General features: G+C 36.0%; 3 protein-coding genes across 3 annotated transcripts; 1 reads left to right on the forward strand and 2 right to left on the reverse strand.

Moving 5' to 3' along the window:
- Positions 1-7,084: 7,084 nt before the first annotated feature.
- LOC120196587 (late embryogenesis abundant protein D-11-like) lies at positions 7,085-7,673 on the reverse strand. Its single transcript, XM_039198360.1, has 2 exons — positions 7,384-7,673; positions 7,085-7,309 (listed from the first exon to the last, which is right to left on the reverse strand). The coding sequence occupies exons 1-2, from the start codon at positions 7,579-7,581 to the stop codon at positions 7,133-7,135; spliced, it is 375 nt and encodes a 124-aa protein (XP_039054291.1). The 5' UTR covers positions 7,582-7,673; the 3' UTR covers positions 7,085-7,132.
- A 1,382-nt stretch (positions 7,674-9,055) lies between these two features.
- Positions 9,056-11,175, reverse strand: LOC120196501 (glucose-6-phosphate 1-dehydrogenase, cytoplasmic isoform-like). Its single transcript, XM_039198304.1, has 8 exons — positions 11,091-11,175; positions 10,939-10,989; positions 10,610-10,705; positions 10,438-10,508; positions 9,837-9,952; positions 9,634-9,679; positions 9,298-9,358; positions 9,056-9,180 (listed from the first exon to the last, which is right to left on the reverse strand). The coding sequence occupies exons 1-8, from the start codon at positions 11,173-11,175 to the stop codon at positions 9,056-9,058; spliced, it is 651 nt and encodes a 216-aa protein (XP_039054235.1).
- Positions 11,176-27,657: 16,482 nt separating this feature from the next.
- LOC120196502 lies at positions 27,658-33,774 on the forward strand. The gene is made up of 4 exons (XM_039198305.1): positions 27,658-27,828; positions 30,394-30,582; positions 33,196-33,359; positions 33,447-33,774. Exons 1-4 carry the CDS (start codon positions 27,658-27,660, stop codon positions 33,772-33,774), a joined length of 852 nt encoding a protein of 283 aa, XP_039054236.1.
- The last annotated feature ends 20,975 nt before the right edge of the window (positions 33,775-54,749 follow it).

Raw genomic sequence — 54,749 nt, forward strand, 5'->3', positions numbered from 1 at the left:
CTTTGTTTTTCTGAAATAAACCAAACATTAAGTGCTTCTCTGATTCTTCTGTTTAATAAACTGAAGCACGCCGTCCCCATGGAATCATTCTTTACGCTAAGCATATTAAAAAGCATAAAAAAGGACGAAGTGCTAAACTAAAATGAATTAGCATAAATTTCTTAATGCTGAATCAATTTCAAATTCCAACCTTTTCATTTACTCGTATGGGTTTTAGCAAGTAACATCTGGGGTACATATGTCTTGTGTTTACGAGTGAAACATTGAGTTTCCTCGTATGGACATAGGGAAATGCATCCTCTCGAATTGAATTTGATCAGTTTAAGCCTATAATGAGTGAGGGTCGAGGGTCTGGCTGGCCCAAGGGGACACCAACAAAGGACAATTCGATGACCCTTTTTAGTAGTACTGAAACTCTAACCATTTTATGCTGAAATTCTATCCGTGTTTTATCAAAAGTCACAAAGGGGAAACTCATTCTAACATTTCCTTAGAACTACTTATTTAGTTATTTATTTATTTCGCAAAAGCATGAGAACTGGAAGGCTATGCAGTTAGGTTTTATACGAAACATATGAACTAGAAAAATGAGGTTAGGATTTATACGTTGAACAAAACATTGAGATAGAAAACATGTCTGGGTAGAGCTATTATAAAAGCATATCAAGGTAGGTACCATGTTGGGTAAGATCTTTTCTTTTCGTAAATATTTTTTTTCTTCTTTTTTGGTTGAGTGGTACTAACAATTTATTTTGTTTTATCTTATTTTTATCTACCTTATGTTTGTTTTTGCATTTTCACAACATAACTAAACAATGTGTTAATTCATAAGTAATTGATCAAATCAGAAGGCTTTCATATCAACATAAGAGTTCCATAACTAGATAGTCAACTCCGTAAGGGCTACGACTTACAAACAAAGTTGATAGATGAGAGAAGAGCTCAAAGATCGATTGAAGATTCCCTTAAAACAAAGATCAAGATGGTATCAAATATTCTGATGATAGTTGAGTCAAGAGTGAGAAGATTGTTCACAAGAAATCAAGGCCTCTTTCCTCTCAGAGAATCCCACGAAAATGGAAATTCACAATGGGTGAATTAAAATGAAGAAATGGGGTTAACACTTTGAGCAGCTCAACAACGACTACAAAGACAACATCAAATCGCAAGAAAGGCATAGATTGAGTAAATGAAGAAAATGAAGCTCGTCAGTCTAGTGTAAGGAGCATTTATGGTATGATGAAGGTTGTTCTATGGTGTTCGCTTTTGGAACAAACTTTGCATTTGCATTAGCTTATCAATTTTGCTATTTGATTCTATAATAATATTGTTATATCATTTGTGCTAACTTGTTTTTATGATTGTTTTTCTTTTTGCTTGTATCGTATGATCATGACATAATCAAAAGGTGTTGACTTGTGAGTGGTCATCAGAGTAAAAGGTTTTCATGATGGACAAAGGGTTTTATGGTCAAATAAACTATAACACAGCTAGGGAATGACATCTTGAGAAGACTCTAAGGATAGTGGAGAGCTATACACCCAAAGATCGTATGTCTGAAGAAGAGAAAAAGGTGATAATAGAGATAAGAGAGAAAATGTCCAAGAAGATGGATAAATTAGCTGTTCTGGCCAAGGGAAAAGAGACTTCTACAAGAGAAATGAAAAAGCTCGATGAAAGCGATCATACGACGTTAAATACATAAGGGACTACTTTAGAGTAAGTTAATCCTAGCTAATCTGAGAAGTCACGCACAATCACCATTCGTATCAACAAGTTGTCTGGAGACCCCAAGGAAATGGTGACAATTGTATAAGTTCATAAAGATGAAAAGAAGCCCTACAATCAGAACACGTGGTCATTTGAGAGTCTGCTCCCAACTTCAGGAGAAATAAACATTAAGACTCCAGTTGAATCCAAGTCGAAAGGAGCTCAAGGACATTCCATTGAGAATTTCACCACCTTCAAGCATCGAGTCTAACATCTTTTAGACCATGGAGTTCGAGATGAAAGGTCGACCTAGTTTGGTAACTGATTGTCCTGTTAGGTTGAAGCCAAAAGCGTTCAAAGGTAAGGATATCAGTGGGGGTATCAAAGAGGAAGAAGGTTTGTTAAGGTACGAAGATCAAGTGCGTCCCTTAAAGAGTTGACAACATGGGTCACTGAACTGAAAAACAATGATGAACAATGGAGAAAGAATAGTAAGATACATGAAGGTCGAGCCAAGAAGTTCTTTCATGTTTTACAGGTTGCAGAAAGAAGACATAATACATCCATGGATGATTTGGAAAGATGCCAAGTCGATAATCAGATGTTGGATATGTACAAAGCCAACATGGAAGCTTCATATCAGTGCCATAAGTGTGAGATTTATGTTGATCTAGAAGCCACTAGAGCCAGGAACAAGAGATTGATGAGGATTGTAGATAATTTTGAAAATATTGCCCAATGAGTTCATAACAACAAAGACTTTCTTACGAGGAAAAATGAACAACATTTTCTACAACTCTGAGAATTAACACAGAAGATGAAAGAAAAAGACGACGACATGAAAGAAGCTATGATCCAAGCAAGCAATGTGGTCACAAGTTGATTGATTTAGTTGGATTCGCAAGAAAATTGAAGCAGATTGACAACTCAGCACCCGAGCATGAGAGGAAATTAACTTGGCTTCTGAGAGAAATAGAAAAGTTAGGAGTTAAAGCAATCCCTTGTATGTAAAGTCTTGGTAGTTGACACATGTCTCTCAGACACAGAGTTCATGCTTAGAATCAGGGTTGAAGCAAGAAAATGATAAATATTGAGGCATTTTTGAAGGCCCATATCATCCAGGAATACAAGATCGTCGAATTGAACAAACATTTATTTTTAATGAAACATAAAGGTGAAAAAAATAAAAATGGTGAAACAATGAATTTACTTTTAAAAATCAATGCAAAACTTAGAGAGCTAAGTTCGAGGTTAGCAATTGAGCAAACACCTTCAATTACAGTTGTTTCTAAGATTGCAACCATTATCCTTGGCATGGATGTGTCTTATGGCTCTCTTAGGCAGTATAATATTCCATCAATTGATGCGATGATCAACTCCAAGAAATGACCTTTGATTTCCCGCTATAGGGCAACAACACATACACAATCTCCAAAGCTTGAAATGGTGGATCCTCTTTTCAAAGATGAAAGCTCTTTTGGATTTCTACACAAGATCAGGTAAAAAAAACCAATCTTATCAGGGGAAAAAATTTTCTGGGGGTAATAAGAAATTGACACAACTCAAGAATTACAAGAGTGCACGCTGTACAAACAGAAGACAACTTAATCAGGAGGAGAATGAAGATCACTCTTATAGCCGTTCCCACAACAGATCAAGAAAACATGCATTTATACATGATACATGAATTTGTGGCATTGCACCATACATCATTTCATATATACATGATAAAGTTTGCTCTCCCTTATGAGGATATATGTTAAAATATGATTTGAGAAATTTTTATCTCTCTTAAGATGATTTCCCTAGAAATTTCAATGTGACCTTCTTAGAACATGTCTCTTAGAAAACTCAATCTTGTCATACTAAAATTTATTTTCCCTTTAAGCTTCAACTTGACTCCTCGTGAAGAGGAGTCAATATTTCAATGTAATTCTTGACTTCCTCGTGAAGAGAAGTCAATCTTTGTTATTCTTAACTCCCTTGCTAAGAGGAGTCAATCTTTCAATATCATTCTTGACTTTCTCGTAAAGAGAAGTCAATCTTTCAGTAGTATCTTTCTCATATACATATACTCATATCATATATCACATGTACATATAATCATCTATCTCATATCATATAGTTTATGTTATTTGATTATGTTCACATAGATCATATAGCTTATATCAAAACATATAAACATATAACACTTATGTATGTGCTTATAATGATCATAATATATGCATGTTCATAACTATTGAACCATGAAATTTAAACATAAGAAATAGACTTATCACAAGTCTTATTTCCATAAAAATACATCTATACTATAGTATGCACTCACCTTATCTTCACTTGATTTAAATTAACTTTTATGACTTAATGTCTCTCTTGATCGTTTTTAGCTCTTCGATCGTTCTACACAATCATACATTTGATATGCATATCAGAATTTTAAGTATTATAATTCGATCCTTAACAACCCAAGCTAAAAGAAAGGCTTAATACAATTTTCCACTTTGAGTAGTATCAGTACCCTCATGTATGGTACCGATACTTCCCTAGCTGTGGTATCGATACCAAGTCTGGGTATCGATACCCTTTCCTGGATCTGGAATCCTTATTTCAAAATGGTATCGATACTTGACCTATGGTATCGGTACCCTTGGTATCGATACTATCCCTTTAGGTATCGATACCACTTGCATAATTTGTCCAATTTTGGCTTATGGCATCGATACTTATTCATATAGTATCGATACCCTCTATCAAAATTTAACCCTTTTCTCTTTGAAGTATCAGTATTGGATGAATAATACCGATACCCCATGCCTAGAATATACTTTTTATCCCAAAATTTACCAATATCGACTTAAACCCTTCATTTCTTAATCCCTTTCATACCCTTAAACTCAAATACACATACTCAAATCAATTTATATTCATATAACACATCTTTATCTTCAAAATCTTATCCTATATCTTGAAACCAAGAATCCTACCAATTTTCCAACATGCTCTAATTTAAATTCTAACACTTCATACTTCTTAATTTAACTGATGACAAGTCAAATTTGGTCTCAAACTTTACTTGCTAACTCTCTTTCAAGATTCCACTTATAACCCTTTTATCTTTAATCATTCCTAACTCCTTCATCTTTTGGTTTTAAGACAACTTAAGCTTTCCTTAGGCTTAAGTATCATCTAAAGAACATAAATCAAGCTTAAATTCAATAGCTAATCAGCTAGCAAGAAACTCACATTTTCCAAATAGTTTTCACGTCTGAAGGAGGAGGAAGAAGAAGAGTTCTTTGGAAACTTTGATTTTTGCCTCCCTCCAATTCCACGTGTATATATCCTCACCATAATACTTTTTTAATTCATTTATTGGTCAAATGCCCATTTTACCCTTCCAATCATCCTTCTTTTTTATTCAGTCATACACAAAATTTTCCATATAAGCCTCTAAACTTTTCAATTTATCTACTTTAGTCACTAAATTATAAAATTTTACAATTTGATCACTAACCCGGTGTTTGAGATGTTACAGTTTGGGCCTCTTTTTTGGGGTTTGGATAAAAAGAGGGTAGGTTCTTTTTTTAGGGATAAGCTTTGGTTCAACCGACCACTATTGGTGGTGGTCTAGCAAAGTCGATTTATGGTTAGGGACTGATAGTGTTGGGGGTTAAAGAGTACGTCGACTGTTTGGGAAGTTGGGTTTTGGTTTATTAGATCTCGATTTAGTTCTTTTTTAGATGGAGGAGGTCTCAATTATGTGATAGGGGAGTTTTAGGACCTACAATCTCCACCAGTGGTGGCTAAGGAGGCGTGATCGCCAATATGTAGCGGTGTTTATTGGTCACGAACTTTTTGGTCGGGGTAGAGAAGAGAGGAAATGTGAGCAAGTGACCCCCTTTTTGGCTCTATTGGGTGGCCTTTTCAGCTACCCATGCTTTTCTCGACGTCCGACGAGGGGGACGACCGTATGTGCTTGGCAGTTAGAGCATTTTTGAGGCCTTAGGGTTGAGGTGCCGCCACCAGTGGGAATAAGTTGTGGAGAGTGAGGAGAAAAGATAAGAGGGGAGGCCTTTTAGGGTAAGGCTCTTTTTTACATGAAGTAGAAAAAAAAGTATTACATCAAAAGTTTAGGGTTAATCACGTAATGATCCTTTAACTAATGTCGTATTTTTATATTTTAGTCACTATGCCTCTATTTTGTTTTATTAATTTTCCTTTTGGCATTTTCTTTTATTTTTAGTTCGATTTGGCCACTTCTTAATTTTCTGTTTATTTCGAATTAGATTATATTTTTGTCACCTTGTTACATTTAATAACCTGACTTTAATTAGATTTGATCCCTTTAATTTTTGTTACCTTTCTGCTCCTTTGTTTATACCTCATTTTAACATATTCATGTTTCGATCCTAGTTCTTTATTTTAATAAACTTTGTTTTTTGTATTAAATATGTTTTTATACATATAAACCATTTACTAAAATATTTTTATTTTATATAAGGAATTTATATAAGGAATTTATGGAAATGCACCTGACAATGAGTGTGTTTAAGAGAATTATTCGTATAGAATAACACATTTACATTTTTTTATATATTCGACTGATTTTATATATTAAATGTGTGTGTTCCCTTCAGAAAAATTATTTTTATACATATAAACCATTTACTAAAATAATATTATTTTATATAAGGAATTTATGGAAATGCACCTGACAATGAGTGTGTTTAAGAGAATTATTCGTATAGAATAATACATTTGCATTTTTTATATATTCGACTGATTTTATATATTAAATATGTGTATTTCCGAAAAATTAAACGAATATTATATTGTATGAGAAATTTATGTAAAAAAAATGCGCCTTAACTAAGAAGGAGCATATTTTTTAGGATTGTCGTACAAAAGAATTATCTTTTCGAAATTTTTGTTATAATAGGATCATAATTTAAATATATATTCAAATTTACGAATTTCAATATTCAGATGAAATATAATCATTTAGTTACCGATTTTGGGCATTGTGGGTGCTAATCATTCTCCAAGCGTAATCAACTCCCGAACCCTTTTTCATTTTTAAAAATGAGTTTCTAGTTAAAGACATATCACTTTTTATCTTTTAAAATTATTTTTTTTAAAATTATTTTAAAGGCCTTAGGTGTTCCAACCTAAGTACTTAATCCAAATATCAATGGCGACTCAAAATTTATTTTTCCCGCCATAGCCTAAAAAGCTTAAGGAACGTTCAAACCATGCATACATCTCTTACAAGTAGCCTTAAAAGATACAGCACTTTGTTATTACTACAAGTTATTTATTTATCTATCTATCATTAACGCATATATAATATGACTAGTACGTAAGTAGCTGACAAAAGGCGGGTGATTTAGGGTTCTAGTGACCACCAGGTAGCTTCTCCTTGATCTTATCCATCACCCCTTTCTTCTCCTGGTGGTGTTGAGGATACGTAGGCCCTTGCCCCCGGCGTTGTGGCTGACGCCGCCTGATATTGCTGCTCTTTGTGCCCTCCTCGTGGTAACTTCTCCTTCAGCTTATCTTTCACTCCCTTCTTCTTCCTCCCCGTTCCCTCGTCCTCAGATGACTTCATCAATATCCCACAATTATTACTATCCCTATTTCATCATTTATTATTCAAACATACTAACGTATACTTACGGAACTCGAGCTAGAACTTCCACTGCGACGGAGTTCATGATGCTTTCCTTGATGATGCCCGCTGATCCCTGCAATTCCACGGCCCGTCTCCTGTGCCGGAATCGGGTTGCCGTACTCATCGGTCTGGCGAACCGGGTTTCCAAATGCGTCAGTTTGAGTTACTTCGGGAGCTGAATATTGGTTCTGGAAGTGTGCCATATTTTTTTTCTCAACTATAAACCTGAAACAAGAACAATGAATGGTCGAAAGAAAACTGGGTTCTGATTCGTTTTATCGGTGGAAAGTTGATAGGGTGAATAAGGGTTTTTATAGGAGAGAAAAATGAATGCGTAGCATGTAGCCATGAACACTGCAAAATGACACTAGCTGTTCACTCGGTTGCCACGTTGTTGTTGGAAGCTAAGTGTCGCAATAGTATCAAGGACAAGTGCTGAAGATGTTAGCTATTTGGTATTAGATAAGATTCATTATTTATTTCCCTCCTAAGGATCATATATCATTTCATATTCTTTGAATATGAAGATACATCCTAATCCAATAAATTATAAGCTCTTTGTTTATTTATTTATTTTTGAGTAAATTACAAATTTAATAACTATTATTTTATTTATTTAAGTACTTTCAAGTCACTACAACAAAAATGTTCTTTAGCGGCGTTTTTTAAGTATTATAGCAGCGTTTTTAAGCGCCGCTAAAAGCACACGCGGCGATAGCAAAAACGCCGCAAGAAGCGTCGTCAATACCAGCGTCGCTAAAGTTAGCGGCGTTTGTGGAAAAAAAATGCCGCAATAGGTCGAAATCTATAGTGGCGTTTTTGGAGAAAACGCCGCAAAAGGTCAGATCTATAGTGGCGTTTTTGGAACAAACGCCGCAATAGGTCGAGATCTATAGCGGCGTTTTTGGAACAAACGCTGCAGAAGGTCGAGATATATAGCGACGTTTTTGGAATAAACGTCGTAAAATTTCAGATCTATAGCGGCGTTTTTGTATGCAAACGCCGCTAATTATCGTTCTTGTTCTAAGATTAATTTATATTTTGCATATTTCATTTCTTCTCTACATCACCTAAATTTATTATCATGTAGCTTTATCTAATTGACATCAAACATAAATTTAAACAAAATAAATTAAAAATTATAAACATTAAAATTAAAAGTAATGTAGTTTGATATTGTTCTCTAGAATTTATTCTAGCTACTTTCACTTTCAATTAAAAAAAATATTATTCACTAGAAATTCACCAAATAAATCCCCTAGCTCTGGTTCACCAAGAAGACTCCTTGCGCGCTTCAATGCTTCACTTGAAACAGATAACGAAGTAGCAAATTGTTTCTTACATGCATCGTATGAGTCTTCCCACTGCTTGTCACGCCATAAGCAAATATGGTGTCTGTGAACAAAATTTAACACTGTAAGGTAAAAGAACAAGTTTTGAGAAAATACAAATTAAACGCCATAACTTTCGATATCAACCCACAATTTCTGATGCAAAACTGTGAGTACTATTCAGAGAAGGCCAAAGCATAGGATACCTAAGCAATTAAATCATTCCAGAAATCTAAACTAAGTTTTCCTAGATTAAAATGGCCTTCCTACAAAGTGATTATGATGTGGAATCCTGAATGGGGAAGCCATTAAATAAACATCATGCCACAAGCATAAAATAAAAACCTCACTTCTGAGAGAAAGAAACCTGTATAATAGCCTTAGGACAACGTGTTAAAACTGCTTCAATGAACTCATCAATAATTGATAGATACTTTTCCCCTTCTAACCTAGGTTGTCTTAGTCCTAAATCTGTACAAACCCAAACAATCTGTTAAAAAAAAAGTAATAGAAAGCATTTCATATGTTCCAGTCTATGCAGGGAATAACTACATAAGAACAAAGTAATTAAATACATTTTTTACTCACAAAGTGGGTTGTCAATTAGCTTTAGATTGTTAGTACCAACATCTAGCATAACTGGGTGTATCTGTCAAAGACATATTGATTGAATTATTAAAGTTATAACACAAGAAAAGAGAGTTGCCATGTCAAAAAAAGTTGAAAATGTAAAATACAATAATAACAGGGAACAAATATTTACAGGTAGATATAAACCAAATAGTTGCAAATAAGCTCACATGCATATAACAGAGAGCTTCAACTGATGGTTAAACATATCAAATACAACCAACATCCCAACACAAGTATGAAAATGGTCGCAAATGGTTAAACTTCCCAAGCATACACATCACAAATTCTTACCTTTAACTCGTCTCTACGTACAAAATGCTGCTGATCACCCCTTATCCTGCATAACGATAAACAGATTCCATCGATCATCACTTCAGCACCTTAAACCCTATTATTTGAAGCTCAGATGAAAATGATGCATTTTGTTTCAAGCAGGAAGATTAAAGGATTATGAATAAGAATATTTCGACGACCAGGAAAGGCAAGGATCGTACGTGTCAAGAATAAGACGTTCATAAGCTTCTGAGATCGTAACACCTTGATAGTGTTGCCTGTATGAAAAATCCAGTTCACTTTGCACCGTTGAGAACTCCAGACCAGGCTGCTTCACCTACAACATAAGCAAAATGCAAATCAGTATACATGCATAAAGATCTTGCAATAAATTATAGCAACAGTTTCCTAGCTTAAACTAAAAACGCAGGATCCTGACACTCATGGTTGGCTGCATGAGCAGTTTTCGTAGAACACCACTTCGAATATCAGTAAAATCTAGAACATCGATATGGATGTTTCTAAAATATGATAAAATGAAGAAGGGGCATCAAGTATTCAGGATTGGTTCTCAACAGTGCCTAAAGGTTTCCACAAGGAGAATCGGAACATCTGCACGATTGACAACTGAAGATTTACGATTATGTGAAAAGGTAACCGTTGGTTCTGAAATATATTATGTTCAAATTTAGGACAGAAATAGCAGAACTTATTGATTTCTCTTGATGCATAAAGGAAACTCTACAAGCAGGAAACTCTGCATACATGGAAATTATAGCTCTAATAGCTTTCAGATGGATACGATGAGTTAAGCGAACTCACTGTTAGTTTCATGTACATCGCTTCATAAGGTTGCAAGCGTATGATAAACTCATTTCTCCCTTGCTTTTGACCTAAATAAAATGTCAGAATACTTCAAAAGAGTTGCAGCTCTACTGAAACAAGCAATCATATAAATGAAGTTCCAAATAATCTTATAGATCTACTGTCATACATTGGAATATATCCCCAAGAACCTCCTTAAGTTGAATGTGTATCTCCGCCTTTCTTGAATTCAAAGCTTTCCATGCCTTTAGTATAAATGGAACACCTGACACAAATCAATCAGCGGAATTAGAAAATCCAGTGAGAAGCTCAAATTAAATTTATTCTTCGCTTGATCCAATGGAAAATCACACAAACCAGTGACCAACAGATTTTCAGACATGGAAAGATAAAGTAACATCAAATTACTAATGAGTTGTTAAGCTTTTCCAGGACTGAGGCACCAAAAAGAGATTTTTATGAGAGAAAATAACAAATGGAAAGATACAACTATACTACCTTCCCATATTTCATTATGTAAACGTAGAATAACAGTTGCAAATGTAGAATAACGATATCATATTGTTTCATCTTGGAGACTGCTCTGAGCAGATGGTTAAAAGCCACAATTGAGGGCAAGTTTCTCATTAAAATCATGAAATTGAAAAAACCCAGAGCTTCATCAAGCTCAAAGGATCTCGATTTACACTTATCTATGACCAATGTCTCCAGATGGGTGGGTTTAGACATACCCATATTCACATTTTCAATAATTTCTCTACAAGCTTCAAAACCCGACTTTCTAACACGAAAACCCCAATCCTGTAGCAGAATCTGACATGATAATTTTACAAACCACTTAAAGCTTATCTCAGTACTGATCTATTTGTTACTAAACATACTATAAGCTATAGTCATTTCTAATTTATAGAAAAACTTAATAAGAATTAAGGATGAATTATAGATAAACTGTAAGCATTTTTATTTCCAATGCAGGCTAAAATCACTAAAAAATAAACAAATCAAGCCAACAATTTTAACCACTTCCATAACCTGAAATGAGCATATAAAAAACCCTAAAATATAGTAAAATTTACTAACCAGGCCTTTCAGGATTCAAATTGGTTTGACGAAGAGCCATTTTGCCAAAAGAAAAAATAACATTCAAGCAAGAGCGAAACCAATCAACAAGAGAAGAAGTAGCGCGAGCGAAACCATCAATCAATTTATCACAATCAGTTTCCAAAAGAAAAAGAGAGGTAAAAACCCTAATTTGAAAGAGAATAAAAATTCGTATAACTAATTAGATAGAAAAAACAGTTTTAGAATTTACAGATGGAGAGCCTCGATGAACTTGTTGTTCGGGTTCAGTCCAGTTCCCTCTGGACTTATATCTCGTTTTACTTTTGGTCTAAATGTATTGGGAGCAACCCAGAGCAGTGGCACGGGAGGCAGAGCGCTAAGAGAGGTGTAGTGGTGGTGAAGCAGGAAATTTGAATTAAGTGGTGGTGAAGTAGAGAGGGAAGAGAGAAGATAGAACATTTTTATTTTTCAGAAAGGGAGGGAGCCAGAATGAAAAAAATAGGTGAAAGGGAAAACATGAAAAAGGATGCGAGAATTGTAAACTTTAAACTTTAGCAGCATTTTTAAACACAAACGCCACTAAAGTACGAGTCTATATCGGCGTTTGTATAAAAATGCCGCTAAAGAATGTATTTATAGCGGCGTTTGAATAAAAACGCCACTAAAGTACGTGTCTATAGCGGCGTTTGTATAGCCGCTAAATTACTACTCTTTTGCGGTGTTTGTATAAAAAACGCAGCTAAAGTACTACTCTGTTGCGGCGTTTGTTAAAAATGTCATAATATATGAACCCTATTACAACATTTTTATAAAAACACCGCTAAAGTACTACTATGTCACGACGTTTGTTTAAAAAACACCACTATGGATGAATCTATTGCGGCGTTTGTATTAAAAAGCCACTAAAGTACTACTCTGTTGCGACATTTTGTATAAAAACGCCGCTAAAGTTACTATTTTGTGGCGTTTGAAGTGTAAACGTCGTTATATGTTTAAAGTTAGTGGCGTTTACTCTCAAAACGCCGCTAAAAACGCCGCTGTATAACAATTTTGCTGTAGTGAGTTTTTAAATTTCTTTACTAAACTTAATACATTAATTTTTTTATTCAACCGTTTTCTCACTAACAAGATTATAAATGAGTTGTTCTATAGATACAAAAAAACGTTGCTTTAGTGAAAATTATGTTTTTTAAAACGGTATCGTTTTAATGCCGTTAACCATTTGACAGTGGTGTGATAAAAAAACTCAATGTATTAAGTTTAGTGAATAAATTGAAAACCTTTAAAGTTCAATGATGAAATTTGTAATTTACCCTATTTTGTTATAAAATAATTTTATTTATATTACAAAACCCATCTAGTTGTCTTAGTTGTAAAGAAAAATATTAATCTCTTTCGAAAATTTGAATTCGAACAATGACATTTGTTGAAGTTAATCAAGTGACTTATTGTTAAGTATTTGAATTATTATTGCCACCTTGATAATATATATATATATAACATAGTAAACCTGAAGCATTCATTTAGTTATTTTGATGGAAAATGAAAATTTAGTTTAAGTAATTACTTCGTATAATTATTATATTTATTTAAATTAAATTATTTAATAAAAAATTAATATTTTAGTTATGGTTTATTATGCCCATTGCGTTCTTAGATTGTGAAATTGTATGCAAAGTAATAGGTAAAAGTAAGTATTAATTAATTGATTATAAAAAAGTTTAATAAATTATAAGTTACAGTTGTTTATGATATGAAAGATAACTTAGGTCGATAGATAATTTATAGTTCGTATAATTATTCTTAGTATATAATTCATGTTAAAATTATTATATCATTTAAATCTAAAATTTATATATCTTATTTATTAAGAGAAGTACACAAATGATCCTATGACAATAGGATATTATTTTATTGAGTTCCCCGACTATAAGGAGTTGATTTGTTGAGTATTTCGACTATTCAAAGTTACAAAATGGTCACATGACTATTCATTATGTTCCAAACTCGTCCTTTTTCGTTAAAAAATTAACGACAACCTGAGTTGGACGTTAACATACTGATTAAGATATGATAAAATATGATATCATAATCTCAAAGAACTATCATATCTCAATCAACATGTTAACGTTCAACTCAGACGACTGTTAATTTCTTAATGGAAAAGGGCGAGTTTGGAACATAATGAATAGTCGGGTGATCATTTTGTAACTTTTAATAGTCAAGGGATTCAACAAAGTAGTATCATATAGTCGAAGGACCATTTGCGTACTTTACCCTATTTATTATTGTTAAAATAGATTGAATCATGAGTAGAGACATAATTGTGGTTGATTGAATAAGATAACACTTTGAATTGAACCCAAGATAAATGAATCTTAAATTTATTTGTAAAATAACTTTATTTGAGACATTCAAAACATTTTTACCTTAATCTTAAATAAGACTATGTAAGTGTGACTTGTATACATCGCTATACAAAGAATCGATACGTTTCAAAATAGGAAGTTAATGATTGATATGTTAAGTATGTAACTCATAAATTATGTAATTGAATTTATAGATATGAATTAACCCAAAAATAAGTGATATAATCTCAATTGTATTGTATTATTTATGAAAATAAAAATTATCATATATATCATTCATTTGAATAGTCTAAGTAACTCACATACATTGTTACTCGAACTAAACAAGAACTAGCAAGATCTACATCAACTGATAACATGTTTTAAATATATTGATTACGTATTTAAGTCAATTAACTCAAATATGATTTCGCAAATTTTAAAAGTTAAGTAAAATCTATTTTAATATAATTTTTTATAATCTATTGTCTGGATGTGTTAAAAAATTTCTAGAGTTTAAATTAGGGTAAACAAGAAGATTGATTACTTTCGTTTTAGTTTTGTATATTTTTCTTAACTAAATTTAAAAAACATAATATTTAATCACTTTTACTTTTATGAATAAAGATGTGATCACTCTTATTTAATTTCTTCATTAATGGCAATTAAAATTTAAGTGACTAAACATTTATGAGTTGATAAGTGAACACATCCTTAATTATATAAAAATGGAATCATTCTTTACGCTTAACATATTAAAAAACATAAAAAAGGACGAATTGCTAAACTCAAATGAATTAACATAAATTTCTTAATGCTGAATCAATTTCAAATTCCAACCTTTTCATTTACTCCGTAAGGGTAGCAAGTAACCTCTGGGGTACATACGTCTTGTGTTTACAAGCGAAACATTGAGTTTCCTCTCATGGACATAGGGAAATGCATCATCTCGAATTGAACTTGATCCGTTTAAGCCTATAATGAGTGAGGGTCGAGGGTCTAGCTGACACAAGGGGGCACTAACAAAGGACAATTCGATGACCCATTTTAGTAATATCGAAACTCTACCCGTTTTGTGCTGAAATTTTGTCTGTATTTCTTCAAAAGTCACAAAGAGGAAACTCATTCTAACCTTTACTCAGAACTACTTATTTAGTTATTTATTTATTTTGCAAAAAGCATGAGAACTAAAAGGGTATGCAATTAGGTTTTATACGAAGTATGTGAACTAGAAAAATGAGGTTAGGATTTATATATTGAACAAACCATGGGGGTAGAAAACATGTCTGCGTAGAACTGTTATAAAAGCATGTCAAGGTAGGTACCATGTTGGGTAGGATCTTTTCTTTTCGTAAATATTTTTTTCTTGCTTTTTTGGTTGAGTGGTACTAACAATTTCTTTTGTTTTATCTTATTTTTATCTACCTTATGTTTGCATTTGCATTTTCACAACATAACTAAACAATGTGTTAATTCATAAGTAATTGATAAAATCAGAAGGCTTTCATATCAACATAAGAGTTCCATAACTAGATAGTCAACTCCGTAAGGGCTACGACTTACAAACAAAGTTGATAGATGAGAGAAGAGCTCAAAGATCGATCGAAGATTCCCTTTAAACAAAGATCAAGATGGTATCAAATAGTCAGATAATAGTTGAGTCAAGAGTGAGAAGATTCTTCATAAGAAATCAAGGCATCTTTCCTCTCGGATAATCCCACGAAAATGGAAATTCACAATGGGTGAATTAAAACAAAGAAATGTGGGTTAACACTTTGAGCAGTCCAACAACGACTACAAAGACAACATCAAATCGCGAGAAAGGCCTAGATCGAGTGAATGAAGAAAATGAAGCTCGTCAGTCTAGTGTAAGGAGCATTTTTGGTCTGATGTAGGTTGTTCTATGATGATCGCTTTTGGAATTAACACCTAGTGTATTTGCATTTGCATATGCATTTGCATTTACATTATCGTTTTGAATTAGCTTATCAATTTTGCTATTTGCTTCTATAATAATCTTGTTATATCATTTGTACTAACTTGTTTTTATGATTTTTTTTCTTTTTGCTTGCATCACATGATCATGACATAATCAAAAGTTGTTGATTTGTGAGTGGTCATCAGAGTAAAAGGTTTTCATGATGGACAAAGGGTTTTACGGTCAAGTAAACTATAACACAACTAGGGAATGACATCTTGAGGAGACTCTGAGGATAGTGGAGAGTTATGCACCCAAAAATCGTATGTCCAAAGAAGAGCAAAATGTGATAAGAGAGATAAGAGAGAAAATATCCAAGAAGATGAATAGATTAGCTGTTCTGGCCAATAGAAAAAGAGACTTCTGCAAGAGAAATGAAAGAGCTCGATGAAAGCGATCATGCAACGTTAAATACATAAGGTACTACTTTAGAACAAGCTAATCCTAGCCAATCTGAGAAGTCACACACAGTTACCATTCGTATCAATAAGTTGTCTGAAGACCCCAAGGAAATGGTGACAACTGTAGAAGTTCATAAAGATGAAAAAGAAGCCTTGCAATCAGAACTCATGGTTATTTGAGAGTTTGCTCTCAACGCCAGAAGAAATAAACATTAAGACTCCAGTTCAATCCAAGTTGAAAGGAGCTCAAGGACATTCCATTGAGAATTTCACCACCTTCAAGCATCGAGTCTAGCACCTTTTAGATCATGGAGTTTGAGATGAAAGGTCGACCTAGTTTGGTAACTGATTGTCATGTTAGGTTGAATCCAAAAGCATTCAAAGGTAAGGATATCAGTGGGGGTATCCAAGAGGAAGAAGGTTTGTTAAGGTACGAAGATCAAGTACGTCCCTTAAAGAGTGGATAACAGGGGTCACTAAACTAAAAAATGATGCTGAACAATGGAGAAAGAATAGTAAGATACATGAAGGCCGAGCCAAGAAGTCCTTTCATGTTTTACAGGATGCAGAAAGAATACATAATATATCCATGGATTATTTGGAAAGATACCAAGTCGAGAATTAGATGTTCGATATGTACATAGCTAACATGGAAGTTTTATATCAGTGCCATAAGTGTGAGATTTATGTTGATCTAGAATCCACTAGAGCCATGAACAAGAGATTGATGAGGATTATAGATAATTTTAAATATATTACTCAAGGAGTTCATAACAACAAAGACTTTCTTACGAGGAAAAATTAACAACATTTTATACAACTCTGAGAATTGACACAGAAGATGAAAGAAAAAGACGATGGCATGTAAGAAGCTATGATCCAAGCAAGAAATGTGGCTCAAAAGTTGATTGATTTAATTGGATTAGTAAGAAAATTGAAGCATATTGATAACTCAGCACCCGAGCATAAGAGGAAGTTAACTTGGATTTTGAGAGAAATAGAAAAGTTAGGAGTTAAAGCAATCCCTTGTATGTAAAGTTTGTTTGACATACCGAATCCCTTGTGTTCAATGAAAGTTGTTTAAGATGGTCACTCTGGAATGACACCTCTTGCATTTGCATCGCACCTTTTGCATTTCCATTTCTGTATTTTCACATTTGTATGTGCAATTTTGCATCTTTATATTCACATATATATGTCATACATTGCATAATATACATTGCATCTTAACATGCATTAATCACGGATCTTGGTAGTACCTCGCGGAGAATCTTATTCAAGAAATATTGAAGTTAAATTGAGGCAACCACATTCGTGCCTAGAGAAGATTGGAGAGCCAGGGATATGAAGCTTGGGGCATGCCGCTAAGAATTGTGTGGTACCGAGGAGCAAGTTATAAAATCTGATCGATTTGGGAGCATGGTTTTTTTAATGAGAAAATGGGGAATTAGATTGTAATAACCCTGAATATCCATCCAAGAACCCACACTTCTGATGAGTAATAGGGCATCCTAATTAGGAAAAGTTCATTTCATTCATCATGAAGCTCTATTTCACTTACAGGGTCTTGTTTAAGTTTGTTTTTGTTCTTTCTTTCTTCATTTACTAAATATTTTGTAAAAAAGTTTGATGATTGAACTTATGCTACTTTTAAGGATATAAGCGATGAATCAAAATTTTAATCCATTAGTTCTTTGAGCATCAAATCAATTAAAGATTCTTTAAATTTTCAAGAATTATAGATCTTTGGCAAGTGGCAAAATTAGACTCCGAAGTCATACCTTTACCTTTTTGTTCGAGATACCAAATTCATACTTTTACCTTTTCGGGTAGTGTCAATCTGTTTATAACACTACCTTTTTCCATATACATGACTTCAAAGTCACACATTTATCTATAAATATACAAAACTATTATTTTTCTTTATACCAGTAAAGCCGTAAGGCCTCAAGTGTAAAGTTTTCATTAGTCCGTAAATATTCAAATAATTCTATCATACATTAATTACATTGTTTTCATGTACATAAAAGTTAATCCTGAATATTCATTCCCCTAGGATACCTCTTTTTACAAGGACTTCTGTATATGAAATGAAGAATGGCCTTATTTTGTTTACCCCTCCACAAAAAGAGAAAATATATACCTTGTTGTCCCCATTTGAGCCTGAATTATTTTTCTTCTGATTCAACCCTAACCAAAGATCACCCTCCACGTTGGGGGACAAGGTGAAGGATATCTGCTCGTATGACTAAAAATCGTCAATCCATTTTTGTTACAGGGGCAAGTCTCTGTGAAATAAAGAGGAATAACAAGAAACCACATGGCAGATCAAATGCAAAGTGCTTAGAGATCAGATCTAGTTGAGAACAATAAAAGAGGTTCCAAATGAAAGAAAGAAAAGACAAGAAAGTGATCAAAGCAATTGGAGTCCTATACTTATCTAATAAATTCATAAAAATATAGATATAAAAGAAAAGAGAAACGATAGGAAAAGGAAAAAAATAGAGAAAAAAAAAAAGAAAAGATAAAAGGAAAAAAAGAAAAAAAGAGAAAAGATAGAAAAAGAAGAAGGAAAAAGAGAAAATAGAAAAGATAAAAAATTAAAAAGAAAAAATAAAAAAGAGAAAAAGAGGAAAAAGAAAAAAGAAAAAAGAAAAAAGAAAAAAGGAAAAAGAAAAAAATATTTCAAGATGAGTGACTCATTGAGCCTAAAGCCACAAGGTTCATCAAGTGCAATCGTTTCAAAGATTCAGATTCAACAAGAAGAGTGTCCGCTCTGTATGAGTGCTATAAACGAGTGTGGATATATGTGCAAGTATACACAATCGAACAAGTAATACAGTGATAAGTGAGTATCGTCTCCACAGGGATTGTGAGAAATCAAATAAGTTTGTCAAGGCACTTTACTCCGTCACCTAAGTAAAGTTAGTGATGGTATATACAAATGATAATGCTGTGGCAAAATGGAATGACTGATGTGGAAATGGAACGATGGTAATGTGGTAGAGAATGAATATGTCGTGGTAAAATAGATTGTGTTTAATGCAAACAGATGGAAATGTCAAGGAAAAAATAAAATATAAATATACGAGTTGATTAATATGTAGGACTTTAGCTTTCTCACACGACAAGCAGCTATGGGAATGAGCGATGGGAGTCACTAGGAAAATCTAAGTCTATTTCTCCAAATGGTATTTCTTCTATGCTAACCTGCCCGACAGAGTCTACAGAGGTGCCCTATGCTATCTCTAGTAAGGGACTCGACAGATTGAAGATGCCCTGGCAAAACCGATTGGCGTAAGCCCCTATAGTGATCCTATTGGTCCAGATAACAGGATATGCCTCGGCAATAACTTTTTACGGTAGCATTAACATCTAACTTATCGTTTATGCTCTACTCCTTTTAGTCGAATGAAATCCTATCCTTATCTCTAAGGTGGATTAGGCCTATTTACTGCCTAGAACCCTTGGTTTATGTGGTTCCTCCCTAGTTTCTCTCGAATACTAAGGATATTTTGCTAAGGTATTCTCTCGAACCCTCAAAACCTCCTAAGGAAAGGCTACTCTCGTAGCTCCTACAACCTTAAGGCATTAAGTTTCATAAACAAAATAAAAAGCATATAAAAAAGAACCATTCATTAAAATAAAACTTAAACATCCATGCGAACTCTCACCAAATAGGATTAGTTCATGGTGGGGTTCGAAATAAACGAGCACAAGGCAGTTTCCATTCGTTCCTTACAACCCAATAACAAAATATGAAAGCAAAGTACTAGGGGATGAGAGAAAGCCTTCGACATGCACTGCCTAATGCTTCCCTTAGCCACCAAGAACTGCTCCCAGCGAACTGGCTCCTCTTGGACGCTCAGAATGCCACTCCCTCTGGCTTGTCTAGGAGAAATACCACGATAAATAGGATTGACGGCGAAAGATCAGACCTTCTCTCTCTAACTTTTTAAGCTCAAATCTGAGTGGAACCAAAGTCTTCAACAATGTGGCTTCATTCTCTATTTATAGGGGAAAACTAATCCTAGGACTTGGTGTTGACTATCCTAGGAAACCAAAAAACCATGGTTAAGTTACTTGGGAGTCTGGCAGAATAGGCTATGATACAGCCTGGGTAGTTGTCTGAGTGACTGGCATAATCCCTTTGTAGGCGCCCAAGGACAGACAGAATCTGCAGGGTCAGGCAGTGTCATCAGCAGAACCGGCGGTTACAGTGTCGGTCCCTCCAGGTGGATCTTCGAGGTGGATTTCTCGGGCAGAGCTCTCGGAAAGTCAGATACAACTGGCTTCAAAAATATCTTCTCGTACTTTCAGTGCTTTCGAAATACCGGTTGAACTTGGCAAATTCATTTTACTCAGCAATCTTCTTATGTCACGACATTTATTTCCTCTTCTTCTTGCTTTCAAATCCTGCACATCATCAAACAAGCACCTTTCCCATAAGGCAGCACCGCTTTAAAAATAAAATGTCGCGGCAAACTAAATTCCACCACATGCAACTAAATGCATCTACATGGTCCTAAATGAGCTTTTAAACATTCAATAACTTAAGTGAAAAGGTCCCAAAATGTGACCTTTTTACGGAGTTATCACACCCCCAAACTTAAGCTATTGCTTGTCCTCAAGCAATGGATAATAGCAAGCAAAACAAAAATACCATGACAAGTTCAGAAGCAAAATAGTTTTATGGGATAAAATTTCAGCCCTCAACATTTGGCTTCAACATGCTAGACTGGTTCGAGAAATCTAGTACTGTCCCCTGGGGCAAGATTTTTTGTGTGGGTGTGTGCGTGCTTAATAAACTTAAAAATTTTTTAAGCAAGCTTTCTTAATTTGCCATGACATTTACAAATTTTTTACTCCCAACTTACTTTCTTTTCTTTATTTCTGCTACAAGGGGAGTCAACCTATCACTCTACCATCCCACACTCTAGATGAAAGGGAGCATACCTTCCACCCCCGAGCTAGTCAGATAAAGTCATCCCGTGACTACTTTCATTCACTCATATGCCATGGCTTAGCGGAGTGTCCCTCTACATATATGCCTAGGCATTTATTCTCAACTTTATTTCATTCATTTTTTTCAGGAGTTTTCATCATTCAAAGTTTTATGCCATGACATTTAAGAATTCTTTTATAAAAAATTCCTAAGTTTCTCAAGCATGGAAAACATACAATCGTGTGTTCAAAGATTTCAAAGAAGCAAGTCCTAGAGTTGGTTCTATCATCCTCAACCAGTCATGTACACTTTATCCTAGCCATCAAAATCATTATTATTATCATCGAGCATCCTTAACTAATTCCAGAAAACTATTCAAACATTTACTAATGTTATGGTATATTTATTTTACTACTACTATCATACAGTGATGCGAGAATATGGAAAACATACAATCGTGTGTTCAAAGATTTCAAAGAAGCAAGTCCTAGAGTTGGTTCTATCATCCTCAACCAGTCATGTACACTTTATCCTAGCCATCAAAATCATTATTATCATCATCGAGCATCCTTAACTAATTCCATAAAACTATTCAAACATTTACTAATGTCATGGCATATTTATTTTACTACTACTATCATGCAGTGATGCGAGAACCCTACTTACCCCAAACATGAGAGAAACATTGTCCTCAATGCTTACTAAAACTCAGGAAAATGTAACTACATGCTATAAATGAAATGCAATGCAAGGTACCTTGACTTTATACGGGTGGTGGTGTGGCAGTCGCGCAACGAGTGCGCTTTCTCAGTTTGGCGAGACTGGAGTGTTCTGAGTCCGAAGCTGGTACATTCGGAGGAGTACTAGGACCTTCTGGGACGGTTGAGAGCTGGGGCTCCTTGCTCTTAGATGACTTTTTCAGGCGGCGTCTACTCCTACGTAAAGGAGCTTGCCATGGCATCTCAGATTGTGTCTCCTCGGTTGACTCAGTGGGCTGTGGTACTTCGGGGTGCTCTTCTTCTATTGGCGCGACAAGTTGCAGTATGTCGGGATGTTTCACCGCCAGGGGTTGTGTGCTTTTCGAAACATCTCAAATTGTTATGGCAATTTTATCTCGTTCGATTGGAGCACCAGTGTAGACCAAAATGCCCTACACATATACTAGTTTCACCTTCAAAATATTTTGCCCTGGCATTTCGGGACTTTCACATCTGAATTGTAGGACCTTTGCAGTAGTCCTCTCTTCTGCAAAGTATTCTTCGCATGAAGCTGAATGGTGGAGGAATGAGATATCTTTTCACTCCTTTTTGTCGTGGCAACTTGAAATTATTTGGGCAACAAATTCGTTGGAGAGGTGGAGGTCATCCCTATACCAGTAGCCACCATTATGTATGTCCTTGTTCTTTCCTAGGCTAGTCAAGTAAGGAAGCAAAACAACACTAACGAGAAAAATGACAATGTTAGCATGCCATAAAATTACCGCGGCAAATAATAATTTCTCATTAGGGAATTTTTCCTTAATCTCCATTTCATTCCTTAATTCTTTTATAATTTCTAGCTTAGACAGATGATCAATCACATGGGGTTTTGGATGAGTGATTTCTATAGAATCCAAAGGTTCAAATTTCATACCTGGTCTAGCTATGAGTAAGCTAGACTGACTCATCTCCTTTGGAATATCCTTGAGCTCCTCTTTGTCTTCTTCATCTTCATCAAGCTTAAAGTGACTATCAGTGCATAAAAATTTGTTGTGCCAAAATTCTGCAGCTTTCCTTTGGTCATCAACTCCTATTGATGGGGGATTTTCTATTACCGTGCAAAATTTTTCTTGTCTTCATTAGTTGCACTCATCGAACCCTCATCATTGTTTTGCAGCGATTGTGAATCTTCATGCACCTTTGGATCTTCATGCACAATCTCATGACCTGGCTCTCCGAGTGTTACCCCCCAAACTTAGTATATTTGTAGATTTTGGTGCCACTCTTTAAGATGAATGTACCACAATGCTCCATGTCTTAAGCCTTAGTGACTTCAGTATCACTAGGTAGATTGCCATGTGGGCAAAAATGTAATGCCGTGGCAATTTGACCAACTTGACTCTCCAAGGCCCTCAAAGATGAGCTATGGCTTTGAAGTAAAGTTTCTTGGATTTTTATAGAGGTCGCATGGTCATGCAGTATGGTCTTCGTGGTTGCTATAAAATCTAGCATTGTGGACTCCAAAGAACTTGTGTTAGATGAAGATGATACTCCCTCGTTAGAATTATGCCATGGCATATTCGTTTGAAAACCCTGGGAGTCATTGAAGTTTTGCTTCCTAGCAGGCTGACTAGCACTCTAGGTTCCTTGATTTCCCCAAGAGAAGTTTGGACGCTGACACCATCCAAGATTATTAGAATAGGGGTTGTTGTTACCTCGATTATAGATATCTACATAGTGGATGGATTCCAGATTGGTCGGGCACTCTCTCTCATTGTGATTGCCATGGCATATAAAAATGCTGAATTGACTGCCTTTACTTCTCTCATCTCACTTAGCCTTTGTAAATTCTTCAACATATTGGTGATAGCAGCAAGTTGGGCGGACATTGAATCCTTAGAATCTAGCTCGAAAGCTCCATGTGATTTTTTCCCAAGTCCAAGCCTTGTAGATGAAAATTGATAATCGTTGTTGGCAATCCTATCCAGAACGTCAAATGCCTCTGCTGGTGATTTGTCAAGTAATGTCCCATTTGTCGAGGCATCTATCATCATCCTCGTGGGTGCATTAACTCCATTGTAGAACATCACAACTTGAGTCCAGTCGTGGAATCCATGATTGGGGCACTTGCGAAGCAAACTTTTGTATCGATCCCAGCACTCATACATAGACTCTTCATCGCCTTGGTGAAAAGATGCTATGACATTTCTAAGTTGGTTGTTCATATTGGGTTGATTATGCCATAGCAAATTTTTTTTGCACAAGTCAGCCCAAGACCTTATCGAGCCGGAAGGTAATCCATTAGGCCATGCCCTGACATGATCTTTCAAAGAATATAGAAATAACTTCAATTTCAACACATCCTCATGCACACCTTGTTTTCGAAAAGAGTCACGGACCTCCAAAAATGACCGAAAATGTTGCCTTGCATCCTCATGAGGAGTACCACCACTCTGTCCAATAAAGTCCAACATGTCGAACATAACCGATTTTAGCTCAAATTCGGCTGCCTGAATCATGGGTGCCACAATTCCAGGATTTAGGTTATCCATGATAGTGTTTAAATGATCTCGAATACTATGAAGCCTAGCTTTATTCCCAGTATTCGAAATTGCCTCGGCATTCTGATCTTCCTCTTGACCAATTCCTTGATTTCTGATCTGATACATATTTGCTTGAGCACGTAAAATAAAAACCTGAAAAAGACAAGGAAAATAACAAGTAAAACTATACAAAAAAATAAACAAGTAAAATATAAATGCTATGACAAAACAAATTAACTTCGAGTTGCCAATCCCCGGCAACGACGCCAAAAACTTGTCCGCTCAGTATTAGTACTATAAATGAGTGCGGATATATGTGCAAGTATACACAATCAAACAAGTAATACAGTGATAAGTGAGTATCGTCTCCACAGGGATTGGGAGAAATCAAATACGTTTTTCAAGGCACTTTACTCTGTCACCTAAGTAAAGTTAGTGATGGTATATACAAATGATAATGATGTGGCAAAATGAAATGACTGATGTGGAAATGGAACGATGGTAATGTGGTAGCGAATGGATATGTCGTGGTAAAATAGATTATGTTTAATGCAAATAGATGGAAATGTCAAGGTAAAATAAAATGTAAATATACGAGTTGATTAATATATAGGACTTTACCTTTTTCACACAACAAGCAACTATGGGAATGAGCGATGGGAGTCACTAGGAAAATCTAAGTCTATTTCTCCGAATAGTATTTCTTCTATGTCTAACCTGCCCGACAGAGTCTACTGAGGTGCCCTATGCTATCTTTAGTAAGGGACTCGACAGATTGAAGATGCCCTGGAAAAACCGATTGGCATAAGCCCATGCAGTGATCCTATTGGTCCAGATAACAGGATATGCCTCGGCAATACCTTTTTGTGGTAGCATTAACATCTAACCTATCGTTTATGCTCTACTCCTTCTAGTCGAATGAAATCATATCCTTATCTCTAAGGTGGATTAGGCCTAGTTACTACCTAGAACCCCTTGTTTATGTGGTTCCTCCCTTGTTTCTCTTGAATACTAAGGATATTTTGCCAAGGTATTCTCTCGAACCCTCAAAACCTCTTAAAGAAAGGCTACTCTCGTAGCTCCTACAACCTTAAGACATTAAGTATCATAAACAAAATAGATTAAAGCATATAAAAAACAACCATTCATTGAAATAAAACTTAAACATCCATGCGAACTCCCACCAAATAGGATTAGTTCATGGTGGGGTTTGAAATAAATGAGCACAAAGGAAGTTCTATTCGTTCCTTACAGCCCAATAACAAAATATGAAAGAAAAGAACTAGGGGATGAGAGAAAGCCTTTGACCTGCACTGCCCAATGCTTCCCTCGGCCACTAAGAAATGCTCCCAGCGAACTGGCTCCTCTCGGACGCTCAGAATGCCACTCCCTCTGGCTTGTCTAGAAGAAATGCCACTGCAAATAGGATTAACGGAGAAAGATGAGACATTCTCTCTCTAACTTTTTAAGCTCAAATCTGAGTGGAACCAAAGTCTTCAATAATATGGCTTCATCCTCTATTTATAGGGGAAAATTAATCCTAGGACTTGGTGTTGATTATCCTAGGAAACCCCAAAACCATGGTTAAGTTGCTTGGGAGTCGGGCAGAACAGGCTATGATACAGCTTGGGTAGTTGTCTGAGTGACCAGCATAATCCCTTTGCAGGTGCCCAAGGACAGACAGGATCTGCAGGGTCAGTCAGTGTCATCAGCAGAACCGACGGTTGCAGTACCGGTCCCTACAAGCGGATCTTTGAGGTGGATTTCTCGGGCAGAGCTCTCGGAAAGTCGGATATAGCTGGCTTCAAAAATATCTTCTCGCACTTTCAGCGCTTTCGAAATGCCGGTTGAACTTGGTAAATTCATTTTGCTCAGCAATCTCCTTATGTCACGACATTTTCTTTCCTCTTCTCCTTGCTTTCAATTCCTGCACATCATCAAACAAGAACCTTTCCCATAAGGCAGCACCACTTTAAAAATAAAATGATGCGACAAACTGAATTCCACCACATGCAACTAAATGCTTCTAAAGGCATCTACATGGTCCTAAATGAGCTTTTAAACATTCAATAACTTAAGTGAAAAGGTCCCAAAATCTGACCTTTTTATGGAGTTATCAAAGAGCGAGAAATGGTGAATATATAAGAAAATGGAGATGAACTCTAGGGTGAAAAACCAAAAATGGGCAGTCTAGAGGGATCCAAAAAAAAAGAATATAAAAAACAGGTAGCAAGCAGATCCAAGCCAAGAAAAGCAAGATTGAAGGGATCAAAACGAATTGATCATTGATTCAATTACCCTTAAACACTTGTTTGGGTCTATTTATCCATTTCTTTCATAACCGTGAGCCCTGGCCTATGTTACGTGCCTGAAAAGTCAATTCTAATCATACATGGATTTCTAAGTGAATGAGATTATCTTCATATTTCATTCCTCTTCTCAGGGTTAATTTTTATTTGTAAAAATTGGTTTTCTGAAATATTTAATGCATGATAGGAAAAATAATAAAGGGGGTTCAAGACGTAGAATTTTAAATAACGTCTTGAAGCCAAAGGAGGATTCGAGTTGAAAACCTAAAAGGGCTGCTCAAATATTAAATTGTGCAATGATGACATAAGAGATGATCTTACAAAGCTCTTGATAAAGTACCACACATCCCAAAAGTGTTCCTGAGAGTTTAGAACCAATAAGTATCTCTAAAAGATTAGCATAACAACCACTTCTTCAAGTCAGTGGATGCCCAAAGAGACATATATGTTGTAATAAAAAGGCCAACTTGAGAGACCTTACCTCTTCAGAATTAACCTACACCTTAAATTTGTCAATAATTTTGACACTTGCCAATGGGCTATGATTTTTTGAAAGATTAAAATAGTAGTTAACTTTTTTGATATTCATTAAACTCTTTTTTTATGATTTGTCTAAATTGTGAAACCTAGAAATGGGCAATATTTTTCAAAAAAAATTATTAAACATTTTTCAAATTTTTAATTGATATTTTCAATTTTTTGGAAATAAAAAGAAGAAGAAAAATATTTTCAAACAAGGCAATCTCTCTGGAGTAGGTCTTGGTAGTTGACACACACAGAGTTCATGCTTAGAATCAGGGCTAGAGCAAGAAAATGATAAATGTTAGGGCATTTTTGAAGGCCCATATCATCGAATAATACAAGATCATCGAATTGAACAAAAAATTATTTTCAATGAAACATAAAGGTGTGAAGAATGAAAATGGTGAAACAATGAATTTTCTTTTAAAAATCAATACAAAACTTAAAGGGATAAGTTCGAGGTTAGCAATTGAGAAAACACCTTCAATTCCAATTGATTCTAAGGTTCCAACCATCATCCTTGGCATAGATGTGTCTCATGGCTCTCCTAGGCAGTATGATATTCCATTAATTGCTGCGATGGTCAGCTCTAAGCAATAACCTTTGATTTCCCGCTATAGGGTAACAACACATACACAGTCTCCAAAGCTTGAAATGATGGATCCTCTTTTCAAATATGAAAGTTCTATTGGATTTCTACACAAGATCTGGAAGAGAAAGGTAATCTCATTAGGGGCAAAAACTTTCTGGGGGTAAGTAGAAACCGGGACAACTCAAGAATTGCAAGAGTGCAAGCTAGTACAAACAAAAGACAACTTAGTCAGGAGGAGAATGAAGATCGCTCTAGTAGCCGTTCCCACCACAGATCAAGAAAACATGCATTTATACATGATACATGAATTTGTGGAATCTCACCATACATAATTTCATACATACATGATAAATTTTGATCTCTCTCATGAGGATATATGTTAAACTATGTTTTGATATTTTTTTATCTCTCTTAAGATGGTTTCCCTTGAAATTTCAATCGTGGCCTTCTTAGAAGATGTCTCCTACAAAACTCAATCCTGTCGTACTAAAATTTATTTTCCCTTTAAGCTTCAACTTGAGTCCCTCGTGAAGAGGAATCAATATCTCAATGTCATTCTTGACTTCCTCATGAAGAGAAATCAATCTTTGTTATTCTTTACTTCCTCGCGAAGAAGAGTCAATCTTTCAATTTCATTCTTGACTTTCTCGTAAAGATAGGTCAATCTTTAAGTATTGTCTTTCTTGACTCCCTCTTGAAAAGAAGTCAATCTCCAAATGTTATTCTTGACTTCCTCGTGAATAGAAGTCATTCTTTTGTTATTCTTGACTCTTTCATGAATCCTTCGCGAATAGGAGTCAATCTTTCTATACCATTCTTTACTTTTTCATTGGAGAAAAGTCAATCTTTCAGTATTGTCTTTCTTGACTCCCTCGTGAAGAAGAGTCAATCTCCCATGTTATTCTTGACTTTCTCGTGAAGAGAAGTTAACCTTTGTTATTTTTGACTTCCTCGTGAAGAGAAGTCAATCTATATTATTCATGACTCTCTCATGAAGAGGAGTCAATCTTTCAATGTTATTATTGACTTCCTCGTGAAGAGAAATCGATATTTGTTATTCTTGACTTCCTCGTGAAGAGAAGTTGATCTTTGTTATTCTTGACTCCCTCATAAAGAGGAGTCAATCTTTCAATGTTATTATTGACTTCCTCGTGAAGAGAAGTTAATCTTTGTTATTCTTGTCTCCCTCGTGAAGATGAGTCAATCTTTCATTGTCTTTCTTGACTCCCTCGTAAAGAGGAGTCAATCTTTCAATGTTATTGTTGACTTCCTCGTGAAGAGAGGTCAACCTTTGTTATTCTTGGCTTCCTCGTGAAGAGAAGTTAATCTTTGTTATTCTTGACTCCCTCATGATGAAGAGTCAAGCTTTCAATATTATTCTTGACTTCCTCATGAAGAGAGGTCAATCTTTTTTATTCTTGGCTTCCTCGTGAAGAGAAGTCAATCTTTGTTATTCTGGACTCCCTCGTGAAGAAAAGTCAATCTTTCAATGGAAATCTTAACTTTCTCGTGAAGAGAATTCAATTTTTCGATGTTGTCTTTCTTGACTCCCTCGTGAAGAGAAATCAATCTTTCAATGTTATTCTTGACTTCCTCGTAAAGAGAAGTCAATCTTTGTTATTCTTTACTCTCTCGTGGAGAGGAGTTAATCTTCCAATGTTATTCTTGGCTTTCTCGTGAAGAGAAGTTGATCGTTCAGTATTGTTATTCTTGCCTTTCTCACAAAGAGAAGTCAATATTTTGGTGTTGTCCTTTTTTATTTTCTTATGAAGAATAGTCAACCTTTCAGTAGTATCTTTCCTCAACTTGGCTTTCTTGTATAGAGGAGTGAGTCATTCAGTAACGTTGTCTTCAATCTTGATTCTTTTAGGATTTGTGTCCTAGAAAGTTCACTTTATTCTTTCTTGAGATCATTTCCCTAGAAACCTCAACCTCATCTTCCATAAGACTCTAGAAATTAACCTTATCTATTTTGGGTTGTTTCGGTGAAATTTCTAATTTTTTCTTTCTCAAAGACCTTTTCACTTTTTCAAAAGATTATGTCACAGTCGGGGGAGATGGACGTGAAAATGAAGAGGAAATTAGGGAAAGATAGAGTCAAGGGTTAGGGATTGAAGATAAGGAATTAAGGATTGAGGCACGTGAAGGGTAGATGATTTACTTATCATTTGAAGTGAAGCAAGCTAAATCGGTCCAGGAGGAGTTGGGGCAGCCCGAGTCCAAAGGCTCAATATCTGCAAAAGAGAAGAAAGGATAAGCTAAGTTTATTATAGTCTGTTAGAAAGAACAGCCAGCTGGCATCATTTAAAATTACCGTTTGGCCATGTAAGTAAATAATACTTGCTATAGAGGCATAGTTTCCTCAAGTTATGAATGAAAACATTTCTCTTATCTAAATTATCTCTTTTCCTATTACCTTATTTTCGAATTCTTTTCTATTTCTCTTGAATCATAACAATTGGTATCCAGAGCCTCAATTCCTAGCAAGTTAAGTGGGTATGACAAAGAAGAACCAGAATATGGCTGAAGCTGATTTCTCTATGCTGCAAAAATAGATTGAAGATTTAAATGCGTTGGTGAAACAAGGCCAAGAAGAATCTAGTCCACCTAAATGGTGGGAAACTCAGGAAAATCAAATCACTACATTGGAATCAAGGATGTCTACTAATCAAGGTTATGTTGAGGAGCTGTTAAAGATCTTAACAAGCAGAAATGGTGAGCAAGAAAATTTTACTGATGAACAGGTAAAAACTCCTAATACCTCTAAAAACTAAGGGAATAATCCTATTGTGGTTACTGTGGTGAATGATAAATCCAGATTTACTTATAAAACTGATGAACACAGGATTTTAAAAGCTAAACATGATGCTTGTTTAGCCCTTAAAAATAGTTCTAAAATGATAATCAAGTAGGTGAAAACAATGAATCTAGACCTATTCTGTTGGGTTCTGAAGTAGAAATAAGAGGTCTATGGGGTTCCTTTATCAGTCCAGGTTCTATGTGGCATAGACCTAAAATTGACCTGCCATTTTTTGAAGGGATCAATCCTAGGGGGTGGCTTCAGAAATTCCTTAAATATTTCTCTCTTTGTAGTGTTCCTACAGATCATAGAGTGGGAGTAGCCACTATGTATTTAACTAGAAAAACAGAGATTTGGTTTGATGTATATATCATGCAGAAACACCATGTGACATGGCATGAATTTGAAGCAGATCTTTTTCACAGATTCAGTGACATGTCTTTTTCTGATATAGTAGAGGAATTCACTAAGTTGACTCACAAAGGGTCTGTTTAGGATTATCAAGAAAGATTTGAAGAGTTGCAACCTCATATGTTATTACAAAATCCTACATTAAATGAGGATTTCTTTGTGTCAATTTTTATCAATGGACTCAGGGAAGATATTAAACACAAGGTTAAGGCTTTAGAACCTAAAAACTTGTCTGAAGCTTGCAAACAAGCTAAACTTTATGAATTATCTGTTGAGTTTGAAAATAGAAGATTGAGGCCTTCTTTTAAAAACCTACCCTACCCAAACCCCATTACTAATTCTAAGACAACTACACTGCCAGTACCTTCTAAGACCATAATATTACCAAACCCTAAACATAACCTTATAAACTACAGAAGATAAAATAACCTTTATTTTAAGTATTGAGAGAATTTCTTCCAGGGCATCAGTGTAAGACAAAGAATTTAAACATGAAGATTGATGAGGAGTCTGCTATACCTATATAAACTTTACCTACTGAATCAGATCAGCAAATGTTGCAAGAAGATGAGAGCCTATAAATATCTATGAATACTATTACTGGCTACATTAGCCATAATACATTAAGGATTCAGGGAACAATTCAGGGCAGACCATTAAACATTCTGATTGACAGTGGTAGTACTCATAGCTTTCTAATACCACAATGGGTTGATGTTGGCATTCAAGTGCTTACCCTTTGGCTATTATAGTAGCTAATTGTCAACAACTCTACAGTTCAACAAGATGTAATAAGGTAGAGTGGTAGATGCAAGGACATTCTTTTATACATGATTTCAGACTCTTTAAACTGGGTAGGAGTGATATGGTGTTAGGTGTTGATTGGATGAAATTATTTAGTCTAATTTTGATGGACTTCAATCAAATGACAATGAGTTTTGAACATCATGGTGAAAATATTGTTATACAGGGACAACAACTATATATTTTTTTACAGTAAATTTCTGGGGCTACAGTATTGAAGATGACATCCTCAGATTCAGCTATTTTGGGACATGTGGTATTATTGAATATGTCTGAAAGTTTAAAGCCTATTTCTGTAGCTCTCAGACATCTCTTAGAAAGATATAAATCTATTTTTGATGAGCATATAGGTCTACCACCTACAAGGAACCATGACCATGCTATTCTTCTCAAACCTGAGTCTATTCCTGTGAATTTAGGACCTTACAGTTTCCCCATAATCAGAAAGCTGAAGTGGAAAAACATATTGCTAATATGCTCTCCTCCTTATTTATTCAACCCAGCAAAAGTCCATTTGCTTCTCCATGTCTCCTTATAAAAAAGGATGGTACTTAGAGGTTTTGTGTAGATTACAGGAAGCTAAACAATATGACAGTGAAGGATAAATTTCCTATTCCTGTTGTGGAGGATCTACTAGATGAACTACATGGAGCAGTCTATTTTTCAAAGATTGATTTAAAATCTGGTTATTGGTAAATTAGGATTAAGAGTGAGGATATATATAAGACAACATTCAGAACTCATCAGGGTTATTATGAATTTAAGGTAATTCCTTTTCGACTCACTAATGCCCCTACTACATTTCAAGTACTAATGAATGAATTGTTTAGTTCATTCCTCAGAAAATTTGTCTTGGTGTTTTTTGATGATATCCTAGTCTACAATACCTTTATAACATATCATATTACTCATTTACAACTGGTTTTGGAAGTTTTGCAAAAATAATCAGTTATTTTCCAAGTTGTCCAAATGTTTCTTTGGACATACTCAAGTAGAATATTTGGGCCATACTATTTTAGTTGTTGGAGTATCTATTGATCCTAATAAGGTGGCAGCTATGAGGAACTGGCATGTGCCTAAATCTTTAAAATCTTTGCATGGATTTTTGGGATTAACAAGATACTACAGAAGGTTTATAAAAGATTATGGAACAATCAGTAAACACTTGCCATAGATGCTTAAGAAGGACAATTTTAAGTGGAACACTGAAGCTTTAACTGCTTTTGAAAACTTGAAACAAGCTATGTGTGTTGCCCCTGTTTTACCTTTACCAAATTTTGGTAAGATGTTTTACTTGGAAACAAATGCCAATTCATGAGGCATTGGTGTTGTATTATCTCAGGATGACAGACCTATTGCCTATTTTAGTAAGGCTCTTAGTCCCAGACATGTTGCCCTCTCTATTTATGAAAGAGAGTATCTTGTTATTCTGTTAGCAGTCTCTAAGTGGAGCCATTTCTTAGAAAACAATCCTTTTGTTATCAAAATAGACCATGAACCTCTAAAGTACCTATTGTAGCATAAATTAACTACTGCAAATCAAAAGAAATGATTAACTAAACTATTGGGATTGGATTACACTATTCAATACAGGAAAGGTAAGTCAAATGTAGTTGCTGATGCCTTATCTAGACAGTGGAAAGATCAAGGTCAGTGTCTTGCTATGGGGACTACATTAATCATTTCTAGTTGGGTTCAAGACGTTGAGGGAAGTTATAAGGAGGATTTATTGGCTATTGAATGGATTTATATATTAACTGTTAATCCCAATGATGATCCTAAGTGGAAATACTCTAAGGGTATCCTTAGATTTAAGGAGAGGGTATATATTGGTACTGCTGGAGCTCTAGGACTACAGGTCCTTCAAACTATGCATGATTCACCTCATGGAGGCCATTCAGGAACCCAAGCCACCTATTAAAGGATTAGAGTTTATTTCTATTGGCCCAGGCTTAAAGCTACGGTAGCAGCTTATGTAAGATCCTGTACAATGTGTCAACAAACTGAAGTAGATCATATTACTAAACCAAGACTGCTACAACCACTACCTATTCCTCAATAGGCTTGAGAGGTAATTATTATGGACTTTATAGAGGGTTTACCTACATCTTTGAGAAAAAATTGCATTTTGGTGGTAGTTGACAAGTTTACTAAATATAGCCATTTTTACCACTTTCACATCCCTACTCTACAGCTGATGTAGCTAAATTGTATTTGGATAATGTTTATAAGCTTCATGGCCAACCTAAAATGGCCATTTCTGACAGAGACAAGACATTCACTGGTATCTTTTGGAGAGAACTAATGAAGCAATTAGGTACTAAAACCCTATTTAGTACTGCTTACCATCTAGAGAGTGATGGCCAAACATAAAGGGTTAACCAATTTCTAGAACAATATCTAAGGGGATTATGGTTTTTTCAACCAATGCAGTGGGCTAAATAGTTGCCTCATGCAGAGTGGTGGTATAATACTACCTATCACATTGCCCTAAAACTTACGCCCTTTAAAGCATCATATGGCTACAAACCTTCTACAATGGTATGGCAAACAGAAACACAAGTGCAGTCTATTAGTGAATTAATGCGTAACAGAGAAGATATTCGATAGTTAGTGAAGTTACAGTTAGAAAATATAAGCAATTGGATGAAACAACAAGCATACAATAAAAGATCAGAAAGGATATTTGCAGTTGGGGATGAAGTTTACCTAAAATTACAACCTTATAGACAAACTTCCATGGCCCTATGAAAAAAATTTGAAGGTAGCGGCCAAGTATACCTTACAAAATTAAGGAGAAGATTGGAGAGGTCGTTTATCATTTAGACTTACCAGAGACAACACGCTTGCATCCGGTTTTTCATGTGAGTCTCTTGAAGAAACACGTTGAGGATTCAACAATATCATCAAAGGATCCTCCTACATTGGATGAAGATGGTCAGTTTTGAATCGAGCCACATAAGATACTTGGCAGAAGAATTATGAATCGACAAAACAAACATGTCACTCAATTACTTGTGCGATGGACAAACCTTGATGAGACGAGTGATACCTGGAAAGATTATACTGGTCTCGGAGGACAGTTTCCAAACTTTGATCCTTGGGGAAAAAGATCTTCTCCAGCGGTGGGTATTGTCATATTCAGGGGAGATGAACGTGAAAATGAAGAGGAAATTGGGGAAAGAGATAGTCAATGGTTTTGGATTGAAGAGGAGGAATTAAGGATTGAGGCACGTGACGGGCAAAAGATTTACTTACCATCTGAAGTGGAGCAGGCTAAACCGGTCCAGGAGGAGTTAGAGCAGCCCAAGTCCAAAGGCCCAATATCTGCAAAAGAGAAGAAAGGATAAGCTAATTTTGTTATAGTCTGTTAGAAAGGACAGCCATCTGGCATCCTTTAGAATTACCGTTTAGCCTTGTAACTAAATAATACTGGTTATGGAGGCATATTTTCCTCAAGTTATGAATAAAAGCATTTCTTTTATCTGAATTCTCTCTTTTCTAATTACCTTATTCTCGAATTCTCTTCTATTTCTCTCCTATTTCTCTCGAACCATAACATATTAATGATAAATGATTTGCTTCACTGCATTCATTATTCAAATACCTTACACTTTCAAGATGAATATTTTATAGGTTTTTCAAGAAAACTACAGATTTATGACAAGTAGAAGTCATTAACCAATTCAAGGTCCCAAGAATGGAGAGGTTCAAATGGCATTCAAGTAAAGGTAGATTCCCATATCTGGTAGCTGCGAGACAAATTTCCACAGGAGAAATTTATTTTCAAAGATTATCCCAGATTCTAAACCTTTTGGTGTGCTGGTTTCAAATTCTCAAACAATACGCTGATGATTAACAATGTTTTGATTTTCATATTTGGTCTTCTTAAAGAGCAGCGAAGCAAACCACGTTCGATTCGATCTTTCCTGAAGAGTAGTGAAGTAGATCAAATATTTCTCGAGTCTGATATCCTCTAAAGAGTAGTGGAGCAGATTCTTCTTCTTTTAGATTTGGTTTTATTGAAGACAAGCGAAGTAAATCATGTTCTATTCAATCTTTCATGAATAATATTTATGTAGATCAAAGATTTCTTGAGTCTGATCTCCCCTAAAGAGTAGTGAAGCAAATTCTTCATCTTTCAGATTTGGTCTTCCTGAAGAGCAGTGAAGTAAATCGATTCTGATTCAATCCTCCTTGAAGAGAAGTGAAGTGGATTAAAATTTTCTTGAGTCTGACCTCCCCTAAATAGTAGTGGAGCAGACGCTTCTTCTTTCAGATTTGGTCTTACTAAAGAGTAATGAAGCAAATCGATTCTGATTCAATATTCCCTGAAGAATAGTGAAGTGGATCAAATTTTTCTCGAGTCAAATCTCCCTTAAAGAGTAGTGGAGCATATTCTTCTTCTTTCATATTTGGCCTTCCTGAAGAGCAGTGAAGCAAATCGATTCCGATTCAATCTCCCCAAAAGAGCAGTGAAATGAATCAAATACTTCATATCTAATTACCTGAAAAGTGAAGCAGATCAAATCTGACATACACTGGAGGAATAGTGGAGCAGACCTCTCACGAGACTCCAGAGCATGTATTCAACCGGACAAAAACTCGTTGTCTTTTTGTCTTTGACCCGTTCTTGTTAACACAAGAATGTGTAAAGAGGGGTAGCTGTCGACCCCCGTTTTCATCCTATTACTATTAGTATTATTATTATTAATTATTATTATTTAATATTAGTATTATTATTTATTATTATTTATGTTATTTTTACAAACAAAAAAATAGAAAAAAATAGAAAAGTACAAAAAACAAAAAATGACAAAAAAAGCTGCCCCTACTTTACCCCTCTCTGTACACCCTGTTGATACCGACACCAAACACGCTCAGCGACTGAACCGTTGATCGCTTGTAAATTTTTATGCTAAGGAAAGCAAATCTGTATAAGTATACATAACGATTCAGGTAATATAGGGTAAGTGAGTATCGTCTCCACATCGATTGGTTGAGAAATATATTTTCACCACAACTTTTGCTTCGATAACAATTATTTCTATGTTCAGAATGAATTATTATGACTTACGAAAGCTGCACGACAGGATTACTAGGTATTCTTAGACAGTTTCTATGGCAATACTCCTCAACGTTAACTACAACCCTTGGTTTGTCAAACTATTATTGTAGCAATACCTCTCAGCGTAAACTATAGGTGTTGTCTATCCTACTCTAGCATCTATCCCTTTTAGTCGATTAAAACTCACTCCTTATCTCTAAGGTAACAAGTTAGAACTTCACCATCCCGGATTCATTCCATTGCTCATGTGGATCTATATTAATTCTCTCGAATCTAAGAGTCACTATCTAGACAAAAGGTTATCTCTCGATGTTATTATATTACCAAGACCTATTTTACCAATACCCCAGGCAATCTCTCGATGCTCTTACAGCGTAAGGCAAAATATTTAAACGATGAGCAAAACAATCATACGCAAAACATAATTCATCATTCATAAACATAAAAATATTTTTCAGGAAAAACAAAGTTTAACACCAAGTAAGACATCTATGGCGCTATCAAAGATCATCCAAAATTCAACGTTTAGTACAACCCCAAATAGATAAAGAGTTAAAAATAAAGGAATAACAACTCCCAAAACCAGGGGCTCTATCACGACGATTCTGATCAGCACTACGCCTGCCTTGGTGATCACCCTCTCTCAAGGCCTGATCACCGCTCTGCTAACATCTGGTTATGGAGGACATCAAGGAAGGTCAGTGGGTAAACGGTGAAGAAGCACTGCAGTTGCTTGCTCACGCCTTGTATAAAGCTCTTATCTCTTCTTCCTTGCCTTATTTCTTTGTCGGCTACGGCTGGTTATTTATAAGGGAGGATCTCTTAGGCCTTTGCATGCTTTTAGAGTTTCTTTAAATAACCGTTATTAAATGTCCAGACTAAAAAAGAAAGGCGACTATCAGAATAATTAAGGCTTGCTTGCACGTGAAGTAGGTCATCTAGCTGGCATGTGACATAGGCGGTTTCATCACACCTACTTTAGACTTCTTCAGATAAACCTTGCCTTGGTAATATAAATTTGCTTCTCACGTTCTCATTTGTTCCGTTGGCCGTTGCAAATTTCCGTTGTCACGACTGAAATGTTCTTCCTCTGTAGGTTTCTTGCACAAACACAATCCAAACAACCCTTTCTCCTCAGCAACATCAGTCAACCCAAATAAATCTTGTCTGAGCAAAATTTGTCCACTACAAGCTAATGTAACCTATATGCAACTAAATGCAGCTAAAATGTTATGCATACTTTGTTTAGACGATCAATAACTTAAGTGAAAAGACTAGAAATTAAGTCTTTTTACAAAGTTATCATACCCCCAAACTTAAGCTATTGCTTGTCCTCAAGCAATGTACAATAGCTAGCAGAAAATCAAAATTGTCATGGCAAATCAGAGTTAAGAAAATCATATGGTTTGAGATTTCAGCCCTCAAGAAAAATTGTTTGGCCTCAACATGTTCGACAATCATATCAGTCAAGTCCCTTCCTTAGTGTGGATTCTTTGCTATAGTGTGTTCGTGATTGTAACCAGTCTATGCATGAAGGAAATTAGAAAACTTAAGTAAGCACTTTTGGTTTGTCAGGCTTAGTTTATACTCCTAGTTATTTATCAACTTTTTATTCCTCTTTTTTTTATAGGGGAGTCAGCTCATCACAATTATTGTTCCACACTCTAGATGAAAGGGAGCATACATTCCACCCCCAAGCTAGTTGGGAAGAGTCATCTTGTGACTACTTTCATTCACTCATGTGCCTTGGCTACTCTTAATTTCTTATGGAATTTTTCTGTTTATGCCTTTGCACAGAGAAGTGTCCCTTTCTTATTTTTCAAGTTTTTAAACACTAGAGAGTTTTCACTTTACCCTTAAAATATTTTTGAAGTCTCGACAAGCATAAAGTTCTTTTGCAGAAATTTTACAGATTACCTAAAACAAAGACAACCTACAATCGAGTTTATAAATTTCAAAGAATCATGCCTAAGGTTGGTTATCTTCTTTAGACAGACTTAACAATAATTCTGGCCTAGGCAATTAAATTATGCATTCATCATCGCGCATCCCTAATTCATTCCTAATAATAATATTAACATGCTTATGTCATGACAACCAAAATTTATAACCAATTATCATCAACTGCTTTATACCAAAGTATGACAGAATATGGTACAATACCTCCCCCAAACTTGAGGGATGTATTATCTTCAATGCATGCAAACTATAACTATATGAATCTAAATGCATATATAAAAAAAACTAAAAATAAAATGGAAACTCACTGTGGTGGGGTGGCCTGATTGGACGCCCTCGTTCGGCGTCGTTTGGGAGGAGAGGGACTCTCGGATCCCGAGTCTACTGCTGCTGTTGTCGAGGGAGATGGCCAAAGTATACGGCCTTCCGTTCTCTTGTAGCGCTTCTTACTAGATGAGGCGCGTACTAGAGTTGACTGCTCGACAGTAGGAGTTGGTTGTGGTGCGACTAGTGATGGACTAGGATCTGCTGCTGGGACCGGTATTACTTGACTGAAAGGGGATTGGATAGGGCTGTGCTCGGGTTACTTCGATGCTGGAGTAAAAGCTTCATATGGGAAGAAGTTAGGTGGGTTATCTTGACTTCTCTCGGAGGTGGAAAAGGAGGAGGAGCTGAGGAACTCTTCTGTGTTGCCTTGGCCTTCCTCTGGTATGGGTGGTACTTAGGTTGCCAGTAGTGGCACATCAGCGGGCACTTCTGGGGGAACTTTTAGAGAGGCATGTGATATCGAGGCATGGTATGTGATGTCACCCGCATTGTATTTGAGGATGACACTGGGGAAGGTCGGTAGTCTGGTATTAGTGTTCGGGAGTAACTCCTTGAAGAAGGCGTTGAGTTGCATGTCCCTAGCCTTGACATACTCGAAGTAGATTTCCATATGGTCCTCCAGGCGTCCGATCTTTTCACGCGTTTCTTGAGTGTGCGTGACCATAGCAGCCATTCTAGTCACGGTAACCGATTTTGCTCCCCGCTCCAAACTTTCATGTGGGGCGTCGTCATCGAAACTCATCAACTCGAGTAGCTTCTTTTTGGTGATACCCTTCTTGGATTTAATGAAATCCTCGAAGGACTCCTTAGGAACCTTCTTCTTCTTACACAATGCAGTTATCAGGTTGGGAAATAGTAGGTTACCCCGGTTCCTCTTGGCACATTCATGGATCTGTTCAAAGATGATTTCTCTAACGTTGATCTTCCTCCCGTATATGATCGAGTGCAAGAGCATCAATCTTTTCACGAGGATAGTGGTGTTATGAGACGTTGGCATTAGCTTGCATTTGAGAAAGTGATTCCACAACTTCACATTCGATTTAGTGCTCAGTGATCTACTCTTTTCCTTATTGGGGTCTTTCCTTCAAACTTGGCCCACCCAAAGCATAAATCCTTCAGCACTTCATTGTACATTTCTTGATCTACCTCAACCACCAATCGCTTGTGCTGCTCCTCCACTTTCCCCAACTTAAAGTATATGTTGAGTGATGAGAGGGGAAATCAAAGGAGCTTCCCTCAGACGTGCACTGTGTGGTTGGATGGGTCTTCAAGATGTGCATAGAACTCCCTTACCATCGCCGGTGCTATGGATTTGGGATGGCGAGCAAACTTCTCCCAGTTGTGTTTCCGTATCACGTCCATCACTTCCGGTCCAAACGGTTCTTCTTCCTCGACTGGGAAAACGAATTCGTCTTCCAAATATACTTGACGTTTCTAAAAGATCTTGAAGCGTGCTTCTGCTTCAGCTGTTTGGAAATGTTCGAAACTCTGTGCTGGGGTTGGGGCTTTCCTTGTTCTTACCATTATTCTTGGCTGAAATCAGTGGTGGCGAAGGGGAGGGATTTGCTGGGAATTTTTTTTTCTTTTTCAGTAAAGAGAGAACGAGGCACAATGAAGAAGAAGAGGTTGGACAGTTATTTCTTTGGAAAGTAATGAGTGGTTTCGGGGTAGTTTTGTCCTTACATGCAAGGAAAATATTTTTACAATTAATGAGAAATATATGATTGGACATTAAGTGGGGAAAAGATATTTTTCCCTCTTTATTCTACCACCAAAACCATGCATCCTAGGGCTTCTTTTCCTCATGCATGCTCTAACTTCTCATGTTGTCACGTGTTCTTTGCTTGCCTACAATAAAGAAAGAAAATAAAATAACACGGATAATGAAATTAGAAAATAACTGAATTTATTTATGTACAGAATTCAAATTTTCGTTGCCTAGGCAACGAATTTTGTTCAAGTAATTAAAGAAAATTCTTGGGCATCATGTACCAACGATACATGTTTGTTGCATATGACTGGGGCTCCTTTGTACTCCTTGAGTCTCTACCCATTCACCTTGAAGATGGAACCATCGTTTTGGTTCTAGATTTTAATTGCTCCATTGTCATGGACTTGGTGTACGATGAATGGTCCTGACCATCTTGATTTTAACTTGCCTGGGAATAACTTAAGACGTGAATTATAAAGCAACACTTGATGTCCATAATAAAATTGCCTCGGTAATATTTTTCTGTCACGCCATCGATTTTTTTCTCTTTTTATAGACGGACATTCTCGTATGCTTGAGCTCTGAATTCATCCATCTCGTTCAGTTCCAAGAGTCTTCTTTCTCCAGCAAGCGGAGCATCCATATTTAGCTTTTTGATGGCTCAGTAGGCTCTATGTTCTAATTCAACATGCAGATGACATTATTTTCCATAGACCAGTTTGAACGGTGACATTACCAACGGTGTCTTGAATGTTATGCGATAAGCCCATAGTGCTTCATCTAGCTTCGGCAACCAGTCCTTTCAACTTGGGTTGACCACTTTGTCCAGGATCTGTTTAATTTTCGGGTTAAACACTTCAGTTTTTCCATTCGTTTGAGGGTGATACACCATAGCAATCCTATGTCGTACTACACATCGCTTCACTACCTTGGCAATCAATTTATTATCAAAATGAGTGCCTTCATCGCTGATGATAGCTCGCGGTGTTCCAAATAGGGTGAATATATTTTTGTGCAAAACTTTTAACACCGTCTTGGAATCAATTTTAGGTGTAGCAATGGACTCAACCCATTTTGATACATAGTCCATTGCCAAGAGAATTTACAAATCTCTGAAAGATGTGGGAAAGGGTCCCGTGAAGTATATTCCTTATACGTCGAAGAGTTTGATTTCCATAATATTTTACCATGGCATCTCATGCCTTTTTGATATGTTTCCTGTTCGTTGGTATCTATCACATGTCTTATAAAATTCATACACATCCTTGAATAAGGTTGGCCAATAAAATCCATATTGAAACACCTTCGTTGCTGTCCTCATTCCACCAAAATGCCCTTCATACGGTGATGAGTGGCATTGGTGTAGAATATCTTTCTGTTCTTCTTCTGGAATGCATCTTCGAATTATTTGATCTCCACTTTGTTTGAATAGAAACGGTTCATCCCAGTAGTAATGTCTCACATCATATCGAAACTTCTTTCTGCCCTGGCTAGATCAATCAGGAGGAATAATACCACTAAAAAGAAAATTAACTATGTCAGCATGCCATGGCGCAGCCGTGACAAATAATATTTTCTCATCAGGGAAATCCTCTTTAATTTTCGTTATGTCAGGACAATCAGGTTTGTTATATAGCCTAGACAAATGGTCTGCCACTTGAATCTCTATACATTTCCTATCCTTAATCTCTAAATCGAACTCTTGTAGTAATAATATCCATCGAATTAGTCTATGCTTTGCATCTTTTTTATTAATCAGATATTTAATGGCAGAGTGATTTGTATGCACAATTACCTTAGTACCTATTAAGTATGGCCTAAACTTATCGAATGTAAATACTACTGCTAAAAGTTATTTTTTAGTGGTGGTATAATTTACTTGTGAATCATTAAGAGTACAGCTCGCATAGTATATGACATGAAAGATTTTACTTTTTCGTTGCCTTAGCACTGCTCGACTGCATAGTCACTAGCACCGCACATGAGTTCAAATGGTTCGTTCCAGTCTAGTGGGACAACGATTGGTGCTGCCGAAAGCTTTTTCTTTAAATTTGTGAAGGCATTCAAACAATCATTAGTAAATTCAAATGGATGATTTTGTTGAAGTAAAAGATATAAGGGTTTAGAGATTTGAGAAAAATCTTTTACGAACCGCCTGTAAAAGCCTGCATGTCCAAAGAAACTGCGTACACCTCACACATTGGTGGATGCGAATAGATTTGTAATCACGTCCACCTTGGCTTTATCGACCAATGCCTCTGCATGAAATTTTGTAACCCAACACTATTCCTTTTGTCACCATAAAATATCATTTCTCCCAATTCAACACTAGGTTGGCTTCTTCACATCATTTCAGTACCTTGGATAGATTACCGAGACATCGTTCAAAATCATCACCCGAGACGGAGAAATCATCCATAAATATTTCCATACATTCTTCCACTATATCTGAAAAGATTGCCATCATACATATTTGGAATATAGCTGGAGCGTTACACAATCTAAACTGCATTCATCTAAATGTATATTTACCATACATGCATGTGAAAGTGGTTTTCTCTTGGTCCTCCAGTGCTATGGCTATTTGGTTATATCCTGAGTATCCATCGAGGAAGTAGTAAAATGTTTTCCCTACTAACCTATCAAGCATTTGGTCGATGAAAGGGAGGGGGAAATGGTATTTCTTTGTGGCTTTGTTGAGCTTTCTGTAATCCATGCATATGCGTTAGCCCATAACTGTTCTTATGGTGAGGAGTTCGTCATGTTCGCCTTTAATCACGGTCACACCACCTTTTTTCGGAACACACTGCACCGGGCTGACCCATGAACTATCGGATATAGGATATATTACTCTTACGTCCAACAATTTTATGATTTACTTCATGACTACCTTCTTTATGATTGGATTGAGCCTTCTTTGGGGTTCCAATGAAGTGCTATGGCTATATTCGAGGTTGATTTTGTGCATGCATATGGTCGGAATGATTCCCTTCAAGTCTGCCATTGTCCATCCGAGAGCTTTTCTGTTCTGTGACAAAACATTCAATAAACTATTCTCATGTTTGGAGGTTAGGTTGGTAGAAATGATCACTGGTAGAGTTTCATCAGCTCCTAGATAAGCATATTTCAAATGTGATGGCAAAGTTTTAAGTTCCAATTTCGGTGCATATTGTAAAGATGACTCTTGATACTTAACTTCATTATAATCTAAGGGTTCGAATTTCATACCTGATCTATTTTGAAGAAGTCTCGATTGATCCTTTGTCATTCCTCCGTATCGTGAATTGGTGTCATTTTTAGGGCGTTCATTGTTCAGATTTTCATTGTCAGGGCTATGAATCTCTGAATTATCTTCTGATCATAATTCAAATGTGTCTTGTTCGTGCATCTCGACTGTAGGGTCATGGAGCAAAGCACTGTATTCATCTAGTCGTAGAGATTCACCTTGTCCAAGGATTGTCTTCTCCTCTACCTCTCTAATGCATTGGCACTCTTCTGAATCGTCCACATATTTCATAGAGTTGAATACATTGATGGTAACGCTTTGCTTTCTTACTCGTATTTTGAACTCTCCCTTTTCACAGTCTATTAGGATTCTCCCAGTGGCTAAAAATGGTCATCCTAGAATGATCGGGGCATTTTCATCGGCTTCATAATCCAGGATAAGGAAATCAACTGGAAATACGAATTTATCCACCTTTACGATGACGTCCTCTATTCTGCCTTCTAGCCGCACATATGACCAATCAACTAGCTGTAAGATGACTGAGGTTGGGCAGGCGTGATACCTGTCTAGTTTCATAAATATGGACTTTGGTATCAAGTTCACACTTGATCCCAAATCAACAAGAGTTCGTCCTATGAAGTCATTACCAATTGAGCTTGGTATTATAAAGCTGCCAGGGTCTTTCTGCTTTGGTGGGAGTTTGCTTACTGCTGAATAGATTTCTGTTACCGTGGCAACACGTTCTACCTTCTGTTTCTTTGTAACAATGTCCTTAAGAAACTTGGCGTAGGAAGGCATTTGTTCGATTACTTCTAGAAAGGGTACATTGATACACAACTGATCCAGAACATCAACGAATTTCTTGAACTGGATGTCGTCATCATGTTTCTTCAACCGTTAAGGGAATGGTGGTGGAGGCCTCACATTATCTGTTGTTGTTAAAAAATTCCTGGCCACGGTCATGAGTTTCTCATTGTTTGAGTAATACTCTACAGTTCTTTCCTTCTCTTCAGGTGCTTCCTCTCGTTCAATATTTTCATCTCGATCCTCTGGTTGTGTTATGCCATGGCGAGAAATGTTTGAGTTTTCTCCCCCAAACTTGTCATCTTGGTTGATATGTTTTCCGCTCCTTAGTGTAAGAACATTGTATTGTTCCTTCCCATGATGTTTAGTGATCTCCGTATCACTACGGAGATTTACTTGTGGGATAGAATATAATGCCATAGCAATTTGTCCCACTTGATTCTCCAATGCTCTTAGGGATGAACTGTGGCTTTGCAAAAGTGTTGCTTGACTTTGTAACAAATTTCCTTGATTTTTAATTGTTGCATAATGTTTGTGCATCAAGGTCTTTGTGGAGGCCATGAAGTATTTCGTCGAAGCCATAAATTCCTGCAATGATAACACCAAGGAATTAGTATTGGAGGCAGAAGCTATACATTTATTATTTTTCCAGGGCTGCTGGTGATGTTGAATGTTGATGGTCAGAATTATTTTGTTGTGGCCTGTAATTTGTTGCTTGATTGTTGTTGTTTCCTTGATTACTCCATGAGAAATTTGGGTGATTTCTCCAACCAGGATTGTACGTATTTGAATAGGGGTTATTATTGCTCCTATTGTAGTTGCCCACAAAATTGGCTGACTCATGGTTTTTTAAGCATTCACTCTCATGATGGTTGCCGTGACAAAATATACATACGTTATTGGTCACCTTGACTTCTCTTACCTCATTAGGATGTTGCAAATTTTTCAACATATGGGTTATGGCATAAAGTTAAGTGGCTACCGAATCCTTACCCTCTAATTCATATGCTCCAGATATTTTTCTGCCGATTCCCAATCTTGTAGCTGGAAATTGATAATCATTATTTGTTATCCTGTCGAGCATGTCAAAAACTTTCTTGGGTGATTTGTCCAGTAAGATGTCATTTGCTGAGGCATCTAGCAACATTCGAGTTGGTGCATTGACTCCATTGTAAAACATTACCACTTGTGTCTAATCGTGAAAGCCATGGTTAACAAACTTGCGAAGTAGGCTTTTGTACATATCCCAACATTCGTACATTGATTCATCATCTCCTTGGCAAAAACTAGCAATTTCATTGTGAAGTTGTGTATTCATATTGGGCAGATTGTATCAGAGTAAAAATCTCTTGCATAAATATGGCCATGATTCCATTGAGCCAGAAGGAACTCCGTTAAGCCAGGCTCTTGCTCTATCACGTAAGGAGTAAGGGAAAAGTTTCAGTTTGAGCACATATTCATGTACTCCTTATTGCCGAAACGAATCGCATACTTTAAGGAAAGCACGGACATGTTGTCTAGCATCCTCATTGGGTGATCCACCAAATTGTCTAATAGGGTTTAGCATGTTAAACATCATCGGTTTGAGTTTGAAGTGAGTTGCTTGTATTTCAAGTGCCGCTATGTCTGGATTGAGATCATCAAGAATCGGGTTCAAATGATCTCATATTGTTCTTGGCCTTGCAACTTGAAGACTGATAGTTGCATCAGGTCCTATGTCTCCCATATCGTTTTCTATTTGGAGTTTATTTAAATGTTCTCTGGTTCTTTGGGCCCGCAACCTTTGTCTGAGTGATTGCTCAACTTCAGGATCGAATGGTTCTAAAGGCTTACCAGAAGATCTCAGGGTCATGCAATAATAAAAACCTACAAAAGAAAATAATAAACTATGGTAGACTAAATAAATATAAGGTGACAAAGAGAACTTGTTATGGCTAAAAAAATTTGTCAGTTGTTAATCCCCGGCAATAGCGCCAAAAACTTGATCACTTGTAAATGTTTATGCTAAGGCAAGCAAATATGTACAAGTATACACAATCGATTCAAGTAATATAGGGTAAGTGAGTATCGTCTCCACAGGGATTGGTTGAGAAATATATTTTCACCATAACTAGAACTAGTGTCACAAACTAATTACTACTAAGTATCAACTCAAGTACTAATATTAATAAAACAAAGAAGTGATTTAACGATTGTAGCAAAGTTTGGTCGAGGCAAAATAAGTATGCAGAATACTAAAATAAAATAAAACAAGACAAGTGTTGATTCAAATATAATGCAAACAACCTCATATATTCAGACATATTACAGAGCATTGATGCTAAACTTTTGCTTCGACAACAATTATTTCTAAGTTCAGAATGAATTATTATGACTTACGAAAGCTGCACGACAGGATTACTAAGTATTCTTAGACGGTTGCTATGGCAATACTCCTCAGTGTTAATTACAACCCTTGGTTTGTCAAACTGTTATTGTAACAATACCTCTCAGCGTAAACTATAGGCGTTGTCTATCCTACTCTAGCATCTATCCCTTTTAGTCGATTGAAACTCACTCTTTATCTCTAAAGTAACAAGTTAGAACTTCACCATCCCGGATTCATTCCATTGCTCACGTGGATCTATCTTAATTCTCTTGAATCTAAGAATCACTATCTAGACAAAAGGCTATCTTTCGATGCTCTTATATTGCCAAGACATGTTTTACCAATACCCGAGGTGATCTCTCGATGCTCTTACAGCGTAAGGTAAAATATTTAAACGATGAGCAAAATAGCCATACACAAAACATAATTCATCATTCATAAACATAAAAATATTGTTCAGGCAAAACAAATTTTAACACCAAGTAAGGTATTCATGGTGCTATAAAAGATCAACCAGAATTCAACATTTAGTATAACCCCAAATAGATAAAGAGTTAAAAACAAAGGAAAAACGACTCCCAAAACCGGGGGCTCTGTCGCGACGATTCTGATCAGCACTATGCCTGCCTTGGTGATCACCCTTTCTCGAGGCTTGATCACCACTCTGCTAACGTCTAGTTATGGAGGACACCAAGGAAGGTCGGTGGGTAGACGGTGAAGAAGCACTGCAGTTGCTTGCTCACGCCTTGGATAAAGCTCTTCTCTCTTCTTCCTTGCCTTCTTTCTTTGTCGGCTACGACTGGTTATTTATAAGGGATGATCTCCTAGGGCTTTGCATGCTTTTAGAGTTTCCTTAAAAAACCGTTATTAAATGTCCAAACTAAAAATAAAAGGTAACTATCAGAATAATTAAGGCTTGCTTGCACATAAAGTAGGTCATCCAACTGGCATGTGACATAGACGGTTTCGTCACACCTGCTTCAGACTTCTTCAGATAAACCTTGCCTTGGCAAGATAAATCTGCTCCTCATGTTCTCATCTGTTCCGTTACCCTTTGCAAATTTCTGTTGTCACGACTAAAAATGTTATTCCTCTGTAGGTTTTCTACACAAACACAATCCAAACAACCCTTTCTCCTCAACAGTATCAGTCAACCCAAATAAATCTTGCCTAAGCAAAATTTGTCCACCACAAGCTAATGTAACATATATGCAACTAAAATGTAGCTAAAATGTTATGCATACTTTGTTTAGACGAGAAATAACTTAAGTGAAAAGAGTGGAAATTAAGTCTTGTAACCCCCTCACACCGATGTGGGTAACCCGATTCGATCTGGAGTGTCATATTAGGGCTACCGGAGCGACCCATTGTAAAAATAGCGGAAAATTTAAAACTTTTATTAAAACATGTAAATTATAAAATGATTTATCAGTACGAAGAAATAAAACAGATTTTCAGACTCGTATGTAAAACAAAATACAATTACATGCCCCCTAATCACATGTACCATACTCTGCAAGCAACGCCGAAAAAACTCCCTTACTGAAGTTGATAGCTGCACTGGTACAATTCTTTTAACCTGCAATGTTGAGTAATAGAGTGAGCTTCAGAAAGCTCAATAATATAGAACTACCAAAATAATGCTGAAGAATATGTAGATACAGATAAACATATATTTCCTTGACGGTTCAGACATCTACAAATCTTTATGCTGAGCGGAGATCCTATAAATATTTCAGGGTAACAGACAATGAGCTTTCATTTCAGAGAAATATTTCGGATGACTGGGTTTAGGAGATCAGAATAGGTTATCTAGTGTGTTCCCTCAAAACCAATGAAAAGATACCGATCTTTTTAAAACATATATTTTTTTAAATTCAAAAACCATTGTAATTTCCCTATCCGTCATGAACAAAATGTGTAGGTTCTCCATAACCATACAACCTCGTCACGAATAGTAAGGCCCTGAGCACAAAGCCAAGGAACCTACAAGTAATCAACCCCGTCACGAACAATAAGGTTCTCAGCACAAAGCTGAGGAACTTGCAAGTATTCAACCCCGTCACGAACAGTAAGGCTCTCAGCACAAAGCTGAGGAACCTGCAAGTAATCAACCCCGTCACAAACAGTAAGGCTCTCAACACAAAGCCGAGGAACCTGCAAGTATTCTTCCTCCAGCTATACCCCCCAATAAAACATGTTACATCCGTAAACGGATATATCAAAAATCAAAACATAGTTCAAGTCAAGTATCATATCAAAACCCATGTCAGGTATCATAACAGAATTCAAATCATAAATCATATAAAAATATTCATGTGATTAGGGAACACACCAGAGTTTACATGTATTATTCAGAGGTACTGGATAATCTTAGCAGGCAGAGAAATACGGATCTTCAGTATACCGATAGAATGTCAGAATTTAGAATTACTATTGGAAGAGTTCAATAACTGACGGAATCATCAATTATTCAGAATGAGACTTGAGTTGATAAGAAAGAAATGAAGATTCATGACATTTACAGTTTATGTCGATTGATTTCATTATCAAACAACTTCAGATGGATATCTCCCAGAATTAATGCTTATCGACTGGTCAATTCATTGTCCTTATAGGGTATTTACACTTTAATGCCACAAATTCTAGTCCATATATAATCTTCGGAATCATCGCTGAATAAATCTTTCAATGTCTTTATATCATGTTCACGCTTCCACTATATCATGAAATGCTGACGTGTTTGATTTGTAGTTCAAGATCCATAAGAACATTACATCATGTATGTTCATTTACATTTCCAGACTCATCCAAATTACTTACTTAATCCTTAGTTCTTGAGGTTACTTAGTTCATTTAGCATTCAAGTTCATTCCAGTTATTTCAGGATTTTCCAGAGTAATTCAAACGTTCCTGAATTTTAGATACATGTTGTACTTCTGTTCCATTCAATTTGATCTTCGTGGTTGATTTATCGAACAAACGTCCAATTCTTAGTATAGAATGTGATCTAGGGTTGAGCTGAGCTGTATACTTCCTAAATTTATCATCGAGCCAAACTTGAAAAGACGAACATGCATTCAAGTAATATATATGTCATTCAGGTATTGACATGGCTTTAGGGTTGATATACTCACTTAAATTGTGTTCCATTACTTTTAAAGGTAGTCCAACACCTATGCTTATTTGGATTCTTTAATTAATCCAAGACAATTACTTAGTTTAGGCCATAAGGTTATTTTGGTAATTTTGGTGTTCAGTTTTATTTCATTCATTTCAGAGCTCGAGGATATCCAATCATTCATGAGCTTGGTGATATTCTTGGTTCATTTCCATTACAGGGATATTCGGGTCATTTTACAGATCTGATGTATTTCAATAATTTCCTTCCATCCTGTCTTATTATTTAATTCCAATTTATCATCTATTTCAGCCCCTTCAAACAATTCTGAATAAATTGTTCTTCAGGTATTTACTATTAACTCAGATATTTTTGGGTCAAGTGCCTTCTCAGATTTTTACCAACAGAATATCAAGAATTTTCTGCACTAAGTCAACATCTTAACAATCAAATTCGTACTTAATCGAGTTAAGTACAAATCCTCAAAGTACTTTCTCATTCAGGGTTAACTCAGACTATTTTACCTCTCAAGGGTATTTTTGTAATTTCTTAACCAGATAATTTCAATATTAGCTCTTAACAAAAATAATTATAATTTAAAGATCCTATGGTCAATTTCTTTCCCGAACATTTTCTGATCTTTAAATTATTCCTTAACAAACTTCTAGCATCTTGCGCAAACCCTTGTTGGCGTTAAAACCCAATTATCCAAATTTTCTAAATAAAACTATCATTTCTTACGCACATCTGTAATTATATCGGTTCAATATGTCTTGTTTATAATTAATTACCTATTGGTTCCTAAAAGGGATGAATGTCATGAAGACGACTCGATTTTTGCTGTTAAAATAGCAATGACTTCAAACCAACCACAAAAGAAAACTTGCAAAATAAAAGACAAACTCAAGTTTAAATTTTGGTGTTGTATTTACAATGACTTGACTCCATAGCATCACAAGGATGTGCTTCGTGACAATAGTATGTCTTTTCAATATCGGTAATTATATCATAAGGGTATTTTCAGAGTTATTAACCAACTTCCAGGGACAATTCTTGTCATCCTACAACATAAGGGTATTTTCATAATTTTACCCTACCAAAGTATTTTCATAATTTCCCATCCAAGTACCTATAACATTTAACCTTTGATGATATAAAATATAAGTTACAAATCTATGGCTGATTTCTTTATCACTAATCACAAACTTGTAATTTAATTTTAATAATCCCTCAATCTCTTATATTAGTCATTCGATCCGTATTCAGTTACCGAATTTCTACCACATTCATATCGAGTGCATAAATTAATCAACTCCACAAAAGTGACCAACATTATCTTATTCATGCATTTACTAATATCAACATGTTCCATAAAGCATAAAGAGGTAGTAAAGTATTACCTCGATTTTTGTGCAATATTGATCGACCATAAAAATTCCATTCGAACGCCTTTGATCTTTAATTCAACTTCCAATAATTCCTCATATACATATCAACATAAATTATATAGAAAACGGAGCTTAATTCTAAAAAACGGATCGAATCGGATGATAAATCAGTGAAAAATAGCTTATCGGGTTCGAATTTGGCGAAACAGACTTCAGATTCGGATTCAGGACATCGAAAGCATAAAATATGACTTTTCGAAGATTTAGAATTTTCGGTCAAAATCAAAGTCAACGGGTTTGATTGGAAATTTCGAGGTCTTCGGGTTCGAATTTCAAAAAACGGACTGCGGAATCGGATTTGGAACGTCGAAAAATGTCAGGATAGGTATACTCGGTCAAAATCAAATGTCGTTTAATTCCCGGTCAAAGCCGGTCAAAGTTTTGGTCAACTATGGTCAACGTCGGTCAACAGTCAATGGGTCAACAGTCGACCATCTTGCACAAATATCACCCTAACAAAAATTAATTACCAAATTAGCCACATTCTGCAAATATTTACCAATCTAACACCCGAATTTTACACAAATAGCACCCAAACATAAATTAATTACTAAATTATCACCCAGACGATGCCCACTCTCAGGGGGTGGCGCGTGTGGCGCATGAACAGTGCTACGGTGTCGGAAAATTCCCATAAAAACTCTTAAAAATTATTTTAATCGACGAAAAACCAACTGAAATCGAGTTATTACCGACGATACTTCCGACTGAAATTAACGACGAACGGCGACGATTCACGACGAAAGGTTTGAGGGGTTTTGTTCCTCGGTCAACAACGAACACGATGATGGTTTCGGTTCGTCGATCGGAGGTCAGACGGCGAGTAGATCGGAGTTGAAATAAGGGTTGTTGGAGAGAGAAAACAGAGAAAAATCTGCAGAAACAATCGGGAAATAGGTGTTATAATTCATCCCAAAACAAAAATGGTCAAATCATGAGTTTAGCCACTGAATTTCTTACACTTCTTAAAATGGTCTGCCAACTTTGAAATTTTATAATTTAGTCCACCGTTTCTTTCAAAATACCAATTAAATCCAATACTTTATAATTTCTAAAATTTAGCCCTTAAATTAGGGTGTTACAAGTCTTTTTACGGAGTTATCAACCGTCGAGCACTCCACACTGATAACGCCACCAATACTGATCGTGATCTTTGTCGAATTTCGCACCCAACGGTCAAAACTCTACCTACAAGCAAAAACGAGAAAAACAAAGTAATCAGAAACAAGTTTGGGACCATTTTTTTTATAAACAAGAGGGGTTCTATAAAATCCCCTCTCCAACAGTTGTAAAATGGATTTTTCCCACCATTGTAAAACGATTCCATAGCAATAAAGAAGTGAAACTTTTCCTTGTCAAAAAATTACAGCAGAAAGTTTTTCCCCGATTCTTGAAGAATCAATACACCGAACACAACCAAGAACCATTTTCATTTGAAACAAACAAGTAAATACAAAACAAAAAGATACAAAACATTCAACCATTTTCTAGAATCATTTTCATGCTTCGTTGAAAACAAAAAGAGATACACAATTTCCAGCAGCACATTCAAACCCAAAAGGAGGAGAAAACAGAACCATTGAAGGAATACAGAGTTTTTTTAAAGGTATTTTTCATGATTTTTGAAAAATCATAGCAACGTTTCTTTGGATTTTTCATGTACTTCATTCGAATCAATTATAGAAAGGGGAAAGTTTCGCTTACCTTTCTTCGTCTGATAGTCATCTCGTCGTTGGAGTGGAGCATCGTCGGATCCGATGAGTTGAACAGTTGAGCTTGCATCAGTTTGGGCCTCTTTTTTTGGGGTTCTGAAAGAAAAAAGGGTAGGTTCTTTTTTAAGGATAAACTTTGGTTCAACCGACCACCATTGGTGGTAGTCCGGGCTCATAGCAAGGCCAGTTTATGGCCATGGACTGATAGTGTTAGGGGTTAAGAAGTACGTCGACCATTTGGGAAGTTGGGTTTTGGTTTATTAGATCTCAATTTAGTTATTTTTTAGATGGAGTAGGTCTCAGTTCTGTGATAGGGGAGTTTTGGGACCTATAGTCTCCATCAATGGTGGCCAAGGAGGAGTGATCGCCAATATGTGGTGGTGTTTCTTGGTCACAGCCTTTTCGGTCGGGGTAGAGAAGAGAGTAAATGTGAGCAATCGAATCCCTTTTAGCTCTATTGGGTGGCCTTTTCAGCTACCCATGCTTTGTTTGACGTCCGACGAGGGGGATGAGCACCGGTGCTTGACAGTCGGAGCGATTTTGAGGCCTTAGGGTTGAGGTGCCGCCACCAGTGGGAATAAGTTGTGGATAGTGAGAAGAAAAAATGAGAAGGGAGGCCTTTTATGATTAGGCTCTTTTTTACCTGAAGTAGAAAAAAAGTATTATATCAAAAGTTTAGGGTTACTCATGTAATGATCCCTTAATTACTGTCGTGTTTTTATATTTTGGTCACGATACCTCTATTTTGTTTTATTTTTTTACTTTTGGCCTTTTCTTTTATTTTTAGTTCGATTTAGCCACTTCTTAATTTTCTGTTTATTTCGATTTAGATTATGTTTTTGTTACCTTGTTACATTTAGGTCACTTATTTATTTTTTTAATTTCGAATTAGCTACTGTTTTTTATTTCCTTTTATTTTGGCCACTGTTTTTAGTTATAATATGCTCATTATTTATTTTATTTTAGTGTTTTATTATTTATTATTATTTTAAACGTTAATACATCTTTGTGGTGACCGGTCTTGAGGTATGATCAACATTATCATGGTCCGTATAAAATTATAATTTCTAACTTTTCTAATTTATTAACCTCTAACTTTAATTATATTCGATCCCTTTAATTTGTTATTTACCTTTCTGTTATTTAGATTTC

This window comes from Hibiscus syriacus, unplaced genomic scaffold, assembly GCF_006381635.1.
Source record: "Hibiscus syriacus cultivar Baekdansim isolate YM2019G1 unplaced genomic scaffold, ASM638163v2 tig00117034_pilon, whole genome shotgun sequence".
In the NCBI taxonomy this organism is placed as follows: domain Eukaryota; kingdom Viridiplantae; phylum Streptophyta; class Magnoliopsida; order Malvales; family Malvaceae; genus Hibiscus; species Hibiscus syriacus.

Excerpts from the sequence above, each read along its gene's own strand:
- LOC120196501 (XM_039198304.1), bottom strand. The coding sequence starts at position 11,175 with ATGGGTATGTCTAAACCCACCCATCTGGAGACATTGGTCATAGATAAG. Across the intron at positions 10,706-10,938 it reads ACATAATGAAATATGGGAAG|GTGTTCCATTTATACTAAAG; the intron begins GTAGTATAGTTG and ends GATTTGTGTCAG. Across the intron at positions 9,359-9,633 it reads TACGTAGAGACGAGTTAAAG|ATACACCCAGTTATGCTAGA; the intron begins GTAAGAATTTGT and ends TGTCTTTGACAG.
- LOC120196587 (XM_039198360.1), bottom strand. The coding sequence starts at position 7,581 with ATGGCACACTTCCAGAACCAATATTCAGCTCCCGAAGTAACTCAAACT. Across the intron at positions 7,310-7,383 it reads GAAGTTCTAGCTCGAGTTCC|TCATCTGAGGACGAGGGAAC; the intron begins GTAAGTATACGT and ends ATATTGATGAAG.
- LOC120196502 (XM_039198305.1), top strand. The coding sequence starts at position 27,658 with ATGAATTTTCTTTTAAAAATCAATACAAAACTTAAAGGGATAAGTTCG. Across the intron at positions 27,829-30,393 it reads TTCCATTAATTGCTGCGATG|ATTGAAGATTTAAATGCGTT; the intron begins GTCAGCTCTAAG and ends CTGCAAAAATAG. Across the intron at positions 30,583-33,195 it reads AAAATTTTACTGATGAACAG|GATGACAGACCTATTGCCTA; the intron begins GTAAAAACTCCT and ends GTATTATCTCAG.